The sequence below is a fragment of the Culex pipiens genome, chromosome 2 (genome assembly GCF_016801865.2).
Source record: "Culex pipiens pallens isolate TS chromosome 2, TS_CPP_V2, whole genome shotgun sequence".
NCBI lineage: Eukaryota > Metazoa > Arthropoda > Insecta > Diptera > Culicidae > Culex > Culex pipiens.
Genome location: NC_068938.1, coordinates 51,488,498 through 51,559,962, shown reverse-complemented (window position 1 = coordinate 51,559,962; position 71,465 = coordinate 51,488,498). Strand labels below are relative to the sequence as shown.

At 37.7% G+C, this 71,465-nt stretch overlaps 5 protein-coding genes and 1 pseudogene across 6 annotated transcripts; 2 read left to right on the top strand and 4 right to left on the bottom strand.

Annotated features, from left to right (window-relative positions):
- Positions 1 to 18,343: 18,343 nt before the first annotated feature.
- Positions 18,344 to 24,588, bottom strand: LOC120423138 (glia maturation factor gamma). Its single transcript, XM_039586817.2, has 3 exons — positions 24,351 to 24,588; positions 24,123 to 24,216; positions 18,344 to 19,455 (listed from the first exon to the last, which is right to left on the bottom strand). Exons 1-3 carry the CDS (start codon positions 24,351 to 24,353, stop codon positions 19,136 to 19,138), a joined length of 417 nt encoding a protein of 138 aa, XP_039442751.1. The 5' UTR covers positions 24,354 to 24,588; the 3' UTR covers positions 18,344 to 19,135.
- A 212-nt stretch (positions 24,589 to 24,800) lies between these two features.
- Positions 24,801 to 26,831, top strand: LOC120423142 (origin recognition complex subunit 5-like). Its single transcript, XM_052708888.1, has 2 exons — positions 24,801 to 25,999; positions 26,060 to 26,831. The coding sequence occupies exons 1-2, from the start codon at positions 25,719 to 25,721 to the stop codon at positions 26,829 to 26,831; spliced, it is 1,053 nt and encodes a 350-aa protein (XP_052564848.1). The 5' UTR covers positions 24,801 to 25,718.
- Positions 26,832 to 26,909: 78 nt separating this feature from the next.
- On the bottom strand, positions 26,910 to 28,015 carry LOC120423123 (DNA polymerase subunit gamma-2, mitochondrial-like; annotated as a pseudogene).
- Positions 28,014 to 29,348, bottom strand: LOC120423143 (glutamyl-tRNA(Gln) amidotransferase subunit C-3, mitochondrial-like). Its single transcript, XM_039586825.2, has one exon. It carries the CDS (start codon positions 28,536 to 28,538, stop codon positions 28,014 to 28,016), a length of 525 nt encoding a protein of 174 aa, XP_039442759.1. The 5' UTR covers positions 28,539 to 29,348.
- A 50-nt stretch (positions 29,349 to 29,398) lies between these two features.
- On the bottom strand, positions 29,399 to 31,989 carry LOC120423130 (exocyst complex component 3). The gene is made up of 2 exons (XM_039586810.2): positions 30,926 to 31,989; positions 29,399 to 30,719 (listed from the first exon to the last, which is right to left on the bottom strand). Exons 1-2 carry the CDS (start codon positions 31,895 to 31,897, stop codon positions 29,466 to 29,468), a joined length of 2,226 nt encoding a protein of 741 aa, XP_039442744.1. The 5' UTR covers positions 31,898 to 31,989; the 3' UTR covers positions 29,399 to 29,465.
- A 4,268-nt stretch (positions 31,990 to 36,257) lies between these two features.
- On the top strand, positions 36,258 to 64,930 carry LOC120423129 (CCR4-NOT transcription complex subunit 1). Of its 2 annotated transcripts, none has more exons than XM_039586809.2 (9): positions 36,258 to 36,493; positions 43,561 to 43,782; positions 50,287 to 50,467; positions 50,535 to 55,018; positions 55,086 to 56,627; positions 56,685 to 56,926; positions 56,986 to 57,196; positions 63,950 to 64,098; positions 64,158 to 64,930. In XM_039586809.2, exons 1-9 carry the CDS (start codon positions 36,392 to 36,394, stop codon positions 64,288 to 64,290), a joined length of 7,266 nt encoding a protein of 2,421 aa, XP_039442743.1. In that variant the 5' UTR covers positions 36,258 to 36,391; the 3' UTR covers positions 64,291 to 64,930. The 2 variants fall into 2 exon arrangements, with proteins under 2 accessions (XP_039442743.1, XP_039442742.1); XM_039586808.2 differs by having other exon boundaries at positions 50,535 to 55,024.
- Positions 64,931 to 71,465: the final 6,535 nt, after the last annotated feature.

Genomic DNA, 71,465 nt, shown 5'->3' with positions numbered 1-71,465 from the left:
TCAGCTGTGGGGTTTAGCTTATAGGACCTAAGAAAAAAGTTGGACAAAAAGTCCTTGACCTGGGTACAGTTTACTAAGAGGGCAAACATTTTTTTTCGAAATACTTTAAAATTTAAATGAAAGTTTAAGTGCAATCAGCTGACATAAATTTAAAATGCATTCTCCTAAGTTTAGAATAATTTTTTCATGTTTGGGTTAACTAAAAAATCATTTGAACTTTTGAAAATTTTCGATGTTTATTATCGCAAAAAGCTATTTTTCACTAATTTTTTTTATTTTGGTCAAATCGTACGTTTTTTAAACTTGTGATTGCCAAACAATTGAACTAGTGAGCAATTCGCTAAGAAATCGGTCTTTTTTTGAATTTTAATTTTAATTCACCGGCTGAAACTTTTTGGTGCTTTCGGTATGCCCAAAGATGCCATTTTGCATCATTAGTTTGTCCATATAATTTTCCATACAAATTTGGCAGCTGTCCATACAAAAATGATATATGAAAATTCAAAAATCTGTATCTTTTGAAGGATTTTTTTTGATCGATTTGATGTTTCGGCAAAGTTGTAGGTATGGATAAGGACTACACTGGAAAAAAAATATACACGGTAAAAAATTATGATTTTTAATTTAACTTTTTGTCACTAAAACTTGATTTGCAAAAAAACACTATTTTTATTTATTTTTTGCTTTTTTGATAACCTCATGATTCGAAATCCGGACACTTAGTAGCATATTATTTTTGTTATAGCTGGCAAAAAATCATGTAATAAGTTGGAAATGTAGAAATATCATCAGGATGTACTATAAACAGTCAGTTTCAAGAAAATGCATGCAAAATATGCCTTTTCTAACAATTTTTCATCAGAATTTCAAAATTAAAATGACTTGTTGTGCTTAGAATCCCGGACACTGATAAAAGCTGATTCGAAATCCGGACACTTTTGCTTTGAATTCCGGACGCTCGATTTTACTTATGAATCGCACAAATTTGGACTGAAATGTTAGTGAATGGCATTCTTTTGGTCTCAAATAAGCTGTTTACATCAAAACAATCGACAATTTATATAAAAATTTGCTGGTATTTGAGGAAATCGATACCATAAATTTCTGCTTTGCCTTCCCGGTGCTTCGAACGCCTATGAAATATTTCAAGTGAAATGTTTCGCATTTTTGGTAAACTTATAATTTTATTGTATTTAATTGTTTTGGCATTAACTACAGCGTTCAAACAAACTTTAAATGAAAGTGTTGGAATTCATCAAATAACACAGTTTTGACATTCATAATGCGAACTCATATCCATATAATTGATGACAAGATGAAGTGTCCGGGTTTCGAAGCGTCCGGGAATTCGAATCATGACGTTATGTCTAACATCGATATCTTAGCAACTAATGGTCCGATTTACAATATTGAAATATGAATCATTCGGAAAATTTTTCGATTTTTTCGAAAACAACATTTTCAAAATTTTACATTAGGAATAACTTTTCAGAAGGGCGTAATATTGAATGTTTGGCCCTTTTGAAATGTTAGTCTTGAAAAATGTTTTCGAATGTTTCATATTTTAATATTGTATATTGGACCATTAGTTGCTGAGATATCGACGTTAGAAAATAGTGGGTTGTTCGGATGAGACTTAGAAAACATCAATTTTCCTATTTTTAAACCCTTGCATGGCAATATCTCAGCAACTAAGGGTCGTATCAACAAAGTTCAAAAAAGCAAAATATAGAGAATTTTCTCAGCTTTTCAAAATTTTGTTTTCAAAAGTGTACAAACATGAAAAAACTGCAGCTATTTTTTTAAAGTTACCTAGAAATGGCTATAACTTGAAAACGGTGCACTTTACCAAAATCACACTATACTATAGTAGTTTACGATTGCAAATTTGATTCAACGAAAAATTAAGTTGAAAATTTTGTCGACCAATATTTCGATTTTTTGAAAAAAAATATATTCATAACTCGGTCAAAGATTTTTTGCACAACCTGGAAATTTCTGAAAAATTGGCATTCGATGTCCCCTAAAACATATAAAAAAAGCGTTTTTCTGCAAATCAAGATAAATTAAATTAAAATCACCAATTTTTTTAACCGTGTATATTTTTTTTTCAGTGTAGTCCTTATCCATACCTACAACTTTGTTGAAGACACCAAATCCAAATTTGTATGGAAAATTATATGGACAAACTAATGATGCTAAATGGCAAACCGAAGGCACCAAAAAAGTTTCAGCCGGATTAAAAAATAAAATAAAAAATCGAATGACCGAAATCTGAGAGAATTGCTCTAGTGTAAAATGCATTTTAATATACTTTGTTCGTTCAAATTCTGAGGCTATGGCTTATTATTTCAATCTTTATAGATATTTTTTGCCACCACCCCCGGGACCCGGGTCAAAGCCGAGGTAAAAAACTTTGAAAATTATTTGCATCGGTCTTACGAACATTTGAAAAAACAGTGATTTTTGGAAAGTATCGAAAATATTCTCGAATTTTTTATTCGACAATTATTTCTGGATATGAAATTGAAATTGGAATCAAACCATTTTTTTGTGAATTTCAGATAAAATGCACCGTTTCCGAGTTAAAGCCATTTCTACTATAAAATTTCAAGAGAAAATTTGTTTTTTTTTTTTCAAAAGGTATTTATCTCTAGCTTAATTAGACATCAAAAATAGACAAAGAACAAAGGTGCATTTTGTTTCTGAAAACCAATCCTTAAATAACTCTAGAACCTTTCCAAACCAAGCACCTGAAACGACCCTTCGTACATGAGCTTCGTCAATTACGTGGCTCAGCTGTTAAAGCCCCATTTCCTATACAAAGTATCGTCATATCAGGAAAAAAAACCCTAAACCGCTCCAAACCAGCTCACATTCGAGACAACGCACAACAAATTGCATCGCGATGACTTCGTTTCGTTGAAAAATGTACAAATAAGACTTTTCCTTATAGAGGAAGCCGTGCGCGGGAATTAATTTATACAATCTTTCGGAACGCCACCGCGCGGACGGGCCCAAATATGGCCTCGCGGGACTCTCGTCGACGGTGGCGACATCCGCATGTGCGATTTTCTAAGATGTGTGTTGCTGTTTGGTCCAGAAGGGGGGATCCGACCCGCTGCTGGAGCGTTGCGCATACCCGCAAACCCCGCCAACGTGACTTCTGCGCGCGCGGTGACCAGTTCGGGTTCAAGTGGAAAAACAACAAAACAAGCCCCTTCTTCCTACACGATAATTAAATAAGAGAGAATATCTCTTTGTGAGCGCGCGCCTTAAGTCTCGGGCCCAAAAGTGGCAAACGATCCATTTGGCCATCGGATCTCCGGCGTGGCGTGGCACCGGATTGGTCAATGACGGCCAGAGGAGGCCACGGTACCAATTACAGCAGCGTTGGCGTTGGACCCAGCACCAGCGGAGGCAGCGGCTATAAACTTGAACGAATTTTGGCCAAATTATATCACTTCTGAGCTGGCGGAGGTTCCTTTTGGAGGCGCCGCCCGCCGCCACTGTCGACGATGACGACAACGCGTGGTCACTTTTAATGCGCGGTGCGTGAGCGGGGACATATTTGTTTGCATATACCTACAACGCCGCTTAGTTTGTTGTTTAAACAGGCCCTGGCTTGGGGTGCAGAATGTTGTGGGTGACGGTAATGGGGCAATCTGGCCATAGTTTGGAGCGGAAGCTATCAAAATAAAGGGATTTTTTTTAATTAGGAAGCCCATGAAAAATGGGTCTTTTTCACTGTTTAATTTTCAACAATTTCAAATTGAGAGGAAGCATTCCTTCTGGGAAATTCTGGGAATTTTAAATTGATTGAAAATTGTTCTGTTTTGACGTATATTTTGCTACAAAGTTGTATAGGTGAGCAACGTTTATGGTCGAAATAAGTGTAAAAATATAAATAAATATTTTTCTCAAATTTTTATGGCTTTTTTTTTAATTGTACAATCAATTTAAAAATAATCTCAGGTATTTTTGATGACAATTATTATTTTTTCATCAAAGTGTTTGAACATTTGAACACTTCATAATCAAAATATTGCTGAGCAGTTCTCTACGAAATCGGTTCTTTTTTTTATTTTTCTATTTTTTAATCCGGCTGAAACTTTTTTTGTGCCTTCGGAATGCCCAAAGAAGCCTTTTGCATCATTATTTTGTCCATATAATTTTCCATACAAATTTGGCAGCTGTCCATACAAAAATGATATATGCAAATTAAAAAATCTGTATCTTTTAAAGGAATTTTTGATCGGTTTGGAGTCTTCGGCAAAGTTGTAGGTATGAATAAGGACTACACTGAAAAAAATTATACACGGTAAAAAAATTTGGTGATTTTTAATTTCACTTTTTGTCAATAAAACTTGACAAACTATTTTTTTTCTGATATGTTTTAGGAGACATCGAATGTCAACTTTTCAGAAATTTCCAGAATAGGCAATAAATATTTGACCGAGTTATAAATTTTTAAGTCAATACAGATTTTCCCAAAAAAATCGAAATGTTGGTCGCAAAAAAAAGTCAACTTAATTTTTCGATGTAAAATCGAATGCAATTAAAAAGTACTTTAGTGAAATTGCACCGTTTTCAAGTTATAGTCATTTTTCGGTATCTTTTTGAAAATAGTCGCAGTTATTTTTATTTTTTTAAATAAGTGCCCATGTTTGTCCAGGGCCAAACATTCAATATTACGCCCCTTTGAAATGTTAGTCTTGATTTAAAAAAAAATGTTTTCGGAAAGATCGAAAAATTTCACGAATGTTCCATATTTTAACATTAGAAAATGGTGGGTTTTTTGGGTAAGACTTAGAAAACTTCAATTTACCTGTTTTTATTTCTGGGAGAGTTGTTCACTTAGAAAAACCTAATTTTATCATGTTGTATTATTTTGAAGTCTTTATCTCTGCAATTAATTGTTCGGTATGAAAAGTCCAAAAACTTTAATTAATTTCTATTCGGAAATAATATTCCTGGTTTCACAATAAAAATAGACTTAAAATGGCTAAGACTTCGAAATTATGATAAATGTTGCCAATAATGTTTATTGGTAAGTTTTATATTTTTTCCAAAAAAAAATTCAAATGATCATAAAAAAAAATACCGAATTTGATACATTGATTTTGTGAAAAAAATAGTTCATCAAAAAATCAACAAAAAATCCGTGAACCATTTTTTAACAGTCTACAACAACTTTGTCGAAGACAACAAATCGATCAGAATATTCTATCGAAAGAAACCGATTTATGAATATATGCGTACCATACTTGTATGGGTGAACAAATGACGAAAAATGGCTCTTTTGGCCATAAGAGCCCTCACAAAGCTTGTAAAAAAATCAAAAAATAAAATAAATTATAATTCACGGTATAAGATAGAAATTTGGAGTATTGATAAAATAAATTATTCTAAAAGGTTTTATCAACTTTTCATAGAATTTGATTCAATATCCTTCATAAAAACTAAGAAGTGATGATCGCATTTCAAAAATGATCATCTTAAAAATCACATCGCACAAATTAAAAACGACGAACCAGGACTTGCATTTCATTGGGCACAAGCAAGCGAAGCGTCGTTATGATGATATTGCTATTGTTGATGTGAAATGTAAAATTAAGAAAATTAGGTACAATTATAAAAAATGTTTGTTCTTTTTTGTTTCATTTTATTGAAAAAAAAATCGTCAATCGTTCACAGATTATACATTCATTCAGAACTAGAAAAATCTTGCCACACGCCTCGCGGCATGTGTAAGTACGGATCAGAATGAAACACGTCAGAGGGAAAATTCCCCCACCCGGATTGAGAAGCGCGGAAGAGGCGGATGAAGCGGAAAGTCTTCCACCACCGTCGGAACTCTCAATTGCTATAAATATTTCATTTTTAGTACATCACCAGCAGTGACTTAATATTTCCCTTCGCGCGCGCGCGCTCACACACGTCTGCGATGTTTATAAACGCGCACGATATGCTGTAATGTGTATAATTTTGAAAATTTATTTAAAGTCGTGCCTATAACCTAAATTTAGCGCGCACCAAAATGTGTGACTATTCGCCTTCTGTTGGTTTTGTTTATGCTTTTTATTCTTTGATTTTTTTTGCCTGTGCACGCAATAATGCTTTTCCACCCACCGCGCTTCTGAGCAATTCTCTACCAAAACCGGAAATGGATTTTATTTGTATTTTTTGATTTGGCTCAAACTTTGTGGGGGCCTTCCCTATGACCAAAGAAGCCATTTTGCATCATTAGTTTGTCCATATAAATTTCCATACAAATTTGGCAGCTGTTCATACAAAAATGGTACGTAAATATTCGAAAATCTGTATTTTTTGAAGGAATTTTTTGATCAATTTGGTGTCTTCGGCAAAGTTGTAGGTATTGTTAAGGACTATTTAGAAAAAAATAGGTACACGGAAAAAAAAAATTTCCCGATTTTTTTATTAACTTTTTTTTCACAAAAACTCAAATTCCCAAAATACGTATTTTTTGATTTTCGTGATTTTTTTATATGTTTTAGGGGACAAAAATCCGCAACTTTTGAGCTATAGAGAAACATGGTCAAAAAATCTGCCGCCGAGTTATGATTTTTTGAAAAACTGGTGATTTTTGTAAAAAATCGAAATTTCATACATAAAATTTTTTTGACCTCATTTTTTTATGCAAAATTGAATTTGCAATCGAAAAGTACTTTACAGATTTTTTGATAAAGGGCCCCGTTTTCAAGATATAGCCACCGAAAGTTTGATTTCAGCGAAATATTTGCAGTTTTTCGATTTTTAAAAATAGTGACCATGAGTGACCATCTCTAAAAATATTTTTTTTGAAAAGTTCAGAAAATTTGCTATAAAATTGTCTAAGAGACATCGAAGATTGGACCTCTGGTTGTTGAGATACAGCGGCTTAAAGAAAAAGAAACACGAAAATTGAAGTTTTCCAAGTCTCACCCAAACAGCCCACGATTTTCTAATGACGATATCTCAGCAACTAATGGTTCAATTTTCAATGTTAATACATGAAACATTCGTGAAATTTTCCGATCTTTTCGAAAAAAATATTTTGAAAAAAATTAAATCAAGACTAACATTTTAAAAGGGCCAAACATTGAATATTATGCCCATTTGAAATGTTAGTATTGATTTAAAAATTTTCAAAATATTTTTTTCGAAAAGATCGGAAAATTTCACGAATGTTTCATGTATTAACATTGAAAATTGAACCATTAGTTGCTGAGATATCGTCATTAGAAAATCGTGGGCTGTTTGGGTGAGACTTGGAAAACTTCAATTTTCGTGTTTCTTTTTCTTTAAGCCGCTGTATCTCAACAACCAGAGGTCCAATCTTCGATGTCTCTTAGACAATTTTATAGCAAATTTTCTGAACTTTTCAAAAAAAATATTTTTAGAGATGGTCACTCATGGTCACTATTTTTAAAAATCGAAAAACTGCAAATATTTCGCTGAAATCAAACTTTCGGTGGCTATATCTTGAAAACGGGGCCCTTTATCAAAAAATCTGTAAAGTACTTTTCGATTGCAAATTCAATTTTGCATAAAAAATGAGGTCAAAAAAATTTTTTGAATGAAATTTCGATTTTTTCCAAAAATCACCAGTTTTTCAAAAAATCATAACTCGGCGGCAGATTTTTTGACCATGTTTCTCTATAGCTCAAAAGTTGCGGATTTTTGTCCCCTAAAACATATCAAAAAATCTCGAAAATAAAAAAATACGTATTTTGGGAATTTGAGTTTTTGTGAAAAAAAAGTTAATAAAAAAATCGGGTAATTTTTTTTTCCGTGTATCTATTTTTTTCTAAATAGTCCTTAACAATACCTACAACTTTGCCGAAGACACCAAATTGATCAAAAAATTCCTTCAAAAGTTACAGATTTTCGAATATTTACGTACCATTTTTGTATGAACAGCTGCCAAATTTGTATGGAAATTTATATGGACAAACTAATGATGCAAAATGGCTTCTTTGGTCATAGGGAAGGCCCCCACAAAGTTTGAGCCAAATAAAAAAATACAAAAAATAAAAATGGTCGAAATCGGCCGGTTTTGTAGAGAATTGCTCTTCTGCCGGTTTCGAGATGGTCTTCCTTTTAATTATACATAAAATTTTTGACGATTTGTTTTTCGGCTCGCGTTTTTGCGCTTCTGTTTTTAATCCGTTTGTTGACGCAGAGAGGAAATAGTGTGAAATTGAGTAGCGCAGCATCTTTTTGAAATGATCGTTATTTTTTATTCACGTTTAGGCACAAGGGTTTCATGTCTGCTTGTCAATAGTCTGAATGAAACATTTTTTCGTATACAATATTGTTTTTGTATGATTTTTATCTAAATAATATCTAATTTAACTAGACTCGGTTTAGGGAATATTGTGCAATTCCTTAAATCCGTTATATTACTCAATAATTAAAACCATATGGTCACCTCCAATTCAAGCACACCTCAGGTGAGAAACTATCCCAATCGTAACCACAGTCGAAACTGTTTCGAGATTTCATCCGCGGGGGCGTCCATGGGGCCATCGCACTAATGCCAAGCTACTTTTTATCCGTCCGAGAAATTGAGATTTCCCAACCCCAATTCCGGCGTCCCCGCGGGACTGTCGACTGTCGGGGAACGTGGGATGTGTCTCGCGTTGGCTTAGATTTGGGAAATCATTCCTCATCTCTCGCGACATAACCTATCCCTAAGTAGAGCCAAAGGTGTGACCACAGAGAAGGTGTACCCCGGCACAGTCGGACCAGGAAGATGCTGGCTCGGTCTGGCCACATGCACAGCACACGGTGTAAATGGTGTGTCACAAATCACACCGTAATGAATGTGTTTGAAAGCGAACCAAATTACGGAATATAAAATAAATTATTCAAAATAAACATTGCGACGTGGCTCTAGGACGTGTGTGTGCCAGGTATGATGATGTCCACATGGTGGCGATGTCATGCTTTGTTGTCTTATGAGTCATTAGGGGAAATATGGATAATCTGGAGTTGTCCTTGAAATTCACTAAAACCAAGTACACCAACGAGTAGAGCAACTTTTTGTGAACATTTCTGTTGATTTTCACTTTTATTAAAAGTTATGCTATTCCTTTTACAAGCATTAAAAAAAATATTTCAAAAATGCATTCTAATCAGTCGAGTGCATTGGGCCACGCCCATTTTCTATTTTCAGCTTAGTTCTTTTTTTCTTCCAGCGCTCTTTTGGGTCTGCTTAGTGCTGCAAAATTGATGAAATTTTAAGCGAACACTCACGAAAAGTAGCATTTATAGCGAAAGTTTCCTGGCAGCACTTGCTCACTCCAACAGGCGCTGCACCAGCATGTTGGTGGTGTTGGTGGCCACCCTTTGTTCTTTATTTGCCTTCGCTCCTCGCTCGGTTTTCTTCAGCCTTCGATTGGAATGGGTATTCAAAATTCAAACGTCAGAAGACTTAGCGCGTTTGTTTTTTTGGTGCTTGCTAATTATTTACATTTTTCGGGATTATTTTTCAAGTGAGTGACTAACTAATGTGCAAAAGAACATGTTGCCGGTAGTTGGAAGCAATTTTATATCTCTGATCTTGCGTGTGGATGTGTGTGCCTCCAAAATGATGAAGATGGTATCGCAAAATAGAAATTATGATCAAAAGTGCATTAAATTTGATCTTTTTGGCCAGTAAATGGCATAAATTTGCGTGCTTACTCGAGGCGGTGCTGTTGCTGGTAAGTTTATAGCCTAAATAGTATTTTTGGAGCTTTAATCGAGCATCAAACTCTCCATATGACGAAGATAGGTGTTTGATTATTCAATTCAATTGGGTTTTTATTAGAATTTAACAGTTCTGCTCCAGGATGTTACATTTGCAATTCAGAGATTTAGAGAACCTTTCAGCTGAGATCAATTCATAAGCCTTTGCAGGGAGGATACATATTTCTACGTTTAGATTTTGCTAACTGGGTGTTCTTTTAGGGAAAATAAATTTTGAGAAAAAACCCTAGATCTATGTTTGGCTTAAAAACTAATATCACAGTTGTTGACGGAGGAGTGCTTCGATGAGCGGATTCGTTGACATCCCACACGAAGTCCTGAAGGTTCTCGTTGCCCTTTCGATGCTTGCGTCGATGGTGTCGACGCCGGCCAGCTCGTGTAGATCGTCGGTCGGGTACCACGGGTCCAGGTTGTGCACCATCTTGAGCAGCTTGTTCTGCTTCACCTGGAGTCGCTTACGGTGCGATTTGGCGCAGTTGCCCCAGACCGCAGCAGCGTAGGTCAGCATTGGACGGATGATGCACTTGACCACGAGCGACTTTAGGTGTTTGATTAGAAAGGGTATATTTCCCCTATTTTGTCATAGAAAAGCATTTGGTTTTTTTTTATCATTTGTAAAAAAAAATCATTTTATGAATTGCAACTATAACTTGACACCGAGATTTTAAAGTTTGAGTTTTGTTTATCTAACATCCAATCTATCTAAACTCTATAAATCTACACAATTTCTCACTCCAGTGTTGCTAAATCATAAAATTCTAGGCTCAATGCAATGTTCTAAATGTGGAAATGGATTTGATTTGTATTTTTTGGTTTGGCTCAAACTCTGTGACTCAAACCCTATGACAAAAGAAGCTATTTTGTGTCATTGGTTCACCCATAGAAGTCTCCATACAATTTTGGCAGCTGTCCATACAAAAATTGTACGTAAATATTCGAAAATCTGTAATTTTTGAAGGAATTTTTTTTGATCGATTTGGTGTCTTCGGCAAAATTGATTTGCAAAAAAAAACTATTTTTATTTTTTTTCTGATATATTTGAGGGGACATCGAATGCTTGATCGAATTCCAACTTTTCAGAAATTTCCAGAACGGGTAAAAAATCTTTGATCGAGTTATGAGTTTTTGAATCAATAGGGTAGGGTAGTCATCAATGAGACACTTTTGGTTTTCAACTTTCAATGATTTTTCTAATTTTTTCATCAGCATGTTTTAATGAGCTTTTTGTTGCATTTTCTTTCTTTTAATGTGTTTTAACATTGACCAAAATATGAGATCGATCCGACATCTACAGCCAGAGTTATTCAACTGTCTCATTGTAGACGCACTTGGCAGGAACAATGAGACAGCTGGGGAACAATGAGACACACTACAAAAATCAAGATTTTTCTAGTAAAACATCATGTTTTTGTATTGTTCCATTGCAGGTGACTTGCCTTGAACATTTTAGAGCAATTTTGTCAACATGAAACTTTAATAAACAAAAGTTATACTAAAAAGTATTTAAATTTTGTAAAATCCATATATTTATACCAAATAACTTTGTATTTTTGGTTAAATGAAGTTAAAACTCTATAAATATGCCAAAAATCACTTCTAGTTCATGATTTGAAAGATTTCCATAGATTTTGAAAAGTTTAATGAAAAAAAATCAAAGTGTCTCATTGTTACCCATGGGCTGAAATGAGTGGGGAACAATGAGACAGCCCTGGATTCTGGGTATATTCTAAATTTTGGCCAAACCTAATGAAAGGACATTGTAGGCCAACTCAGGCCCCTTTGGAACATCGAAAATTTTTTGAAGAAATATTAGTTTTGGTGTAAATGGCAGCCTACGAGCGAAAAAGTATTTTTTGTCCATAATTTACTTTTACACCCCAGAATCAAACATTTATGAATAACTTTTCAAGGGAGCGTCCATAACCAAAGCCACTATTATGGCAGACGTGTATCCAGTAGACACACCATTCCCCCAAATATGAGCCTGATTGGTTGAAACTACGACTTGTGAGAGCCATTTTATCATTGTTCCCCGTGTCTCATTGATGACTATTCTACCCTACTGATTTTTCAAATAATCGAAATATGGGTCGCAAAAAATTTTCAACTTCATTATTCGATGTAAAATTGAATTTGCAATCAAAAAGTACTGTAGTGAAATTTTGATAGAGTGCACCGTTTTCAAGTTGTAGCCATTTGTTGGTAACTTTTTTGAAAATAGTCGCAGTTATTCATTTTTTGAAATTAGTGCCCATGTTTGCCCACTATTGAAAAAAACTTTTTTTGAAAAGCTGAGTAAATTTTCTATATTTTGCATTTTTGAACTTTGTTGATAAGACCCTTAGTCGCTGAGATATTGCCATGCAAAGATTTAAAAACAGAAAAATTGATGTTTTCTAAGTCTCACCCAAACAACCCACCATTTTCTAATGTCGATATCTCAGGAACTAATGGTCCGATTCACAATGTTAAAATATGAAACATTCGTGAAATTTTTCGATCTTTTCGAAAACAATTTTTTCAAAAAAATTAAATCAAGACTAACATTTCATAAGGGCGTAATATTGAATGTTTGGCCAGATCATGTGTTACTTGGCAAAGTGGTTGACAGTTGTCTATTGTGACTTGATTTTGCTATGGATTTTTTTTACAGAATTCTGGGTTTTTCTGTTATGATTTCAATAAACATTTAATCCCCCAAAATATCCAAAAATTTCCCTGAGATAAAACAGCACGATGACGACGCATAAGGGTGGACGGAGACACGCTCCCATTTGGCGGATGCGTAAGCCGTTTTCGCCCACGAGCTCGCGTGACACGTGGCGTCCGAAGATTTGAGTCTTAAGATGTGCGTTGGCCGAACTTTCACTGTCGTCTAGACAAAAGCGATACATTGTACTGTCAAAATATCAATTAACAACTTTAACTTGTTGTTTTTTTTTATTCAATTAGTTTTTTTTAGGGTTCAGAAACATGTTTTAACATGTTTTGTTTTTCGCTCTATACAACTTAAAGAATGCAATGCAAATGTTGGAAATTCTAAATATATTCAAATATATACCAAGTGAACCGAATTTTAAACAATACATTGTCTTGGACAATATTACAGTGTCCAAAAGTAACGATCAAATGTGAATGTCGCTTTTGGTTAACTCAATAAGTGATTTAAATATGAATGAAAATATCACCAGCTTTGACAAAAGTGTCCAAGAGACTTTCGCAAATATTGTTGAAATTGCCTTTTTCAGCAATTCGACTGACCGGCCGACTAGAGTTCTGCTAAGCCAAGCCCACCGTATAGCACGCACATAAGCATCCTCTCTGAATAGAGCCTGAAATGTTTGCTCGAAAGCTGACCGAACTTGGGCAAACATTAGTGCGGCTGATGTTGATATAATAAACCGGTGTGGCAGATTCGGAGGCTGATGTCACCGCGTTGTGCACACACTAAACTAAACTTATAGGTACGGTGAGTTTGTGTGAAGTGATTTCTCAGTCATCATTCATTAATCTAGCCTCGCCGCCCAGTGGCGACTATATGTCGACCGACGGCGGCGGCGACGACAATGACGACTCCTGCTCCTCCTTCTTCTCGCGACTTATCAATCACCGTCCGGAAGGATTCACTTCTATGGAGAGGATTACGATTAATGCTGTTTAGTGTGATTGGAAGACATGGTTTCTATTATTTTTTCTAGTATTACCTCGAGTCTTAATTTAAGTCATTAAATTTTTGATGATTTCTCTTTCCAAACAAATCTATAAATTCTTATTTTTAAATTTTATCTTGAGTTTTGAAGAAACTTAAAAAATCAATTTGTTGAACAAATTAAAAATCTGGTATCCTCTTTTTATAAAAGTTGATACAATTTAGGACCACACTATTCTAAAACACAACCGATCGCGTTCCTTGATCTCTGTTCTTGCACTTGTTTGCCGCACGAGCCTTCGCTGATGTGAATAATATGGTTTACGTTACGCGACGGTGTGTGTTGAAGAAGTGATGCCAGGTCCCTAAATGCTGTTTAGTTTTCTGTCCACTCTCAACCATCCAACTCTTCAACGAAACATCAGTCGTCATCTATCCGCATTTTCAAGCTAAAAAGCTGTGTCAAAAGTCTTCATCTTCTACCTATATTCGCTGGCTAATAGTATGGGGTTTGAGATAAGACCGGGTGACGATTTCAGAATAATTTATTCAAAAAATATAAATATGAAGCCCGCGAGAGACGTAAGAATATGGCTAATTTGACTTTAAAAGCACGCACCTTCAAGGTGGACCCATAGGGGAGGGCCAAAAGAATTCGCTGAATGAGTGATGTTCAAAAATTCTCGGGCGTGGATTATTGTCTCACTTGTGAGGTCATTAATCTGATTAAGAATTGAGATAGTGTGGTGTCCACCTTTTGACCCCATCGTCGAGAGGTGCGCCACGCTCGGGACCACACACGGCGATGGCTTTCGACGACTGTCGATTTGCATAATTTGTCCATTTCTCAAAAGTCAGGTGCATTTTTAACGACAGTGTTCTATTCATCTTCCTGTTCACCGATTAACGGCTTATTGCGGCGGAATTTTGTCACGACTCGTCTTGTCTCATTTGAATGCACCGTGCAGCGGCTCCGCATTTGCAAACAGGTGGTTTAGTCTTAAATCAAAAACGCATTAGCCTAGTTGTAGGACTCTTTACGTACTGTCTCAGAACAACGAGTCGTCATCGCCTAGTTCACGTACAACGAATTAAACGTAGATCTACGGTCGGGTCGTGAACAATGCACTCGGTATTGTGCCATTTGAGGTAATTGTACATATCTCAGCGTAGTCACAGAGCTGCTATTTTTTCAACATCAAGTTTGAAAAAAATGTTGAACTTATTTATTATTTGTACAAACATAATAACAGTTTTTACAACTTCATATTGGACTCACTTTCTTTTCTTGTCCTTCTGAAGTGGTGAGATGGTCTTATTTTCACCGTCCAAAATAATAGTTCGGAAAAGATCATTTTGTAACTCATTTGAGTACCGTAATTTATAGGATTTCAATTTGTTTGCTCAAAATTATTAACATGTTCTGGGGTAGGCCACACAAAGTCCATGCACTATCTAAGAAAAAAAATTGATAGTGTTTAAAAAAGGTGTTTAAAAGATGTATTTAAAAAAGCAAGAATTTTGCCTAAAATTCGGCAAAACTAGTTTTATTTATAAAATGTTCGATTCATATTGCATTTTAAACTGAATTGAAAGCAATAATCAAAAGTTTTCACCAGGGATGGAATAATCGCGAAAAAATCAATTACGCTTGCGAGCTTACTTCACCCGCGAAAGAGATGGGAGGCAAATCATGCAAAAGAAATTTTTTTGTTTTTTGTTAATTTCCTTGTCAGCACTACTTAAACAAATTTATTTCACTTTGTTTACACACATTGCCCTTCTACAAAATGTGAGTGGTCATTTTTCGACGTGTGACGTTACACTTGCAAGTGTAATAGTGAAAAAGATGTTCCGCCGAATAATCAAGATGATGATTTTTTTAGATTCCTTTTGCCGATCTTTCGTGCGCGAGAGAGGAGAGCCAAGCTCCCTTCGGATTTTTTCTCTTGATGAACATCCAAAGATTTTCTTTTGATGATGATTATTCCATCGCTGGTTTTCACAATTTATTGTATTTTTTAATCCGGCTGAAACTTTTTGATTCCTTTGGTAAGCCAAAAGAAGCCATTTTGCATCATTAGTTTGTCCATATAATTTTCCATAAAAAAAATTGGCTGCTGTCCATACAAAAATGTACCCACCATTTTCTAATGTTGATATCTCAGCTACTAATGGTCTTATTTTCAATGTTAAAAAATTAAACATTTGTGATATTTTCCGATCTTGACGAAAACAATATCGAGCTGAGATATCGACATTAGAAAATGCTGGGTTGTTTGGGTGAGTCTTAGAAAACATAAATTTTCCTGTTTTTAAATCTTTGCATGGAAATATCTCAGCAACTATGGGTCGTATCAACAAAGATCAAAAAAGCAAAATACAGAGAATTTTCTCAGCCCATCAAAAAAAAATATTAAAAATTGGGCAAGTGAATTTAAGTGAGTAACTGCGATTTAAGTGAATAACTGCGACTATTTTCAAAAAAAGTTACTTAAAATAGCTATAACTTGAAAACGGTGCACTTTATCAAATTTTCACTAAAGTACATTTTTATTGCAAATTTGATATTACATCGAAAAATGAAGTTAAAATAATTTGCGTGTAATATTTAGAATTAAAAAAAACAGTACTGATTAACAAATGCATAACTCGGGCAAAGATTTTTTGCACGACCTGGAAATTTCTGAAAAGTTGGCATTTGATGTCCCCTAAAACATATCAAAAAAAATAATTAAAAGAGTGTTTTTTTGCAAATCAAGATTTAGTGACAAACAATGAAATGAAAAATCACCAAACAAATTTTTTCCGTGTATCATTTTTTTCAGCGTAGTCCTTACAACTTTGCCGAAGATACCAAACCGATCAAAAAATTCCTTCAAAAGATACAGATTTATGAATTTTTATATATAATTTTCGTTGGGACAGTTGCCAAATTTGTAAGGAAAATTATATGGACAAACTAATGATGCAAAATGGCTTCATTAGGCATACCGCAGGCACCAAAAAAGTGTCAGCCGGATTAAAAAATACAAAGATCGATTTGTAGAGAATTGCTCTGCTGTCAAAAAATTTACAAAAAAAATCAAAGAATTTATTTTAAAAAATAACTTAAACAAAAGTACGGTTCAAAAAATCTGATAATGAATCCAAGTTATACATACCATTTTATTTAAAAAATATGTTTTTGGATGCTTTTTCCTTTAGCACACTATTTGATCATTATTTTTCGAAAATTTAAGTGTAATTGAAACTTTTTTCACAAAGCAATTTTGAACGAGCCCAACATGATTGAAATATTATCAACGCATGATAATGTAATTTTAGCTGTTTGATCTGTTAATTTGTTAAACATTTTTTTATGTTTTGAAAAAACTTTTTTCATGCCAATTTGACCTTTTTGACTGCAAAGTTAAACTTATTAAGACAATTCAATTTATCTTTAAAAATCATGTTTTCAAAAAATATAACTTGGCCACATTTTCATCTACTTGTGCAATACCTCAAAAGATGGCACATTTGGTCTTATATAATAAATATATTTAAAAAAATCGTTTTTTCTGTAATTTGAGAATTTAGTGTGTGAATGTAAAATGGTAAATTAGAAACTAAGTGTTACGGTAGCATTTTTTCTGAATGTGCCGACCAGTGTTGTAAATGAGTGATAGAAGAAAACTATCATTTGATAATTCCTCCACCAAAATATTAGGAAGCGGGTTTTCTTCTTTTATCTCGTGCTTGCCCGCGAGAGAATTCTCCTTCTCAGTTCTCGTTTAAGGACACTCGCCGAAGATTCTTTTATTTTCTTAGAAAACCGCAATGAAAGATCGCGAGAGGGGGATTGGGAACCGATCACTTATTACGTCCCGCTAAACTGCGTTGACAAATTTTATTTTGTGGCGGCTTTGGCTACGCTCTGTTGAATGGGGATGATTGTGAATGTGAGAATGAGAGTGAAAAGGAGAATGTCACAAGGGATTGTGTAAACACGCGACAGATACCGGCAACTCCTGGTGCTTATAGAAAAAATACAGTGAAAGTGAAGAGATATTTTTTTATTCATAAAAAGTTAAGAGATAATATTTCGGGCATGACAAATATGTTTCAAGCTAGACCATTTCCCACAAATTTACTTTAAAAAAACTCATGAAAAAATCAAAGTGTTATACAATTGTTTGAAAGAATTTTTTGATAAGAGGGTTGTGTGATAGAACTTATTTTTCTAAGTACAATTACACTTTGTACGACCACAAAAGGTTGAAAAATAGATTTTTAAGTTGCAATATCCAAACATTCTTTTTCCTAGCAAACGGTCGGAAATTTAGAAAAAATTGTTAGAATGGAAATTTTTGGATTATCTGATTTAAAAAAAATATTCAAATTTCTAAATCATTCACGATTCTCTCAAATTTTCAAGCTTAACTGCAACCCTGTTTTTTTTTTCTGCGGACAACGGTGAATGGAACAGGTAAATCGGTCGACAGGTCGTAGGTTCAAATCTAGGTTGCAACTGACGCCAGCTTAATCGTTTCAGGTTCACAGTCATTGAGAAGTAAACTTGACGTCTCAATCTGCCGTAGTAATCCAAGTTAATCCTGGCACCTTAAGGTGATTTGTGAACGTCTTTTGGCCATCTTTACTGCCTTTGTTTCTTTTATTGCGTTAAAGGTCGCCATTCTTTTTAAAAGGAAGAGTCAGTGCAACAATAAAACACGTTTACTTTGTATCAGTGTGGAATACTCCAACCGTTTTTTTATTGCGCTGTATATGATTGCTATTCTGGTTATCATTTTTTCTCTCAAGTAGAAAACAAAATCACTCAATTATAAATGTATTATATCTTGTACTCTCTCTTGTATAAGCAATCCTCGAATCGTCGCTTCGCGTTTCCTTTTTCGTGTTTCGGAATCGGATTAATATTTAATGGTACGATACCTCTCCAGCTTATGGCTCATGATCCTGCAAATTCCTTGACTGCCAGTCGAATGTCTCAACTCGTCGTTGGCGTCGTGGTGGTCATCACCACTCACCCACAACTTGCTCTCTTGGCCGCGGGGACAAATAAATGAGTGTAGTTTAGCTTCTTTTATGGACCTGTTGCTCTGAAACAGCAAAATTGACGCAAGAATCGAGGGGCGGACTCGATTTATGCTCTCGTAACGCGAATCGCAAGGTAAAACAATTACTTTAGGAAAGCAAAACAGTTTCTTTGGAATTTTACAGTTATTGTGTGTATGCGTGGGAACGTGCGCGCCTTTGGACCAATTGTAGGCTCTCCAAACTCGTCGAGGTGTGTTTATTGCTTACTTTAGTATTTAGGTAGTAATGGTACTTTAGATATCGTTCGACTCTTACAATTCTAGTTTCGATTTCATCTTAAGCTCTAGTGTCTTTAAAAGGGATAATGCTGACAGTTTTTTTTCGAATAAAAGAATCTTAAAATAGGAAATGCACACATCACATTTTAGTTGGTCATGATGTGATCTTTCTACGTTTATATTTTTCAGCAAAATAAAATCAAATATAGTTCAATCTTAATTCCAGCTTGTTGTAAATTCCCGAAAATAGGCTGCACTTTGTACAGCATAGTGACAAAGTTCTCTATCTCGTCCAACATAAAAGCCTTTCTAAACTTCCGGAAGCGAAAACGGGCAAAGCGCTAAAATTCTACAGTCTCTCTACTTGGCGAAACGTTTGGCTCTCTGAATATATGAAACGGTTATCAAACGCTTATCTCAACTTTTCCTTCAGCCAGTCCTCGGTCATTTCGTCCAGCTCGCGAATCTCGTAGTAGCGCGTGAGGTCGGCCTCGCGTTGCAGCGCCATCCGCGTTTTGGCGTACAGCATGCACAGCTCCATCTGGGAGTCCCGTGGGGTGTAGAAGATGAAACACATTGGATAGGAGACGCGCGCGTCGTCGTGCAGCATCTTGTAGCTGTAGATGATGTACCGCGGCTGGTGGCTCGGCAGCTGCTCCTGCAGATCCTCCAGCGGGGTGTCCTCGAGCAGTTCGTCCACCGTAACCAGCTGCTTTTCGCGGTCAATTTTCACTGAAAAAGATTTTTAATATCAAATCGATTACATATCTTGGGCTAGGTTTCATATGATGTGTACAAGGGAGGTATATATCTGGGTATCCCTCGGTGCAACCCATTGATAAAAAAGATAACAAATAATTTGAAGTGTGTATGGATGGAAAAAACATCACAATGTATGAAAAAAGCAACAGTACCAACCTGTGCAGGGCATAAAATTTACAAAATGCTTACATTTTTTGATGGAGAAGCTAAGTTAAATTTGGAACAACTTTCCCGAAGTCACCATATTTTTTAGGATTTAATCCCATAAAGCATGGCTTTTAAAAATGACCATCGTTGGACGGTTCCCATGGCTCCCCTATATCAGTATCTTATTCGTAACGATCATAAAATGTTCAATGATATCTAAATATAAACAATGGTCCTCTCGCTTCTAAAATACTTAGTGGCTGTTAGTAGGGGAAAGTGGGGCAAGACGACCATATGGGGCAAGAGGAACAATCGCTCGTACGGCCTTAATTTTTACAATTTTGATTATTTCCAGTATGAGGAATTGTTACTAGCAATGCAATTAGCTGATTCTACTATCACATAACCGCCAAAACGACGTAAACGCCACGGGGTATAAGATTTTATAAAGTTTTTTTTCCAAAACCTTTATTTTCTTATAATATTTGGAAAATACAAAATAAGGCTTAGGGTTCGTTTTAAGGCTCGTTTTATCAAAGAGCAATTCCAGCTCAAATCAGGAATATTTCTGGTACTTTTGTACCCGACCCTCTCCGATTTCAATGAAACTTTTTAGACATGTTATCCTAGGCCTATATAAGCCATTTTTGTGTATATGGAGCCAGTTGCACTCGAAAATGACATTTGAGAAGGGCGTAAGGGTTTTAAATATTTTTGTATTTTGTAAATTAAATATTGCTGTATCTCTAAGCCGTTACATCGTATCAAAAAGTGGTCAAAGACAAACTTGTAGGAAATTAGACGGGCTTTTTGAAAAAAATACACTGAAAGAAAAATACACTTTAATTCTATGAGATTTTTCAATTTTTAAGTTTAAAAGTTAAATTTTAAGGTGATGTTATGATTTTTTAGCGTTCAAAATTTGTGTTGTAATAGCCTAAAATGTGACAAGAAGACTCATGAAAAATGCAGAATGGTATGTCTCTCCTAAAAAAAATACAAAAATCATTTACTAAAACTGTTTTTTTGAAAAGTGGTCTAAACGTCAAAATTTTCAAAAACCGATAGTAGGAATCGATTTCCCAGACAATTTTACATAAATGTCTCCAAACTTATGGGAAATTGGACGAGCTTTCCGATAAAAATATTCACGAGACTGAAAAATCAAGTCTGTCATATAGAAATTGCCAAAAACCACTAAAAAACCTATTTTTTCAACATTTTTATTTTTAAAACCGCTGTATCTTCACAAGGATTGGACATAGGAATACGGAGACATTTATGTAAAATTGTCTGGGAAATCGATTCCCACTATCGGTTTTTGAAAATTTTGACGTTTAGACCACTTTTCAAAAAAAAAAACAGTTTTAGTAAATGATTTTTGTATTTTTTAGGAGAGACATACCATCCTGCATTTTTCGTGAGTCTTTTTGTCACATTTTAGGCTATTATCACAAAAATTTTGAACGAAAAAAAATCGTGACATCACCTTAAAATTTAACTTTTAAACTTAAAAATTGAAAAATCTCATAGAATTGGCGTGTATTTTTTTTCAGTGTATTTTTTTTTTCAAAAAGCCCGTCTAATTTCCTACAAGTTTGTCTTTGACCACTTTTTGATACGATGTAACGGCTAAGAGATACAGCAAATTTTATTTTACAAAATACAAAAATATTTAAAACCTTTACGTCCTTCTCAAATGTCATTTTCGAGTGCAACTGGCTCCATATACACAAAAATGGCTTATATAGACCTAGGATAACATGTCTAAAAAGTTTCATTGCAATCGGAGAGGGTCGGGTACAAAAGTACCAGAAAAATTCCTGATTTGAGCTGGAATTGCTCCAAAATGCTATTTTTCCTAGATCAGTAGTGTATGATTTAAATTTTGGTTATTTTTGTTGAGAGCTTATCAAAAATCTTGTTCAGGTGGGGTAAGTGCACCATATGGATATTTAGTATGGAAAAAAATACGAATTGCTGCAACAACATATTTTATTGAGAAATAAATACATAAAAGTACTTAAAAACTGATAAATAATTGTTAAAATAAATTGTCCATACTAAATATAGTGATATTATGAAAATTTAGTATTTATCATCTAATTAATTTTTTTTTTCGTGAAAGAGGTCAAATTTTTAGTAAAATATTATTATTTAATCTAAAAATGAATGAAACGTTTCAAATACATTCTAATCTGATGTGTCTAAGTGATAACAGTTCAATTGTTAGCAAATTAACATGTTGTTTCATGCATTGTTCTTCTTGCCCCAACGGGTTGTTCGTCTTGCCCAATAGTTAAGTAGAACGTACAGAAAATCAAAAAAATTAAAATCATTTTTTTTACATTTAAAAACTGGATTCTTTTAAAACTTGTTCTATCAAAGTCTTAGTCAAGACCTGGAATAAGATGATTATAAAAAATCCGACAGATTTTTTGACGTTTTTAATGGGTTATAACGAGCATTTCCTTAGCTTGTTACACTTGCCCCACTTTCTCCTACATTAGCGTGGTTCACAAATGTATCAATTTATAAAATCACACGCTACGGTATTTTGCAGCTGCATCAGTAATTCTGCAAATTCGGCGAGGACGGGAATAGACCTACGGATTAAATGAATACATTGATTTCGATATATGATCTCTTTTTTTAGGTTGAGTTGAGACGTTCTGAAAGCTAGTAGACCAGTTTTCGATCCGAACAACAAAACGAAATTTATAAACATTCATTCTGTTTTATTGAGAAACAAATTTGAATAATAAGTAGAAGCCAAAATGGATTCATACTTTTCAAAATGTAAAAAAAAATAGAGAAGATTTAGAAAATACATATTTTACGCACATTAAGTGTTTATATCCGCAACATAAAAAAATATAAAAAAGGATCGAAAAGCCCAATTTTAGGGTGACCACTCAAATCCCATTTTTAAATTCCCGACTTTTCCAGAATGCTTTAAAAATAGGCATTTCTCATCTAAAGAATTATTTCAAACATCAACAAAACAAAACTAAAATTAAAAACAAAACAAGCTATTGGTAATTTTTGTAAACACAGAAACTTAACAACAAATACCAAAAAAATACTTTAAAAAAATGGAAGCTCATTTTTTTATTCAGACTAGAAACATAAACAATTATCTTTAAAAATTGTGAAAATATCAACAATACTTACAGTTTCAATGTTTATTTTTCAAATTGGCAAACTATAGTTTTTGATATTGAAACAGTTTTCATCACCTTTACCTCTTGTTTGATAAACAAAAATTAAAAAAGATTATTTGATTCATATGAAAATCAGTTTTTAAAGGTATCCAATATTTATTTTAAAAGATTAAAAAAAGAGTTTTTGGCCTTTTCATTCTCAAATTTATTGAAATAGTGAAAAGAACCTTAAATTTAAAGTAAGTTACTAAAGCAGAATTAAATGAATTTAATTTGAAAATTGTACAAAATATTACGAAATTATTCAAGAGTTGAAAAATAATTGTCAAACATGTATGCTTGGAAATCCTGACTAAAAAAAAAATTCCCGACTTTTCCCCGATTTTTGCGGATTTTGGCGAATTCCCGACTTTCCCGATTTCCCGACTTGAGTGGCCACCCTGAAATTTATTTTTAATTTAATGTGGATTATTATTCCTTCTCCACCATTTTGACCACCTTATTGGACTTAAACATTCTAAATCATTTAAGAGTAGTTATTATTTTGGGTCATAATTAAGCTCGATAATCAAAAATAACACAACGTTTTTTTTTTCTTTCGTGATATTTTAAAATTTCATTATGCTAAGGCCAAATTTTATGTCGCCCCCTTCAATATTGGTCCGAAAATGAGAAGGCAAAAAAATATTTTTTTCAATAAACTTGTAAATTTCAATGGAAATAGACTAATCAACTGAAAACAATCTAAAATGCCTAATTCTGCATATTTAGCATGTTTGGGCTCGTTTAAAATATTTTGAACTTTTATGGAATTCCAATGTAGGTACATCAACGCAAAAAGAATCTCGCGAAAATAAAATATTCGTCAATATGTACTTAACAATTTTGGAAACCGATTCTTGTTCAATTTAAGAAATAAGAAGCATCAAAAATGCTTATTCAGCACGTTCTTTAAATGTTTTTTTTTTCTGAAAGGCAATGAAAATTCATTTTATTTATTTATTTTATTATTTTATATTAGATGTTGAACCGAATATGAATGATAAAAAAACCAGCGTTTTATTTTAAAATTTTGAACCGTACACTGTATTTCTGTACATATTAGTTCAGAGACGTGAAGAGAAACGATCATGCCCATAAGTTAGCTAATCAACTCGAGAAACCCGATTATTCAAGTGTACAAAATTTAATTACACGCCTAGATACGAACTGATACAGCTTGCAGGCAAATGACTCATTGCAAATCAATCCCAAAGGATTGTGACTCATCTCGATAATCGCCTGATCCACTCGACCTCCAGCAAAAAAAAAAGGTTTTGTACTCACAAATTAGGGCCGTGTTGGTGGCATTCCGCCGGAACCGAAACTTGCTTATCTCCTCCTTGGCCTCCGGGCTGATGTCACAGATCTGGGCCTCCGACTAAAACATGACAAAACGAAATTTGCTTAGGATTTAAAGGGACACTTTCTTTGTGTTCTTTTTCGTTGCACGGAAATGACCGTTTAGCGTTAATTATGGCCATCGATTCGGGGCGTCGAGGGGATCTCTCTTACCATTGTTCCGGATGGATGGCAAAACACTGAAAATCGAAACGAAATGCAACCGGCTGATAAGAATTGCGTGCGGAGAGCCTTCGTCTGTCTGCTGGCTGTGGCGTGATAAAATCGGAATGCCTCTGGAGGAATAAAACAAAAAAAAAAACAATTCAAGAGCGAAAAAATGCCTCTTCTTTATGTTGACGACGGGCTGCTGCGGCTGGCAAACTGAAGATGACGACGTTGCTGGGTGGGGTGTGGTGTGTGTGGGGGTGGCTGTGTTATGTTGGCTGGAACTGTCAAAACAGAAGGGGAGGAACGAAAGCATAAAAGAAGGAAAACAAAAACTCTGTGAACGTGTTCCGGAGGGTGGCGTGCACGGTTAAGAGAGTTTAGTCGTTTTGAAAAAAAAAAAACGATTTAAAAGTTGCAAACACCAAATTATTAAATTCTAGAGTAAATTTTCAAAAGGTCCTATGCGACAAAAGTAAACAAACTGAGTTATTTATTGCATGAAATTCTGCAAGCCGAAAACTACACCTTCCGCTGATCCAATTTATTAAAAGCCTTTTATTTTTTCAGTTATTGATTAAATACAAAACAACCTAAAACGATTCTCAATAAATTCTACACCAAATAATTATAGGTCGTTTTACCACGTGGGAGTCCTATATGCATTAGGGTCAAGCGTGCACATAGAACCTTAGCAATTCAACTTATGATTCATTTATATCATTTTTCAATTATGATGCATATACGCCCATATCAAAATGACCAAGGTGCATGATTTTTAGTTATTTTGTTAAGTCGTTTTTTATGAAACTCTGAAACAAAAATATTTTGCAATCTTCATGTTTGTCCAGTCCTTGCGCAACGTGTAGTCATCAGCTGATCGAGAATATGAAATGTTTCAATGCTTGCAGTGCGAGAGAGAGAAACCGTTAGGAGAGAAAATCGACCAATCAGCGCTCTCGTCGTCAGCTGTCAGATAGGTGCTGGCAAAACATCCTATGCGACAATGTAAACAATATTTGGCAGAGTCGCATAGGACTTTTCAAGTTTTGCAAATTTGCAGTTGTTTCTATTTGCTTTTTTGTTTTAAAAGTGCTTTAATCTTATTATAAGCCGAATACTTGTGTCCAGGTAAGTTTTTCCTAGAAAATAATGCGGTGACTGCGTTTTGGCAGCTGATAATTAAATTTAAAAAAAGTGTTTCTTGCGTTTAATTTCATATTTCATTCCAGATGTGTGGCGCCCGAGATTGGAAGGCAACGTGCGAAAGGACGCCGTCGGGACGAGGATTCGCCGAAGGCCATCCTGAACCGGCTGACCGGTCACGTTCCGTGCGCGGCCAACGGGTACGCCTCGCTGGCCAGCGTCGACTCCATGAAGGACTTTGTGGCCCAGTCGCCCTCGCGAAGCTACATCGTCGTGCTGGACAACGCCGACCGGGTGCGCGACATGGACCACAACATGCTGCCAATGTTGCTGCGACTGAACGTGTGCGTGCTGCTCGTGTCGGATTTGCCGTTTGAAAAGTACTTTGTCAGGACGGGGCTCGCGCCGGTAGTGAAGCTGTTTGTGGCCGAGTACAGCAAGAAGGACATTTTGGTGATTATGATGAACGATTTCGAGGCGGTGCGGGAGCAATTAAGGATTGAGTTGGAGTAAGGGTTATTTTGGATGTTTTAGGGCGATTTGTGATACTGATTGGTTGTACTTTTTAGGTCTTACAAGCATGCCAACTTGTCGGAGGAGGAAATTGATAAGCATCTGAAGATTGTGGAGATGCTGACGCCCGATTTCTACGAAAACTACCTCAACATCTTCTTGAACGTGTTTTTCAAGGTGTGTCGCGACTTGAAGGAGCTGCAGCTGGTTGCGCTCGAGTGCTTCCACAAGTACTGCGAATGGGTGCTGGACGGGACGACTGCCGCGGACGACGTGACCCGGCTTTGGCGGAATATTTCTAAAACCATGAAACTTGCCCTCGGGACAATCTTCATGCGCATGGAGAACGTCAACCAGGAGTTGCTACGTCCCATCACCGTCGACGGCCAGACTTCTTCGGAATCCGTCGAGAAGATGCAAACGATGAAGCGGCTGGCGCAAACCCTGGAACTGCCCTTCTACACCAAGTTCCTGCTGATTGCGGCGTACCTCGCGAGTCACAACGCCGCCAAGGAGGACAAACGACTGTTTATGAAATATCACGACAAGCAAAAGAAGCGCCTCCAGTCGGTCAACGCAAAGGCCGAGGTGTCGAAGAAGATGGCCACCCAGCTGGGACCGAAGGCGTTCACCATCGACCGGCTGTTGGTAATTTTTTACGCCATTCTGGACGAGAAGGTCGGCCTGACGTGCAACTTGTTGGCGCAAATCTTAACGCTAATTCATCTCAAGTTCCTGAACTTTGCCTCCAGCGAGGGAACCATCATGGACGGCAGCACGCGACTTCAGTGCACCGTAGGAATGGACTTTATCGTGCACATCGGCTAGATGGTCGGCTTCAACGTGAGACAATACCTGTGCGATTTCTTCTAAGCTTGCGCTTGCGTGTGTTTGTATTTATTAAACTCAACTTGTTACTATTTTCAATAAATATTCTGGTAAATCCGAGATGTGAATCGTTTCGCTGAGGGTGGTGACGCGGTACCGCACCTGAAAGAGGCCATTCTGGAGACACTGGTCGCGCAGCAGCAGGCAGTACGGGACGGCAATCGAGTCGAGGTGGTGCAGCTGTTTGGCCAGGGAACGACCGCCGTTACGCTCGGAGCAGTCGAGCACGGTAAGGTTCGCTTTGCGCAGCACGTTGCACAGGTGTTTGGCCAGGTCGCGCAACTCCGGCATCAGGGCGGGGTCTGGAAAGCGAGAAAGACAGTTACAACTCAAATCAGAAACAAGAACGCAGTACTTACCGTCGGAAAGACACACGATGCCACACTTGAACGGCGCCAGCTTGCGGTGAATCCTCACGCTTGCATCGCCGCCACTTTCAAACGCATCCAGCACGATCTGCAGCGTGGCCACTTCGACGCACTGACGCAGCCGCAGCATACTGGGTCGAATCCTTTTACTGCTGGTTCGGCCCACCTTGATTCGAGGGCGGAGGCGTCCGCCGGAAAGAGTTCCAGCGTGAGTTCCTCTCCGCCAAGGCGACTCTTGATGGCCACGGATTGAACGCGCGTGTCCGCGTCCTGGTGGGGGTCCGAAATGAAGAACCGGCCCGGAACGCACGCGTATCGCATCCACCAAATCTTGCGCTGACGTTGGACCTTGTACATGAAGGTACATGGAGGTCGTCGGGTTGATCAGGTATCGGCAGGAGAGCGTGTGACCTTGGTCCAGATTAAGGGTCAAGGAATCATTCAAGGGTACCTTCCCGTTCGCAAATCGCTCCTCTATTGTAACTCCAAACGGTACATTCGGATCAAAGGTTTCCTTTACAAAGCTCAGGTTCTCCCGCATCGGAATCCCAGAACTTCTTTCGTACACCGCTGTTCCAGCTTCCCCTCGTCTAAACTCATCTCTCAGATTATTGCGCAACATTCGTCCAATCGTGCTCAGCTTAAAACCGTCCACAACATTACCCCCAAACCTAACGCTACAAATTTATTATCCCTACAAGCTTCCAGCAGCTGCCGGAAGCCCACAATCCCCTTCCCACCAACCATACCCCGCTCACTTCCTTGGTTCCTGCTCGAGCGGAATATTTCCCGGTGGCGCCACAAAGTTCTCCTCCTCGGTAACGCATGCATTCCTCATCACATCCTGCTGGATTTTCCCGTCGGACACGCGGTCCTCGCGCAGCGTCAACCGCTCGCGCTCCAGTACCGTGTTCAGCGGTTCTACGCCGTCGGTGTCCACGGACAGAATCTGCGACACAAACTCGAACGCGTCCTCGAGCGTCCGGTGGGCCTCGGCGCTGTCCAGATCCACCAGGCTTAACCGCTCCAGCAGCTGCACCGTTTGGGCGTCCACCGGGATGCGGGTTGGTGTCGACTGGCCGTCAATCGTAGATTTGTTTGGACGCTGGGGAACCTTGCTCGGATGTTTAAGCTCGTGGAAATTGATCTTTTGCCGGGTGCTCTTGTCCTGCGTCCCGGATAAATCGGCCGGCTTCGTTGAGGCGAGGACCTTTGCGAGGACCAGCGAGTGGAGGGTGCGTCCCGGGGGTGGTCGTAGATGGAACGGAATTCCAATCATGTCACACGAGGGGCCGAACTACGAAGGAACACGGGATTGATAAGCTGAATGTGCGTTTGTTTGCGAGAGGAGATTCAGCAGTCGTCATCGTCTGTAATAAAAATTAAACGCGAAGAAACGAACAAATTACGAGCTGTCACCGTACTGTAAACTCGAAAAAAAACTTACCTGACAAGAATAAAAACACTAAAAAACGCGAAAAAAGCAAAAAACCAACCGAAAATTGTCAAAACATCACAAGTTCTATGCGTACTCTGCAAAATATTATTTACATTGTCGGATAGGTCGATTTTCCAGCACCTATCTGACAGATGCCGACGGAAGCGCTGATTGGTCAACATATTCTCATAACGGTTTCTCTCTCCCGCTCTGGAAGCATTGAAACATTTCATACTCTCGATCAGCTGATGACAACACGTTGCGCGAGGGTGGGGTAAACATAATTATAATAAAAAAGTTGTTTTATTTTAATCAGGATTTGAATTTAATTTGGAAAAGTCTTATGTGCAATGTTACACGAATTAGGTCCAATGTGCTAAGTCCTATGTGTAAAATTTGTCCTATGAATCGTGTCCTATGTGCACTCACAGGTCGTATGAAACAAATTGCTTTAGAAATCAGTTTAAACTAGACTTTTGATAATTCCCGTTAAGTGCACATAAAAAGCATCGATCTAGGTCCACTTTGACGTTTTTAGAATTCAAAAATACTCAAACGTGTTTAAATAGGATTTAAAAATCTCACACAAAACTTCAACATGAAATTTCTCAGAATGAGGATTTTGCACATAGGACCTTTTGAAAATTTACTCTAGAAATTCAATTTTCTCTCACAATAAAAAAAAAAACGATTTAAGTTAAATAACTAAATAAGCTTTATTTTAAATACTTTCCAATAGATATTATAATAATAATACATAATCAACGTTTACTTGCTAGACCATATAATTTTATCCGAAAACACAATCTCCTTGAAGATACTGTCCTGCTTGTCGTGGCTCACCGTCGTCTTCTTGGAAACGATCGCGTCGTGCACCTTTTCCTTAACCTCGGTGGCCTTAAAATCGCTCCTCAGGTAGAACAACCGCACCACGTGATCCTCCGTCAGCGACGGATAGCTCGACAGCAGCGTGTGCAGATCCAGCACCAACATTTCGGCGTCACACGAAAGCAACGAGGCCAGGTTGGAAATGACATCGATCGGAGAATCACTCGAGGAGACATTCGGCGCCACCTTCTCGAAGAAAACCTTAATCTGCTTGGTTTCTTTGACGATCTTTTTCGCTAGGATTTCACACTCCTGCCGAGGTTTGCTGAGACGCTTCGACAGCATTGCCCGGATGTAACGCTTGGCGACCATGCGCTGGGCCTCGCCGATCACGTACTCAAAGTTTGTCGAGCGCAGGTGGTTGTAGTCCTGGAAGTAATCCTCGAGCGTGACGCAAATCGTATCGACCGAAACCGACGTGCCAACCCACTTGACCGTAAACAGGTCGTTGAAGTGAACCTCCAGATCCAGAAACGCCTCCTCCAACAGAAACAAACCAGCTTCATCCCGCAACTTCTGGTAAGTATCCAACAGTCGGCTAAACTCCTCGTAGTGCTGAGGCTTCGACTTGGGCCAGTAAAGCTGCTTCATCTGCTGCGCCAGCTCGATCATCTGGGCACAATTATTGACGATCGTAATAATGTGCTGCGTAAAGAACGGCGCCTGGCTACGATCCCGGAAGTGCCTCTCCTTGTACTCGATGATCGCGCCACGATAGTTGTGACCGTACTTGATCACCTGCTGAATGCTCAAGATCAGCGCGTTGAATGTCAAATCCGAGTGAATCGTGTTCGTAACTTGCAGATTCTGATCAATCATCTGGAAAATGATAACCGGTGCCGAAGTGTGGTAATACTGGTCCGCCGAATCCGCCGGAACGCCATTGATCCAGTCCGCCTTTTCCGTTTCCAGCGTTTTCGTCATCCAGTCCTGGTAGTTTCTTTCCATCGTGCGCAGATAGGCCGTCTCCATCTCTTTGAGCACCTGCACGCTAACAAGCGGACCAACGTCGGCCAGATCGATCAGCAGATCCGGGTGCTGCATGAGCTCCCGCCCCGGATAAGTGTTCATAATCCAGGACAGAATGGTGACAAACTCGTTGCCCTCGAGACCCATCTGGATGAGCTCTTCCAGCTGAAAAGAAGCGATAATCTCAAATACATTTCTTGACTTTTTTTTGATTAGGTCCTATAAACAAATGTAAACATTGAGTGTATCCCGCTTACTCCGATGGACTTTGACATAAGGTGTGAAAGGGATACACTCAATGTTTACATTTGTTTATAGGACCTTATCAAAAAAAAGTCAAGATTTCATCTAAAACAACCTCAACCACTCACATATTTCGACAGCGCATTGTGGTACATGCTGACGTACTCCTTCAAGATGTTAAAATGCGGCGGAAAGCACGGCACGCACAACGACTTGACCACGCGCAAATCCTCCAGCACAAACTGCCTCGTCAGCTCCAAGTCGCGCACCAGCCACAACTTATTATCCGCCCGCTCCTCCAGCTTCGATCCCTCGATCCGCTGCACCACGCTTTCATTCAGCACCTCCAGCGCCTTCTTGCGCCACTCCTTCGGCCTCCCCGGCGGAATAAAACCACTTTGCTTCTGCTGTTGCAGCGCAAACGCGTCCGCCTTCTCCTCGCGCTCAATAATCCGCAACGCCGTCACAATCACCGTCGGTTCCTTCCGCACCGTATTCAGCGTGCGCTGCAGTATCAACCGAATCTTCTTCTCCAACGTCGCCGAAACCGTCTCGACCTTCTCAAAGTATCGCTTCAGCGTTATCTTGTCGTGCGCATTTTGCTTCGGTAATTTGTGCAGCTCAAACAGCAAATCATCCCGTGAATTTTCCAAATCCGACAGACACTGGTGCGCGTGCAGCAGCTTGTCCTCCTCGATCCACTGCATCGTCTTGGCCACACTGGACTGCACCGTAAAGATGTGCTTCAAATTTTCCATCGCCGTCATGTACTGCGAGTGTTTCGCATTCTCATCCCGGACCGCCTCGAGCGCATCGTAAATGGCCGGAACGTTCGTTAGCTGGGCGATGGCCGCCTTGCTTTGCTCGTCCACCTCCTTGATGTCCTCGGTGGCCGCCAGCAGCTTCGTTACGCCCACCTTTACGTCGTCGGTTTGGTTCTGCATGCAAGTCTTCAGCATCGCTTCGATCGAAACTTTCTTCCGGTAGACACGGTGCCGATACTGTTCCACCTTTTCCAGCTGTCCCGGCCGCTGGAACATGTTTTTTATTTCCTTGATGGCCGCTTGGCGAGCCTCTTCGTCGATTTGTTTCAGGTCCATGGTTTAAATGCAGAATTTTTTACTGAAATAATGAAAAACACGAAAAATCGGGAGGATTTGTTAAACTTTTTCACTGATTCAACATAACTGTCAACTATAGTTCTGGAGCAACATTTGAAAAGGGCGCATAAGCATTTTGACAGCTAGAACTATTTTGCAAATTCCGAAACAACAGGTAACTATTTAACAAAACTCGCTACGTTAGATGGTAGCTGAGAAGGCCAGCTATTGTTTTTCACATCGAGTTTTGTGAAAAAGTTACCTGTTGGCTCGGAATTTGCAAAATAGTTCTAGCTGTCAAAATGCTTATCCGCCCTTTTCTCGTGTTGCTCCAGAGTTATATGTGACGTAAACAAAATGGAACACGTTCACAAAACATTTTATACACGAAAATTGAGAATGCTTAAATATGTTTTCACGTTATTTATTCTTAAATTCTTAAATTCTTAAAGTCTTAAATTCTTAAATTCTTAAATTCTTAAATTATTAAATTCTTAAATTCTTAAATTCTTAAATTCTTAAATTCTTAAATTCTTAAATTCTTAAATTCTTAAATTCTTAAATTCTTAAATTCTTAAATTCTTAAATTCTTAAATTCTTAAATTCTTAAATTCTTAAATTCTTAAATTCTTAAATTCTTAAATTCTTAAATTCTTAAATTCTTAAATTCTTAAATTCTTAAATTCTTAAATTCTTAAATTCTTAAATTCTTAAATTCTTAAATTCTTAAATTCTTAAATTCTTAAATTCTTAAATTCTTAAATTCTTAAATTCTTAAATTCTTAAATTCTTAAATTCTTAAATTCTTAAATTCTTAAATTCTTAAATTCTTAAATTCTTAAATTCTTAAATTCTTAAATTCTTAAATTCTTAAATTCTTAAATTCTTAAATTCTTAAATTCTTAAATTCTTAAATTCTTAAATTCTTAAATTCTTAAATTCTTAAATTCTTAAATTCTTAAATTCTTAAATTCTTAAATTCTTAAATTCTTAAATTCTTAAATTCTTAAATTCTTAAATTCTTAAATTCTTAAATTCTTAAATTCTTAAATTCTTAAATTCTTAAATTCTTAAATTCTTAAATTCTTAAATTCTTAAATTCTTAAATTCTTAAATTCTTAAATTCTTAAATTCTTAAATTCTTAAATTCTTAAATTCTTAAATTCTTAAATTCTTAAATTCTTAAATTCTTAAATTCTTAAATTCTTAAATTCTTAAATTCTTAAATTCTTAAATTCTTAAATTCTTAAATTCTTAAATTCTTAAATTCTTAAATTCTTAAATTCTTAAATTCTTAAATTCTTAAATTCTTAAATTCTTAAATTCTTAAATTCTTAAATTCTTAAATTCTTAAATTCTTAAATTCTTAAATTCTTAAATTCTTAAATTCTTAAATTCTTAAATTCTTAAATTCTTAAATTCTTAAATTCTTAAATTCTTAAATTCTTAAATTCTTAAATTCTTAAATTCTTAAATTCTTAAATTCTTAAATTCTTAAATTCTTAAATTCTTAAATTCTTAAATTCTTAAATTCTTAAATTCTTAAATTCTTAAATTCTTAAATTCTTAAATTCTTAAATTCTTAAATTCTTAAATTCTTAAATTCTTAAATTCTTAAATTCTTAAATTCTTAAATTCTTAAATTCTTAAATTCTTAAATTCTTAAATTCTTAAATTCTTAAATTCTTAAATTCTTAAATTCTTAAATTCTTAAATTCTTAAATTCTTAAATTCTTAAATTCTTAAATTCTTAAATTCTTAAATTCTTAAATTCTTAAATTCTTAAATTCTTAAATTCTTAAATTCTTAAATTCTTAAATTCTTAAATTCTTAAATTCTTAAATTCTTAAATTCTTAAATTCTTAAATTCTTAAATTCTTAAATTCTTAAATTCTTAAATTCTTAAATTCTTAAATTCTTAAATTCTTAAATTCTTAAATTCTTAAATTCTTAAATTCTTAAATTCTTAAATTCTTAAATTCTTAAATTCTTAAATTCTTAAATTCTTAAATTCTTAAATTCTTAAATTCTTAAATTCTTAAATTCTTAAATTCTTAAATTCTTAAATTCTTAAATTCTTAAATTCTTAAATTCTTAAATTCTTAAATTCTTAAATTCTTAAATTCTTAAATTCTTAAATTCTTAAATTCTTAAATTCTTAAATTCTTAAATTCTTAAATTCTTAAATTCTTAAATTCTTAAATTCTTAAATTCTTAAATTCTTAAATTCTTAAATTCTTAAATTCTTAAATTCTTAAATTCTTAAATTCTTAAATTCTTAAATTCTTAAATTCTTAAATTCTTAAATTCTTAAATTCTTAAATTCTTAAAGTCTTAAATTCTTAAATTCTTAAATTCTTAAATTTCTTGTTAACGGTGCACATCAACCAGAGCTTATGCACCAAGATTTTTGTTACAGATATTTTAGTATTTTCGAAACTACGGGAACTGTCGATAATTTTTTTTTCATTCATCCCCTAAAGTACTGTGTGCAACTGTGTACTAAGCGATTTACAACAAAATTTGCCATTTTTTACAATCAGATTGTTGCAGGATTTAGTCCGTAAGTTTGTCAATTTTTGAATTAAAAGACAACAACTTACTTGGTTGCTGTACACCCTTAAGAAGAATTCTTAAGAGCATTTTTGGAGCCATATTTTAATTTAGGGTTTGAAATACACTCAACCCCCGGTGGTTGGTCACTTTTTCGTTTGAAACTTTTTAGTTTGTACCCCGTTGGTTGATCAAAGTCAAAGTAAAAAGTGACGAACTGTCACTTTTTACAAGGCGCTTACGCACACTATCAAAACAAACGTTTGGTAGTGCGTGTGAGCTCCGTGTAAAAGGGGTGTCAAACTAAAAAGCTCGCTTGACAACAGTTGGTGTTAAACCATCGGGGTTTGAGTGTAAAATAAAATTTTGGGATTGGAGTATCCGATGAGCGAGGATTTCGGATTCTGGAGTATGAACTGACAAATAAAAAATATCCCTGAAATTTTGTATTTTAATCGAGATTTTAATTTGATTTTTTTAAATTAAATTTATGAATTAAATTTATTTTAATTTTAGTTTAGAAATTCACAAAATCAGTATACATTTTGTGAATTTCTGTATTGAAAATTTTTAATTTTAAATTTATTGAAATTTTTATATTGGTGTTATTTTTTATTTTGGTTAATTTTTAATTGTTCTATTTTTAACGTTTGATAATTTTAAGTCACGCTGAAATAAGCAAATCTATTTTTATTTATTTTTTCATTAAAACCAGGGATGGAATCATCGCAAAAAAGTGACAGGTTATTTTTCGGCGTGTGACGATACATCTGCAAGTGTAGTATCCACCGACTAATCAAGATGATGATTTTTTTTAGATAGCTTTTACCGATCTTTCGTGCGCGAGAGAGGAGAACCAAAATCCCTTCCGATTTTTTCCTCTTGATGAGCGTCAAACGAGGCGTCAAATGATTTTCTTTTGACGATGATTCTTCCATCGCTGATCAAAACATATTACAAACAAGTATCACTCGAAGAAACGTCAAACGATTCGTGCTTTAGACAGCCGTTAGTCGATCCAATTGGGTCCGAGAATTAAACTTAAACTGCTTATATTATTGTTCACAACGATTTGGCTTATTATTTTGAGGATTTAAAATAGATTCCGATTCGCTAATTCGAAGGCAGTTCCATTCGAATTTACGAAACCGCTCTGTACTCAGTTTTGGGTACAAATCTGCCCTATTCCATTGCAGCATATACACACCTCCTCGCGATCACTCCACGAACGCACTCCACCCAACTGATCGCTCATCTGTCAAAATAGACGAAGAAAAAAACTTACCATCATGTGTCATCGCCACCATCATCGCGCACTGTCATAACTCCATCCATCCATCGAGGAAGTGGTCGTGTCGTGAATCGGTCGTGAAACTGTGCGCGCTTTCGGAATTGCAAAATCCGCTACTTTGTCACGCCTGTCCGTCGTCGGAAGCGGGTGCAAACGGTGCGCTAGGTGCGCGGGTGTCCGGTACGCGCGGCGAATCGTGCCCCAATGTGGGCCAAGTGTGCGAAAATTGCGATCGAAAAAAGTCAAAATCGTCCCGCGAGCGAAATTTTCTTCCCCCGCCGACCTCGTCGTCACGAGCAGCAGCAGCAGCCCCTGGAGCAGAAGAAGGAGGAGAGGGAAGAAGGCGACGTCGTGTTTGTGTTGGTGGCGGTGGTCAGCGGAAAAAGAAGAAGACGACGACGACTGTGTGGTGGAGAAACGTCACCCCAGCTGGCCGTCAAAACAACAGCGAGTGAAGTAGCAGCTGGTGCTGACGGGCAGCATCGTTTGGGAGCAAAACAAAAGAAGATTCGGAGCTGTAGAATCGGACGTCGGTGGTCCATCGAGATTGCTGTTGCTTCTTCCCACATCCACCGCAAGTGCCAACAAACTCAGAGGGCTTCAACCGCGGAAGCGTTGAACGCGCTCGTTGGCCCCCGTTTGATGGAAGTATGAACCAAGAGCCCTGCTCATACGCCCTCACGCAGATCACTGGCCTGGTAGCGAACTTGAACAAGAAGAACTTTGCCGCGAGCAGTCGCCAAATAGCTCAGGTGAGATTGAAAAATAAAAGCATTCGGAAGTGTCCGCCGTGTTTGTGTGATTTAACCCCCCCTCATCGATCATTTACTACTCCTGCAAATTTTATTCAAGTGTTTGGTCGTAATTGTGTGCCTTAAATCATCCAACTGTGATTAACTACCGTCTGAAAAACATCATCCACGCGTCATTATTTGTTACGGTGGTGCGATTAACACACGAAAGCGTTACGTGTTTGGAGGAATTTCCAGTTGTGGTGCCGTGGCGGATGGCGACGAAAGAAGATGGACGACGGAAATCGATTTCGGAACGTTGTCGTGGGTTGGTGCGGCAAAGGAGGGTGATTGTGAAGAGTGGGGAAAAAGTGTTGCACTGAAGGAAATCGTAGATTAATGCGTTTTAAAATAAATAACAGGTAAAATGTTATAATAATAACAAAAATACCCCTGCAAAGCGGTAAGTAACACTGAAACAAGCAATATTGTTTAGTTTTGTTAAAAAATAACGATTCGGGCAAAATTTAATTATTTTTTTCACGATGAATTTTTCATTCATTCAGTGCCGTGTAATAAAAAAAAAAGTTCTGAATGCTCTTAATGGAATTTGCCATTTTATTGCTCTTTTTTTGATTCCCTTGCTTGACAATATTTTAAAAGAAATGTCTTTTGTTTTTTAATTTAATTTCGATTGCCTTTTTTTCCAAAAAAAAAAGTAATAAAATAAATGATTTCCTTTGCCTGAAAAAAAAAATGAGCATGAGCATGAGCATGGTTGACTGCCAATGAGCTGCTACTCCGTTATTGACGGATCAGCTGAAGTTACACAATGAACCAACAGATGAATAGTGGGAGCTAATCATCCTCACTGTATAACCCCTGAAGATCTCTGCTTTAAGTCAATACCGGCGCCCCCCCAAGGAGATGCAGTTCAACAAAGGTAGGAATGTTAGTCCGATAGTTGAAGTTGCAGACTCATCAGACACAGAGTTTGCCGCTCTATACCTGTTGACACCGCATGAGACCGTTGAATCCACAGCATCTCCTTCAAGCATCACGGGAAGTGGGGGAATTGTGTTAGTAGGGGAAGGAAAGGGAAGGTCAGGATTCATCTTGGTAGATGATATGACCAGAAAGTGAAACAATCGTTGCCTTCCGAGCTACGACGCTATGAGAAGGACTTATCAATCGCGTATTTTTACTTCTTACCGCCGGCGTGCCATCCGAGCAACGATGCTTTGGGAAGGGCTTTCAAACCGAATTGAAATTTGAATTGACGTATTATTCGGTGACGTACAATTTAAAAACCGAAATGAAATTTGAATTGCCGTATTATTCGATGACGTACAATTTAAAATAGATCAGGATTCATGATTGGAAGATGATATGACCAGAAAGTGAAACATTATAGTTGCATTCCGAGCTGCGACACGATGAGAAAGACTTATCAATTCCTCAATCGCGTATTTCTTTAACTTCTTACCGCCGGCGTGCCATCCGAGCAACGATGCTATGGGAAGGGCTTTCAGAACGAAATGTAATTATAATTAACGTTTTGTTCGGCGACGTGCAGTTCATACTATAATATCACGAAAATTTCAAATAGTGCTGCTCAATAAAAAAAAACTTCACGATTTTTTCCCGACAAGAGCGCAAACAACCGGCTCGTAAGCAGAAATTAATCTCACAAACAACGACGCGAATCTCTATTTCAATGAATTCACGAAACTTCCACTACGTCTCGCGGGTTCTTACGCGTCGATCCACACTCCGTCCAACGTCTCTGACCACACCGCGACCCCTTTTTTCAATGATTTCTAGACCTGTCTACCACTTTCTCGCGGGTTCTCGCGCGCCGATTCACACTCCGAACGATCAAACGAACACCACGCGACTGATGGCCCAACTTCTCTGGCCACACCGCGACCCCTTTTTTCAATGATTTCGAGAACTTTCTATCACTTTCTCGCGGGTTCTCGCGCGCCGATTCACACCTCCGAACGATCAAACGAACACCACGCGACTCTCCTTTGCCTGAAAAAAATAATAATGGAAAAACAGGTAATAAAATGGCCAATTTTCATAGAGAGCATTTAGAGCTTAAACATTTCACTGATTTCCTTGCTTTAAAAAATAAAAAATATTCAGAATACAGGTAATAAAATGGCAATATTCCATAGAGAGCATTTAGAGCTTAAACCTGGGGTGCCCAACCTTTTGGCCCTGCGGGCCATATCTGATTTTTCTGAAGCAGTGGCGGGCCGAAACTAATATTTGATAAAAGTTGAAAAAAGTAAAAAGTATATCTTGATCTTAAGAATAAAACACAAAGATAACATTCAAAAATGTGTTTATCTGTCATATTTTAATTTTTGTTTGTTTAAAATTGTATGGTTATTGTGTTTGACGATTGTAATCAAATACCTCGATATAATTTAAAAAGAAAATAATTAAAATTTCAATGATCGTTGCATTTTTTTAAGTTTAATTTCCTCAACAATACAATATAAAAAAAAAATCAATGAGACTAGATCCTTCCCACGCCTTGTCTTTAACATCAATCCCTTCCCTACTAGCCCCGAGTAGGCCGCGGGTAATCGGCTCCCCTCCCACTAACATTTACACACAAGATCCTCTGTACTTATTAAGTCAAATGTAATTACAAAAGCCGACTCGGTCCTAACCAGGTCCCAGCACCGAAAAGGACCTAATAAAAATAATTTTATGAAAAAAAAAAAAAAAATGAGACTAGATAAAATGTATTCAAACGAAATTTGGATTTGAATATCTTTTTCAAGAAAAAACTTGTTGTACACCTTTATTTAAATTTTTTGAAAACATTTTTTAAACTGATTTTAAACACAGAAAAAGTAAAAGTGTAAAAAATATATATTAAATCATTTTCAATTCGTTATTCTTCGAAATTCAAATTTTATGTAAAATTATATTTTTGCTCCTTAATTTCATGACTGATTTTGAGGCATTTTTTAATATTTTTAAAATATTTGTAGCGATCAGTACGAATGATTTGATTTTTGAAGCTTTTTTTTAAAAAAAAAACTTTATCACAGAAAATTTGTTCTGGAAAAATACATTAGTTTTTGCTTGGTTATTCATTTAAAATAAATGAAAATAGAAAAAAAAAATTCAATGTGAAGTAAACACAGTTAAAACTGAAAGAAATTTAAATGTAGAGTCATTTTGTACATTTTTAGAAAACAATCCAAGTAATATACGAAATGGATAATTTTGTTTTCCTGCACCATTTTTCCGTTTAAAAAGAATGTTGTAAAACATTTGCTATGCAATACAGGGCTTTTCTACTTAAAAATGTGATATCTCAAGAAATATTCAATTTACCCTGAGGTTTTTTTTGAATTTAATGTAAAAAACTCTCAGCAATCGATTGCAATTGTCAGTTTTCCCGTATGTGCTCGTCCAAAGGGTTAAAAATGCATTTTAAAACTTAAATCGCAAAATTTTCATATCTGGCAACACTGTACGTAAATTTTGAGTACGCCATTTGATTCTCCGTCGGAAAATCTTCAAATTTGCATACCCAAAAGTTGACTTTATGTTAACTTTTCTCTTAGCAAAATGCATTTTAAAAATGAGGTTTTTCAAAAATCAAGAAAAAAGAGGGGGGTGCCAAGGGCGCGGGGATGGACCAAATATCACCAAACTTGAGATTCTTTGTTATTGGGGCAAAAACAACCCCCATGCCAAATATGAGCAGATTTGGTGAAGGTCGATGTTGGACGCGTGGTCACTTGGGAAAGAATGACCCATATGTTAAAATTTGATCTCAAGCTTACTTTTTTTTAATTCAGACAATCAATTTATTTATTTAATATTTCATGAACCTAAAAGACCGGTAATAGAACTATTTTGAAAAGCGATCGCGGGCCGGACGTTGGGCAGGCCTGGCTTAAACTCTTCACTGATTTTTTTGCTTAAAAAAAAAATTAGAATACAGGTAATAAAATGGCAATACACTCAACCCCCGGTGGTTGGTCTCTTTTTCGTTTGACACTTTTTTAGTTTGTACCCCGTTGGTTGGTCAAAGTCAAACTAAAAAGTGACGAACTGTCACTTTTTACACGGCGCTCACGCACACTATCAAAACAAGCGTTTGGTAGTTTGTGTGAACTCCGTGTAAAAGGGGTGTCAAACTATAAAGTGACCCCGTTCGTTTGACAACTGTTGGTGACAAACCATCGGGGTTTGAGTGTATTCCATAGAGAGCATTTAGAGCTTAAACTCTTCACTGATTTTCTTGCTTAAACAAATATTTAGAATACAGGTAATAAAATGGCAAATTTCCAAAGAGAGCATTTAGAGCTAAATACTCTTCACTGATTTCCTTGCTTGAGAAATTGAGAAAAATGGTTCTCGCTATTTAATTTCAATTTCTTAATTTGTTCAAAAAAGGTAACAAAATGTTAAAAAAATAATATAGAGCATTTAGAGCTTGAAACTTTCCAATGGTTCTCTTGCTTGTAAAATAAGGAAAAATAGAGTTTTTTCTGTTGAATTGAATAAAATGCCAAAGTTTCTTGAAAAAAATCTTTATAACGTTAAAAAGCTGTTAACTGATTTTCTTTGTATAAAATCAAAATAATTAATAGAAGCTTTAGTTTATATTTTTAAACTTGCATATTTGAAATTGTTATTATCTTAATTTGTTGCACGAAACTTGGAATTTTGTTGAACATTTGTTTTGTCAAAACAAACATAAAAATAGCTGTAAAATAATTATATTGTTTCTTATATTAACTACTTACCAGTACAATAAAAAGAATGTATGATTTTATAAATATGTATAATTTTATCCGAAATTTCTTTCAACCATCCAGACGAGAGCATTTAACATAAAAACTCTCTATGAACACTCTGCTATACTTGTTTTCACTTCAGACGATCTCTACCAAACATGCTTAATATTACGAATATTACCTGTGCCTACGACGCGGTCGCTTTGTGTTTGTCGCAAGCAGTATTTATTATAAAAATAGTTTTTATTTTTTATTTCGGTATCTATTGAAGATAGAGCTTTAATTTCTTCGAGAGAGTTGTTTATTTTTGGTAGTTGAGCAACTTTGTCGAAAACAAAAATATTCTATACCTTGTATCTTAGAAAATAAATAGTTTTTTCTTGTTTATCACATTTAAACTCAAACAAATTGTAATGACGTCTGAGAGAATAATATAGAACCTTTTGGTACCAGCAACTTTTTAGAACATGTCAACTTTCTAAAACTTATCGTTTTTGAGATATATGCAATTTAATATTATTTTTCCCCATACATAGCTGGCTCTGTTCGCTGCATACCGAGCTCTGCTCTGTTCTACCATATAGAGCAGGTAAAGAGTTTTTATTGAGCCTGTAGACTTCGATGCGTCTCTGCTTACTAGAGATATAAGCTTTAAACCAACGCAGGTAATCAGTATTTTGCTATGAAAAAAAAGTTAAATCCTTATATTTTTGAGAAAGTGGTTTATTCATGTATTGATAATATGTGTCGATTATGGGCGAAAAAACCATTGCGTAAGTGAGAAGTGCGATTAAGTAATAAGTAGGGGAACAGCATCTAATTCCAGCGTGCCTCTAATGTCGGCAGGTCAGAACTTTGACAGTCAATTAACGCTAATTAAAAGCGTTTTAAACTAAAAACGAGTGAAAAATAGCTCAATAAGAAGCGAGCAAGCAAGTTTCTATCAAAAGTTTTGCAAAATTAGTTGTTTAAATAGTGAAAACCAGCAAATTGGACGGAATTAGGAGCGAGTGCTTAACCTGCCAAACATACGAGAATTTCCCCTAGTTTTCGGTCATAATATGCTGTAAGTTAGCATTGTTTATTGGTCAGATTTATATTATATTTATATATATTTTTATTACGATACTACTTTTTTTAAAGAATATTTTATAATATCATTTAAAAAAAGTTGTGCTTGACCTTCTTACGAAATATTTCGCTTGACTCCGCAAAATGTCAGGAAAGAGCGTTTACGTTTTGATTTTTGCCATTTTTGAGTTTCTTATTGATTTTGGATTTTCAAAAAAACTCACGAGCAAGACGGTTAAAGAAGGTTAATGCTTAACAACAACAACAACAAAACGATCTCTTATAGTTCATATTCAAGAAAAAAAAACTTTTGCTGAAAATTGCAAAGGGCATATAAAATTATATAAAGTCATATAAAAGAACGGGTACTTCTGGAGCAACATTTTCGGAAGTTAATAACTTTATGGGAAAAAAATCCTGAAAGATTTAGTGAAAAGGCTACACAAGACAAAATAGTTCAAACACTAAAATTATTATTCTACACTGATTATTCCACATATTTTAAAGTTCCACAAAAGTGTAAATATTCATAAAACTTTTTTTCGTAATTTAAGTTGTATTCATTTTTTACTGTTTTCAGGATTTCGGTTAGAAACAATGACATCGACTTAAAAAAAAACACGGGAAAACATTTCCTTCAGTGCAACACGTTGTTTTTCTTTTTTTCTCCGTCCCGCAACATAAATAAACAAATACAAACAAAGCTGGTGCTCACCGTCACCCCCCCTCTTCGCAACATAAATTCTGGAGCACGTTCACGCCTCGTTATCGTTTTGCTGGAGATGCTGAAGCTGGTGCTGCCTGCTGCTGCTGGCTGTCAAACAACGACGCGCCGCGCGCGTTCATCCGAAGTTTGGCAGAAGCAGCAGTGCAGCAGCAGCAGCAGCAAACACGAAGTTCATTCGGCCATGTTTGATCGGAAGTGAAAGACAGCAAAGTCGAGGCCAAAACGATCGGGGCTGGAAAAAACCGTAAAAATCCGTTCCGTCGCGACCCGCCGCCCACCATGGAAGCTTCCCCGACGCGTACCGCGTGTGGCCACTTGTGACGGAGTGTTTGGGAGCCGTCCTGCGCCGTCACCGTTCGGGCTTTTTGCTGAAGAATTTCGCTGAAGAAAAATTTTCTCTTTCGTTCTTTTTCTTTTTCTCTGCGACGACTGCTGCCGCTGCTGGAAATCCGGGTTTTACCGTTTTGATTCGGGGTCACCTGCCGCCGGTTCGGTTCGGTTCCCGCACACAGTTTGTGAAGGACTTTGGTGTGGAAGCGGACCGTCATCTGCTGCGTGCCCTGTTTTCGGCGATTGACTTTAGCTCGGACTCCCCGCCGAACCCGGCCCAGGCCCAAACGCAGAACGGCCTGCTGATCCGGCTGCTGTCGGAGGAACTGACCGGTCTGCTCACCAAGCCCCAGCTGGTCGGGAACGTCTGCTACGCGGTGGACAATCTGCTGCCGCAGCAAAAGGTAAGCGGAAAAACCTGCCGAAAGTTTTCTTTTTCCTCTTTTTTTGTATGTGCGTGTGTGTGTCTGTGTTCATCTTTTTGTTCTTGTTTGTTGCTGCTGCGACTGCGACGGCTGGGAGTTTTCAACTTCTCTCCGGTCGGAGTTTTGCACATAACCTCAATTTTTGCGCAAATTAGTGGAAGGGCTGCCAAATTCCAAATTGACATTAACATATTTTTGCAGATCAGATGAATTAAAATGTTTTAAACTGAATTAGGTAATCTAAAACTCTTCGATATCTAAGGCTACCAACTCTTGCTTAGCAAAAATCCGTACATTTTGCCGATATGACAGCATAATATAACAAAAACTGTCAAGGAATTATTTATATAAATGAAATTAAATAAATTTGCGAGTTGAAAATATAAAACTATGTCGTTTTTACAGCTAACAAATTTCACAAAATGCTATCAGAGTGCTTATGACTTGCACGTTTAAAAGTATTCATAAAATAAACCGTGATTTGAATCAAAACATTATGTTCTTTTTTTTTTGTTAAAAGTTTACGAAATGACATTGTCAAGTTTGCTTTAACGAATAATATCGTTCTCAGTGTTTTCACGAACACATTTCCAAAAAAAAATTATTGAAAAGGTCCTATAACATGTGAAACACAACAGTTTATAGGACCTTTAAAAAACTCTAGATTTCTTAATTCAAATGTTAAAAGGTTTTCACAAGTTTTAGATGGCCTTTGGATCTTTTAATGGATAAATATATTTAGTAAGAAATTTCTAAAACAATCAACATGTAAAAGACAATAGTTTATAGGACCTTTAAAAACTCTAGACTTATTGATAATCAAGTTTGAATTGAGGAAATCCCGGAAAACTCTCCCTTTTTAAATCAAACTCACAGTTAAAAAAAAATAAAAATTTCTAGCTAACAAAAGCTTTGACCAAATAAAAAAAAAATGCAATTTAATGTTTAAAAAGTTGTTAAAATTCCGTACAAATCCGTATTATGCGAAAAATTCCGGCCTGTTAAAAATCCGCGAAGAGGTTCGAAAATCCGTATGGTAAGGAAAAAATCCGTACAGTTGGTAGCCTTATCGATATCCCTAATAAATCAGTGTGCCTAACAACTAATTCCCCATATAGTGACAAATTATTTGTGGTGTTATACTATAATAGTGAACTATACCACAAATAGTTTTCACTATATAGGAAATTAGTTGTTAAGCACACCGATTTTATTAGGGATCTCACTGGCTTTTATAGACCTTTGTTAAATATTCTTGCAATCCTTAAGTTTTATGAGCGATATCAACAAATTCAATGCTTTTTTCTGAATCATCTGAGAATGAAAAAGCTATTTCCGTAATTAAAAATCCTAATTTATATTATATTTAGCATTTATGAATTTCTTTACTTTTTACTTTTTTTTTTAATAAAATAAGGCTGGTATAAATTTAATTTTTGCAATTCCGTCTTGAAACTACTTACTTTTCCTGTCATTCTTGAACGACGAAATAGCCTACTTTTCTGTACCTGTTTTTTTTCGGAATTGCAAAAAATGTTGTATGGAACTCGTTGCAAAACTTGATCAGCACTCTTCGTTTTTATCCAACTTGGTAAACCTCGTTGGATAAATGTGACTCGTGCTGAAAAAAATCCTCTTTTTGCAATTTGTTGCATAAACTAGGGGAATTATACCCATTTTAATCACTTTAAGCCGTTCGACCAATTCTAATCACTTTTGCCGTTTCAGCTATTAAATCAACATTTTCAGATGTATCAACAATCGAGAGTTGCTTGCTCACTTTTATTTGAGCTATTTTTTACTTTTGAACAGTCAAAAACACTTTATGAAAGCTGTAATTCATTATCAAAGGCACATGGCTGGAACTCCATACATCCTGTTAGCCCAAAAAGTGTGACGATTGTTGAGTTCTGTCGCTGGTATAGTGTAAATTTGTCCAAGCTGGTCACAGCCTACTCAGCATAAACAACTCTCAAATTTGAATCTCTTATACCACTCGCAGATTGACAGACAGACCTTGTTTTCGTTTTTTTACCAATTCTGCGTAATTCAAGAAATGTTTTCAAACATGATCGATTTGTGGAGATTATGTAGCTTTAGTGGCGCTTGGGTGGGGGTGGGTTGATAAAATCGTGGTTTTAAACATGAAATGAGCAGATTTTGCAGTTGCGAATGGGGGATGGGAGGAAGACGACCTCCCATATTTTTGTTCGATGTCACAGAATTCAAGCATTTTTACCAGCACTAGCTGAATACCTGTTCCCAAACGAATAGAATGATGAGCCATGATTATTGAACATGCAATTTTTAACTGCACTGATTTTTCCGGCATTTCGGAGCATGAAAAGTAAATAAATTGCAAAACAAACGGCTGACACGCGAGGCGCGCGAGAAGAAAAATGAAAATTCAAATCATGGCATGCTGCGATTTTGTTTACTTGAGGCATCTTCTCAGTATACCAGTTTTGATCGGATGAGGGGTCAATGCATATTTCATGTAGCCGGTATCTGTTTACGATTACCAAAATTTTGTAAAAAAATAATAATTAAAAAATTGAACGAAAAATGGGATGTTGTCGTTTGAGTAACTTTTAAAAATGTTGAATATAAGGAAACTTACTAGAAAATTAAAATTTGGTTTTAAGTAAGTAGGAAAAGAAAAACAAATAGCCAACTTGACAAAGTGTGACATAGGAGAGAGGGGGTAATTTTTGGACGATTTTAGCGTGACATACTTTATGGATGACGCCCAAGGCGGTCACTTTGGCCCTATAAAAGTTTCCGAGTTTTATTACAAGAGTTCAGTCAAAAATGATGAAGTTAAATTGCACGCCGAAGTGCCGTTGAGTCAACATTATGTGCTGGATGGAAATACATGCTGTTATCCAAAACTAAAAATACATAAGTTGCTACTTTTAGTAATGTTATAAAATTCAAAATATTTTACTACACGCACTATCGACGACCCATCGGTGTGCAAAACTGCCATAAAAACTGGTAGAAAACTTGCAGCTCTCCACCGCGAGAGGCAGCACCTGTCCTGTCCTCGTTTTTGAACCTAAAGTTCCACATATGGGTCAAAGGTCTGATAGGCCGATAATAGAAATAGGCTGAAAAAGGGTATGGTTCCCCTACTATTAAAGTTGGCCAGAAAAATCAGGAGGCAAAAAAAAAAATTCAAAAAACTTCAAAATTTCAATGGAAATTGAATTGCAATCAGCTGAAATTAATTTAAAATGAATAATTTTTAGCATGTTTGGGTTGATTTAAAAATCTCTTGATTTTTTGAAAATTGTTGATGTTTATTATCGCAAAATGATTTTTTTTTTCGCTAAAATTTGTGTTCTTGTCATATCTTACATTTTTTTAAAACTACTGATAGCAAAACAACTGAACTAGTGTAAAATGTATTTTCAAACACCTTTTCCATGCAAATGTTGAAAGTATGGCTTGTTATTTTAATATTTATATTTTTTTTATTTTTGAATTTTCTGATCAAAGACATTAAAAGTTGTAGGTATTGTTAAAGACTATTGAGAAAAAAAAGTATACGAAAGAAACAAAAAAACCAACAAAATTTTTTTTTGGTTTTTGAATTTTTTAAAAGTTTTAGGGGACAAAAACCCGCAACTTTTGAGCCATAGAGAAGTATGGTCAAAAAAACTGCCGCTGAGTAAATTTTTGAAAAAATAGTGAGTTTTGGGAATAAACGATATATTATGCAAAATTTTGTTTGACTTAATATTTTCATGTAAAATTGAATTTGCAATCGAAAAGTACTCTACAGATTTTTTGATATAGAGCCCCGTTTTCAAGTCACCGAAGCTTTAATTTCAGTGAAATATTTGCAGTTTTTCGATTTTTATAAATAGTGACCATGAGTGACCATTTCTAGAAGATTTTTTTTTAAGTTCAGATTTTTTTTTTTTAATAAAATTGTCTATGAGACATTGACAATTGGACCTCTGGTCGATACAGCGGCTTAAAGAAAAAAAAATTTTTTTTTTCAAATTTGGTCTCATTTGGCACGCAAGCTCATGTGAGCTTCAAATTTGGCCCGCCATTCAAAAACTTTGAGCACCCCCGATCTAAAAAAAAAAAAAAATTAAACCAAAATAAAAAAGGAAACCTGAGAAAACATATTTTTAAGCAACTTTGAAGATATTCTGATTTTTCTAAACATATTTATAATTTTAATCATGATTTAAGATTTTTCTTAAGTACTGAATTAAAAAGAGAGGTATAACTATTGAAATTTTCTTTTTTTCTTTTTGTCAATTATTTTTCATTAAAATTTTGTGAAGAATGAGTTTTTCTCAGTGTCATCTCGGTCGTTTTATATCTCAAAAAGTGATAATTTTTTAAAGTTTCTGTTCCGAATATACATACAGTACAGACTCAATTTTCCGAAGGCCTCGGAAAAAAATCACGGATAATCGAATCACTAAAAAAAATCTTTTGTTGTTGTCTTGTTTTTAATTGTTATGCTTGAATATGACCTCAAACATGCTCTAAAGTGATTTAGAATTTTTAAATCCAAGATTGGGGTCAAAATGGCGGGGTTAAAAATTGAAAAAAATATTTGGTATGCAAAATGGGGTTAACGAACTCGAATTTGATGTTTAAAACCAGAAAATTAAAAAAAAGATTTTTTTTTGTTCGTGATTCGATTATCCGATAATCGAGTCTGGACTGTATTTCGAAATTTAGCAATCTAGCCCAACATTTGAAAATGTTCAATTATTAATTATTTTCATTGAAAGAGCAGAAAATTTCTCAAAAGCTTCAATTTTTAACATTGAAAATAGTTACCGAGACATCGCGAGTTGAAAAAGAGGTTGACAATAAGAAAAAATATTTTTTTCACAAAATTTAAACCGTATTTTCAACTGCTGAACAGTTCGGTAAACTGAAAATTACCGAATTCGGTAAAAACTGACCGAATTTCGATACTGAAGTGTTTGAACAACCGAAATTCGGTAAATGTTTTTTTTAATATGACAGATGATTTACCGATCTAAACTTTACCGATTTTTCAACTACCGAATTCGGTAAAAAAAATCTAAGCGTGTAAAGTAATTTTCAATTGCAAATTTGATTTTGTATCTAAATCTGATGTTTTGTATATGATTTTTACCACATTTTACTGATTTTTTTTACCACATCGGTACCACATTTTACAGCATCTTACCTTCTTATATCTCTTAAAACACATACTTAGATTTTTTTTTACCGAATTCTGAGGTCTCTCCTCGCGGCAAGGTTTTCCGTAGGTCTACACTCGAACATGCAACATGGGACAGCATGAATCTTCAGCTGAAGCCGGACGAATGTATTCCGAAATTACAGAATTACAGAAAATCGGTAATGTTTAGATCGGTAAACCATTTGTCAGAATGAAAAAAAAAAAGAATGCCGAAAATCGGTTGTACGATGAACAATAATGAACCTTATTACCGAATTTTGGTAAGGTTTTACCGTTCTCAGTAATTTTCAGTTTACCGAACTGTTCAGCAGTTGAAAAATCGGTAAATTAAAATTAAATCCAAAATTAAAGTAATACGTATTTTGGGATTTCAACTTTTAGTGATAAAAACTCTAATAAAAAAAAAACTACAAACTGGAGCGTTTGGTACGGTATGTCCACGCATCCTTCCTCCCCTGTAGATTCTGTGAAATGTGATCCGTTCACAAAATCCTCTCCGCGGTAAACATAACGCAGTTGGGCTGGCCGCTTTACATTTTTGTAATGCATTTTCGAATGTGACCTTCCAGCGTGCTTTCATCGGACTCGCAGCGTCTATGTTAAATTTAATTTGAAAATTCAGATAAAAAACATTTTTTTCACCTGTTAGCCTTTGTTTTTTGGGTAGTTTCAATTTATAACTTACTACAACTTTTTCGAAGGCACCAAATCGATCAGAAAATCCCTTCTCATGATACAGATTTTTGAATATTAAAATGCCTATTGTTTATGGCCAGCTCGCGAAATTGTATGGAAAAACTAATGATGCTTCTTTTGACATAGAAAATGCCTGGACAATGTAAAATTCTAAAGAGTTGTTGGTCAGTACTTATGTTGAAATTTAACCGAAAAAAATCAAGATCTGACAACACTGCAGAAAGTAATGAACACTTTAGAACTTAAACTGGCATCCATGTCTTGTGGTATATTCCGATAAAATAGATCGAATATTTGTAAGGAGCGGTACGACATTACTCTTAGGGCTTGTTCAAATATTACATCCTGTGTTTTTCGGGAACGTTGGGACGTCGTAAATTTTGAAGAAAGAGTCTACCGAAATTGTTTCTGTACGTCAGAAGATCGAGTTTTCCGAAAGACCATATTCAACCAATCAAATCAACTACGATCAAATCAGTTTCTGATACAAATTTTGTGTGAGAGTAAGCGAAAGAATGAAAGCGCTGAATTCTGCTCGGAAAAATACGAAAACTCTAATAAATTCTCCACTCTTCTTTTAGACCCTAAAGTCGTCGCCGCATCTGGTCGCCCAGGTATCGACCGCTCTCGGCTGCTCGCCCATCCAGGAGGGTGCCCTCGCGCTCGCGCTCCTCAACTCGGCACACTCGGATACGGTGCTGAGTGCGGAGAACCACGGCCGAATCTGCCTCGCCGGGCTCATTGAATCGTACATAAATTTAGGTTTGTTTTGAAAGTTTGAAGTTACTTTCGAGTGAAGGAATATTGATGTTTGCTTTCCCTTTTGCAGAACCAAGCCAATCCAGCCAGGAGGGAAGTCTCAACGACGTCACCCCGGAGCTACTGCAGCACATTCTGTCGGTGCTGTCGCACGGCAAGCATCGCGAATTCGGACTCGCCGACTCGACGTACGCCCGCTTCGTGCAGCAGCTGTGTCGGGACTTTCCGCGGGAGCGCGTTCCGGTGGTGCTAGCGCCGCTGCTCTACCCGGAGGACTCGGAAGTTTCGGCCGAAGCGGTCAAAGCCAACTCCCAGTCGCTGCTGCGGTCGTCCGTAATGGACACTGCCTGGGGCAGTCTGGTGATGGAAATCGGCTACACGTTTACGGCCTCGCTGGAGGACTGCAAAAACCACCTGCTGAAGGTTGGCGGCAGGAAAAACACGGCGCAGGATGTGGCCAAGATTATTTCGTCGATGTGCTTGACGCACGCGTCGCTGTCGGAGAGTAGCATCAATCTACCGACGCCGAGCAGCTTCTGGCCGCAGGGAGCGGATCCCGGGGGGAAGGGAAAGGATGGTCAGAATGGTGGGTCCGGGTCGGAGAACAGCACCTGGAAGCCGGAGATCTTCGTGCAGGCACTGAAGGAGGTGGTTCCGAGCTTGAACTGGAAGGATGTGTGTTTGGCGTTGGACCATCAGGAGTTCCTGATCAAGGACCGTCCCGGCCTGTCGCTGCTGTTGTCCATCGTGAAGATGGGCGTGCAGTCGAGTGGGCTGGGACAGCACTTCCCGGTGGAATGCGTCTACCAGCGGTGGACGAATGTCGAAGGGCAGCTGTCGTTGATTACGATGATCCTGAAGAACCCGGATCTGTACTCGTTTGCCGATCACATCTACACGAGCGTCTCCGTTGACCTGCTCAAGACTCCACCCGAGACGGATAACAAGGAGGTGGCCTCGTGGATGTCCCTGCACCTGGTGGACGTTCTGCTGTACATCGCCGACAACGGCTTCTACCAGCAAGTGATGGAGATCTTCAAGATTCCGATCCAGCTCTGCCCGGACATTCTGTTCATGGCACTGTTGCAAATCAACCCACCCGTAACGATGTCCCGCCAGGAGCTGTTCACCACGTTGATTCCGATCTTCCTGGGAAATCACCCCAACTCCGGAACGATCCTGCACCACGCCTGGAATAACACCAGCTTCAACCCGTCGCTGCGGCACATCATTCTACACTCGATGAGCGAATGGTATCTGCGCGGCGAGAACGACCAATCGCGGCTGTCGCGAATTCTGGACGTGGCGCAAGATTTGAAGGCGCTTTCGAACCTGTTGAACGTGCGTTCGTTCATCTTCATCATCGACTTGGCATGCTTGGCCTCGCGCCGTGAATATCTCAAGCTGGAAAAGTGGCTCGCCGACAAGATCCGTGAGCACGGAGAACCGTTCGTGAAGACGATCATCAAGTTTCTGCAGCGTCGCTGCCCGCAGATCATGGTTGGGAAGTTTGCCGACGAGCAGATCCCAAAGTCGGCGCAACTTCCGCCGGAGACGCTGAGCACCATCCTGACGTGTCTGCAGGCTTGTGTGGGAAATGTTAGCCCCGACGTGGCCGAAGTTATCATGGGAATGTCGCAGTACAATCTGCTGTTGACCAGCAAGACTCGTGCCCAGCAGGCGCCCCAACAGCAGCAACAGCCGCCTCCGGGAGTGCTGCGTCAGCATCGTGGTCTGGAAGCACCCTTCACGGCATCCGCTCTGGGAGGCCAGATCTTCCCGGGACCTTCGGTTGAATCGCTGTCCGGGTTGGCCTCGAACATGGCCGGGTTGAATTTGGGAGCTCCTGGAAACAGTGCGTTCAGCTTTGGAAGCGCCCTCGGCAATCTGGTATCGACTCCGGCTTCACCATCGCGACTACTGGCCGGCGGTCCCTCGAACAGTCCGTTCCCGTTGATGTCGATGCCGCCGACTGGAACCGTTGGAAATATCGGACGTCTGCCGCAAACTCCAACAGGAGACAAGCTGAACATGGCTGGTGCGGGACAAGCGAGCTTTCCAGAGATTGGAGGTCAAGCTGTGTCGAAGGAGGTTGAAGACGAAGCCAACAGCTACTTCCAGCGAATCTACAACCATCCGCCTCACAACAACCTGTCGATCGACGAGGTGCTGGATATGTTGCAGCGTTTCAAGGATTCGCCGATTCGACGCGAGTGCGACGTCTATCAGTGCATGCTGCGAAACCTGTTTGAGGAGTACAAGTTCTTCCCGCAGTACCCGGACAAAGAGCTGCAGATTACGGCGCAGCTGTTTGGTGGAATGGTCGAGCGCAATCTGGTGACGACGTACGTTGCGTTGGGGTTGGCTCTGCGTTGCGTGCTGGACGCGCTCAAGAAGCCGGAAGGTTCCAAGATGTACTACTTTGGAATTACGGCGCTGGATCGGTTCAAGAACAAGCTGCATCTCTACCCAAAGTACTGCGAGTACGTCCATTCGATCCCGCACTTTGACCAGTTCCCGCCGCACCTGATCGAGTACATCGAGTACGGAGCTCAAGCGCAGGAACCACCGAACAAGACGCTCGGACCGGGACCACTGCCCGCATCCATCACCCAACTAATCCCCGGCCCCGCAGTCGTCCCAGGTGGCAATCCGCTCTACCGAAGCAGCTCGGTGGCGAACGCTAGCAACCTGACCGCCACGGCACCACCTCCAGTTGCCGCAAAGGTCAGCGGAGTTGGCGCCCAGCTCGGCAACACGTCCGGGCAACCCCCGCGCGTCAAGTCCATTGCGAACGCGACCAACATCGACACGCTGCTGGTGGCCACGCAGGACCGGGAGGAGAAGCTGATTACGCCGCCGGACACGATGCAGGACAAGACGGCGTTCATCTTCAACAATCTGAGTCAGCTGAATCTGCAGCAAAAGTGCGAGGAGATCAAGGAGATCATCCAGAAGGACTACCACGCATGGTTGGCGCAGTATCTGGTGCTGAAGCGTGCCTCGATCGAGGTCAACTTCCACGTGCTGTATTCGAACTTTTTGGACGCGCTCAAGATTCCGGAGATTAACCGGCTGGTCACGAAGGAGACTTTTAGGAATATCAAGGTGCTGCTGCGTTCGGATAAGGGTATTGCGAACTTTTCGGACCGGAGTTTGTTGAAGAACTTGGGTCACTGGCTGGGCATGATGACGCTCGGAAGGAACAGGCCAATTTTGCACCTGGACATTGACGTGAAATCGCTGCTGGTGGAGGCGTACAACAAGGGCCAGCAGGAGCTGCTGTACGTGGTTCCGTTTGTGGCGAAGGTGCTGGAGTCGTGCGCGAAGAGCAAGGTGTTCAAACCTCCGAACCCGTGGACGATGGCGATTATGAACATTTTGGCCGAGTTGCACCAGGAGCCGGACCTGAAGCTGAACTTGAAGTTTGAGATCGAGGTGCTGTGCAAGAATTTGAACATTGACGTGGCGGACCTGAAGCCGGCGATCTATCTGAAGGATCCGGAGCGGGCCCAGAACATCGAGTATCAATTGTCGCAGCCGAAACCGGTGAAGGAGCTTCAGCCGATGCCGCCGATGCAGGTTCCAGAGGAGATTGTGTCCGCTGGGCCTTCGGGATCACCAGCGATCCCCGCGATGGACCCATCGCTGGCCGTCACGGGTCCGCCGGAGCCACGCTTCCACTACTCGGACATTAACATCTCGAACTTTGCCTGCATCAACCAGCACGTGACTTACTCGCCCAACATTGCCCTGCTGCACACGCATCCCCACCTCAAGCAGATCATCAAGACCGCACTGGAGCGAACCATCACGGATTGGATCACGCCGGTTGTGGAGCGCAGCGTCAAGATTGCGTCCAAGACGTGCGAGCAGATCATTCGCAAGGACTTTGCGCTCGATTCGGACGAGCAGCGAATGCGTACGGCGGCGCACAATCTGGGCCGCAACCTGGCCGCCGGAATGGCCATGATCACGTGCCGCGATCAGCTGATGCAAAACATCCAGAACAGCATCAAGAGCGCGTTCATGACCACGCTGAGCCCGGCCCAGAAGGAGGTGGCCGATGCTGCGGCAAACCAGCTGGCGGCGGACAACATGGAGCTGGTGTCGGCGTTCATCCAGAAGACGGCGATCGAGAAGGTCGTGCCCGAGATGGACAAACTGCTGGCGTCGGACTTTGAACACCGCAAGATCGCACGCCAGGAGGGTCGTCGCTACTGCGAAGCTAGCGTGTTGACCTACCAAGCGGAGCGAATGCCCGAGCGGATTCGACTGAGCGTGGGAGGCGTTTCGCCGAGTCAGCTAGCGGTGTACGAGGAGTTTGCCCGGAACATACCCGGCTTCAAGCCGATCACCGACATGGACAACGTGATTTTCGCGCCCAAGATGGACACGATTCCGCAGGTAGCGCAGCAGTTCTCGGCGGCGGCCGCAGCAGCTGCAGCGGCAGCCGTTCAGGTCACCCCGGACGAGATCGGTGTGCTGTACGACGAGCTGGCCAGCAAGATGGAGGCGTTCCTGAACGCCGCGGTCAACGTGCCGCAGCTGCAGGTTAGTGTACGTGTTGTACGAAGGTGTTGTTGAATGAATATTAATCAGTTTGTTTTGTTTCTTGCAGGTTCACGTGACAAACATGCACAACCTGTTGGAGTGTTTGATCTTGGCGCGTCGTTCGCGGGACAACCTGACGGCGTGCAATTTGCTGAACAAAGCCGTTGAGGGCATCATGGAGGGACTGATGAACATCCCGGAGCACATCGACCAGATCAAGCTGTACCGAGATATTCACCTGCGGGTGATGCGTCTGCTGCAGGATCCGCGCGCTTTCGGCCCGGTTTGGACCAACAAGGCCATCACGCGGTACATGCTCGAGTGCCGCGAAGAGATCCGCTACAACGTGGAGGCGGTTGACCTGCTGATTTCGTCCAACTTTGTCAACATGCCGCAGTACGACATGATGCTGATGCAGTTGATGGATAACGGGAACAACTACGTCGCGGTGGTGTTCGCCATGCAGCTCGTCCAGACGTACTTTATCGACGAGCGTCCTAACTCGGTCATCACCGAGAACGACCTGTTGAACACGATCGATCTGCTGGCGAGACTGGCCGTGCATCCGCGTGCCCCCGAGGGATTGGCCCACTTGATTGAGATGCTCCGCTCGAACCATGACCCCAACACCTTCCTGGTGGACCGTGCGCTCGCTGGACCGACGTCGTACATCCACTCCGGAATCATCCAGGCGCGGGCCACCGACATTGAGGATCCGCCGGGCTTTGCCGAGCGTACGGAGTTCCTGCTGAAGGACTGGATCACGATCTACCACACGCAAGCGGCCGGTCGTGACCCGATCAAAGCGTTCAGCATCTTCGTCAACAAGATGAACGCGTACGGCATCCTGAAGGGCGACGAACCGCTGACCCGGTTCTTCCGGCATGCCACGCAGTGCTGCATCGATCTGACGTACCGCAACATGACCGACCCGGGACTGAAAACGAAGATCTTCCAGTGGATCGACGCGTACGTGCGGTTGATCGCGCTGCTCGTGAAGCACTCGGGAGAGAGTGGCAACTCTAGCACCAAGTTGAACCTGCTGAACAAGGTTCTCGGAATTGTCGTTGGCATCTTGCTGCAAGATCAGGAAGTTCACGGAACTGCCTTCCAGCAGCTCGGATACAATCGTATCTTTATCATGCTGTTCCTGGAACTGAGCGCCCACGACCCTGTCCTGGAGAACATCAGCCTCTCGGTCATCACCGCGTTCTGCCACACGTTCCACATCCTGCGACCATCGCTTGCTCCCGGCTTCTGCTACTCCTGGCTGGAGCTCATCTCGCACCGTGTCTTCATCGGACGCATCCTGGCGTCGATCCCCCAACAGAAGGGCTGGTCCATGTACTCGCAGCTGCTAATTGACCTGTTCAAGTATCTGGCTCCGTTCCTGCGCAACGCTGAACTTGCCAAACCCGTCCAGCACCTGTACAAGGGAACGCTGCGAGTGCTGCTCGTCCTGCTGCATGACTTCCCCGAGTTCCTGTGCGATTACCACTTTGGCTTCTGCGACGTAATCCCACCGAACTGCATCCAGATGCGCAACCTGATCCTGTCGGCGTACCCGCGTAACATGCGCCTGCCCGATCCGTTCACACCGAACTTGAAGGTAGGCCACACTCACCTTCTAATCTAAAACACCACCCCCTAAACCCTCTTATTACAGGTTGACATGCTCACCGACATCGGCGGCGCGCCGCGCATCTTCACCAACTACGCGGCCGCCATCACGCCGCAAAGCTTCAAGAAGGACCTGGACTCGTATCTGAAGGCGCGCTCGCCCGTCACCTTCCTGTCGGAGCTGCGCAGCAACCTGCAGATCTCGAACGAGCCCGGCTCGCGGTACAACATCCCGCTGATGAACGCGCTCGTGCTGTACGTCGGCACGCAGGCCATCGCGCACATTCGGTAGGCTTTCATTCATGCCTGTAGGTTTAACCAAATTCTGACAGATTTAATTCTTAAAGTTCGAAGAACCTGGGACCCACGATGGCGACGATCGTGCACAGTGCCCACATGGACATCTTCCAGAACCTGGCGGTCGATTTGGACAACGAGGGGCGTTACCTGTTCCTGAACGCGATCGCGAACCAGCTGCGGTACCCGAACAGCCACACGCACTACTTCAGCTGTGCCATTCTGTACCTGTTCGTGGAGGCCAACTCGGAGGCGATTCAGGTGAGAGTTTGCTTTAGTTTTGATGAAGAACTTCGTTTTGGGGCTCTATACAGGGTAGCAATCCAAAATTTAGATTAAACCTATTGCTATTTTCAAAGATTTTTTTTTCAAGAATGTCGAAAGTTCAACAAGTTGCTACCCGATATGGTACCAAATTCGATCTCAAGTGCATCTGCAGAAGAAAAATTTTAAAATTTAGAAATTTTATAATCAGTAGTATGTGTTTTATTTTGTCTAGTTTTTGACATTTTTTGCTGGAAAATGTTCGCGTTTCGATCAGTTAGAAGAGATTTTGTTAGGGGGAGGGGGGCAGAATGGCCCGCCTAAGTAAAATGCGCCAAAAACCATAGAAAAACATGAAAACTTATGAATTCAGTGTAGTAGGCTTATGCTTTGGGATGTTCCCTTCAATGTTATATACTTGGTTGATGAAATTTTTTAGCTTAAAACTGTTTTTGAGCCACTTTAAAAAAAAGAATGGCAGAATGGGCCACCCTGTGGGGCAGAATGGGCCACCTTAGAAAACAAGCCATTTTGTCTAATACAACGTTGAAGGGAGATAAGAAATGACTTAAGGTACCTTTCTAACATAGTTTCCATGAAGTTAGACCACTTTTATGAAAATAGTCACTTACCAAAACAAACATTTTTGAAAATAGTGTTAATATGTTGAAAAATGACACTATTTTTACAAATAACCATCAAAACAACTAAAAAATCAACTAATTTTGCATAAACGTGATTTGTGAAGCTACCTGGAGTGAAATAATCCATTTAATCCAAATTTCATAACTTTTGATTGTTTTTATAAGGCAGGATAAGGGTGGTCCATTCTGCCCCCAAGTGGATTTTTATTTAACACTTCCACCACCAAGTCTCTAAATAATTTTAAGGTTCCGTTGTTGCTTGTATACCTTGGTAGTAACATCTAGTAACGTTATAAGCATTGAGCAAACTTTTTCAAACAATCCAACTTTTCAGAAAGCTTATTTAAAAACCTCGAAATAAACAACATTTGCGTAGATTTGTCAATAAATTTACATTTTTGCTCATAATTCGAAAAATACAATGAATTCAAACGTCGTTTTCAGTATGGTGAAGTTATTTGACGTCCTTTATAAGACCCTTGCCTTACAATTGGTCTAAATCCATTCTAAAGCCCAAAACCAAGGGTGGCCCATTCTGCCCCCCTGGTCCATTCTGCCCCCCCTGCCCCTATTTACGGGTGACCAAGAACTGCGGCGAGAGTGTCATTCTGCGATGTCGCAGATAAATTCCCTGACTGATTTTGGAATCCTGCAACTCTTCCTGGTCCAGCGAAAAAACATCGCTAATTCTAGCGAAGGTGATCCAACAAACAGAGAAGATTTTTACTAAACCAGGTTTTCAAACGGAATCAAACAATAAAGACAGCTTCTAGATGGATACAGCCGCACCGACTCCATAAACAACTTCCATTCATAATTATAAAAAAAAAACGATCTCGCCTTCATCTTTCTTAAGATTGCTTGACTTACAGGTCCTCAAAAGCCACACATTTTTCATTCTTGAAAAAAAATAACAATTTTTAATGATCTATAACAATTCTCTCTACTTTTGGCGAACAGTAAATTGGTTCCACTTTGACAGTTCAAAATTTAAGCCGTTTTGCGAACCACTATTCAGCACCCAGATTTCGGCCATTTTTATTTTTTGATTTGGCTCAAATTTTGGGGGTCCTTCCCTATGACCAAAGAAGCCATTTTGTGTCATTGGTTCACCCATTCAAGTCTCCATTACTGCCCATAATTGAAAATTCGGCTATTATACCAAATCAAGTATTCCGAGAAAAACGCGTTTTTGTGTTATCACCAAATCTTCGCCAAAGCAATTTCAAAGGGGAATGGGATATTAGCCGTTTGGTTTTTCGCATCGGCAGCCAAATCTAAACACTATTTTAGTGAAATTCAAGTTTTAGAAGATGCGTTGGAACATCCTCTACCACCTGGTGCTAATAACTCGTTTTTGCCAAAAGTGGATATTAGCCGTTTTTTCAATGGTGGGCAGATTAGGGTGGCAAGGGCCTGGCTCGGTTCTTTAGGTAAAAATAAGTACCCGTGCCAATTTTGAGCCAAATCGGTTACGGGTTAAGTGTCGTTTTTATCGTTGAAGTTTGTATGGGAAAATTTGAAAAAATGTATGGGGAAAAGCAAAAAATTTAAAAATTCCGCCAAAGGTGTCGTTAAATGTGCCGGATCATTGTCAAGTGTGAGATTGTTATTTAAAATTTTATGAAAAACAACTTTGTCGAAGATCGCAAAACAATCCGAGTTAACCCTGACGAGTTACATATTAACGATTTAAAGAAGATGTAAGGAAAGATTTTTTTTCACCGACTTCAACGATAAAAAGCGACTCTTAACCGATTTCGCTCAAAACTTTCACAGTTACTTATTTTTGCCTAAGGAATCGAATCAGGGGGAAACCCTGATGTCGATTATTTATTGTTTTTTTTCTTTTTTTTATTGTGGTACGTAAATATTCGAAAATCTGTAACTTTTGAGGGAATTTTCTGACCTACTGTTCATAAAAAATAGGTACACAAAAAAAAACTAGCCGATTTCTTAATTAACATTTTTTTTTACAATAACTCAATTTCCCAAAATCCGTTTTTTCGAGATTTTTTGATATGTTTTATGAGACTAAAATCCGCAACTCTGAAGTCTAGAGAAGAAAAAAAATTGTTGCCACCGAGGTATGATTTTTTGAAAAATTAGTGATTTTTGGAAAACAATCGAAATTTTATACATAAAAATTTTTGACCTCATTTTTTATGTAAATTTGAATTTGCAATCGAAAAGTACTTAACAGATTTTTTGATAAAGTGCCTCGTTTTCAAAATTTGTCCACCTGAGCAATTCTCTACCAAAACCGGAAATGGATTTTATTTGTATTTTTTGATTTGGCTCAAATTTTGTGAGGGCCTTCCCTGTGACCAAATAAGCTATTTTTTGTAATTGGTTAACCCATACAAGTCTCCATACAATTTTGGCTGCTGTCCATACAAAAATGGTATGTAAATATTCAAACAGCTGTAACTTTTGAGTGAATTTTCTGATCAATTTGGTGTCTTCGGCAAAGTTGTAGGTATTGTTGAGGACAATTGAGAAAAAAATATGTACACGGAAAAAAAAATTGCAGATTTTTTTATCAACTTTTTTTTCACTAAAACTCAATTTCCCAAAATACGTATTTTTTGATTTTCGAGATTTTTTGATATGTTTTAGGGGACTAAAATCCGCAACTTTTGAGCCATAGAGAAACATGGTCAAAAAATCTGCCGCCAAGTTATGAATTTTTGAAAAAATAGTGATTTTTGGAAAAAATCCAAATTTCATGCAAAAACAAATTTGAAATCAATTTTTAATGCAAAATAAAGAGCTTCGTTTTCAAGATATAGGCACCGAAAGTTTGATTTTAGCAAAATATTTGCAGTTTTTCGATTTTTAAAAATAGTGACCATGAGCGACCATTTCTAAAAATATTTTTTTTGAAAAGTTCAGAAAATTTGCTAAAAAATTGTCTAAGAGACATTGAAGATTGGACCTCGGGTATCTGAGATACAGCCGCTTTAGGAAAAAGAAACACGAAAATTGAAGTTGTCTAAGTCTCACCAAAACAACCCACCATTTTCTAATGTCGATATCTCAGCAACTAATGGTCCGATTTTCAATGTTAATACATGAAACATTCGTGAAATTTTCCGATATTTTCGAAAAAAATATTTTGAAATAATAAATAAATCAAGACTAACATTTTAAAAGGGCCAAACATTGAATATTACGCCCATTTAAAATGTTAGTCTTGATTTAATTTTTTTCAAGATATTTTTTTCGAAAAGATCGGAAAATTTCACGAATGTTTCATGTATTAACATGGGTTAGAAAATGGTGGGTTGTTTTGGTGAGACTTAGAAAACTTCAATTTTCGTGTTTCTTTTTCTAAAAGCGGACGTATCTCAGCAACCCGAGGTCCAATCTTCAATGTCTCTTAGACAATTTTATAGCAAATTTTCTGAACTTTTCAAAAAAAATATTTTTAGAAATGGTCGCTCATGGTCACTATTTTTAAAAATGGGAGGGGGAGGAAATGAGGATAGGAGAAAGGGAAGGTGGGAAAGGGATAATATGGATATATCATTTCTTGACTTTTTTTTGATAAGGTCCTATAAACAAATGTAAACATTGAGTGTATCCCTTTCACACCTTATGTCAAAGTCCATCGGAGTAAGCGGGATACACTCAATGTTTACATTTGTTTATAGGACCTTATCAAAAAAAAGTCAAGATTTGATCAATAGAATATTATATAAAATAAGGGAAAAAAAACTTCTATCAAATAATGATAGATAAAATGGATAGATCTCACAAACTCCTGGGTCCAACTCGATATAACCGGAAAGTGTTGTTCCACAACGCCTTGATTGTTGCTCTTGGAAAACAGGCTGTTATCTCCACAATCCTCCTCATCAGCTGGAAAAAGACTTCTAATCCACCGGAACCGAAAAACCGCCAGAAAAGTTTCACTGCAGCAGAAGTCCATCGTAAAAGCAACTGCACCGGAACAGCAGGAACCAGGAACCAATCCACATTGAAAGCGATCCACCAGAACTGAACTCCACTCGTAAATGAACTACACCGGAACTTTACTCCAACGGAAAACTTAAAAATAAAAAATCTTGAGGAAAATCCACTTCTTTGAAAAGAGAAAAAAAAACGCCAGCGAAAAAAAACTTTCCGTCCGAACACGCGCGTAGGTTGTAAAGTAGTTTTCGATTGCAAATTCAATTTTGCATTAAAAAATAACTTCAAATTTGTTTTTGCATGAAATTTGGATTTTTTTCCAAAAATCACTATTTTTCAAAAATTCATAACTTGGCGGCAGATTTTTTGACCATGTTTCTCTATAGCTCAAAAGTTGCGGATTTTAGTCCCCTAAAACATATCAAAAAATCTCGAAAATCAAAAAATACGTATTTTGGGAAATTGAGTTTTAGTGAAAAAAAAGTTGATAAAAAATTTTTTTTTTCCGTGTACCTATTTTTTTCTCAATTGTCCTCAACAATACCTACAACTTTGCCGAAGACACCAAATTGATCAGAAAATTCACTCAAAAGTTACAGCTGTTTGAATATTTACATACCATTTTTGTATGGACAGCTGCCAAAATTGTATGGAGACTTGTATGGGTGAACCAATGACACAAAATAGCTTATTTGGTCATAGGGAAGGCCCCCACAAAGTTTGAGTCAAATAAAAAAATACAAAAAATAAAAATGGTCGAAATCGGCCGATTTCGTAGAGAGTTGCTCACCTAAAGTTTGATTTCAGTGAAGTATTTGCAGTTTTTCGATTTAAAAAATAGTGACCATGATGGACCGATCTTTGATATTTTTTAAAGTTCAGAAAATTTGCTATAAAATTGTCTAATAGACATTGAACATTGGACCTCTGATTGCTGAGAAACAGCAGCGGCTTAAAGAAAAAGAAATATGAAAATTTAAGTTTCTTAGTCTAACCCAAACATTCGTGAAATTTTCCGATCTTTTCTAAAACAATATTTTTGAAGCAAGTAGTCTAAAAACATTGAAACATTTAAAATTTTATGTACAAAATTTCTATTTTTTCCAACAATCACTGTTTTTTTTTATCATCTATGGCTTAAAAGTTGCAGATTTGGGTCCCATAAAACATATTTCAAAAATCTCCAAAATAAAAATACGGGTTTTGGGAAATTTAGTTTTTGTGAAAAAAAGTTAATAAAAAAAATCGGCAAGATTTTTTTGTGTACCTTGTTCTGAACAGTAGGTATTGATGAGGACCTACAACTTTGCCGAAGGCACACAATGGATCAGAAAATTCTTTTAAAAGCTACAGATTTTCTAAAATTTGCGTACCATTTTTGTATGAAATGGAGACTTGTGTGGATGAACCAATGACACGAAATGGCTTCTTTGGTCATCAGGGAGAGCCCCCAAAGTTTCAGAAAAATAAAAAAATACAAATAAAAACCCATTTCTGGTTTTGGTAGAGAATTGCTCAAATGAAAATTTTCAATAATTTATCTCCACCATTTTGGGCGCCATCTTGGATTTAAAAATTTCTGAATCACTTTACTGCCCACCATTGAAAAAACGGCTAATATCCACTTTTGGCAAAAACGAGATATTAGCACCAGGTGGTAGAGGATGTTCCAACGCATCTCCTGGAACTTGAATTTCACTGAAATAGTGTTTAGACTTGTCTGCCGATGCGAAAAACCAAACGGCTAATATGCCACTCTTATGGGAAATTGCCTTGACGGAGATTTTGTGACAAACACTAAAACGCGTTTTTCTCGGAATACTTGATTTGGCATAATAGCCGAATTTTCAATTATGGGCAGTTTAGTAGAGAAAACATATTTTTTTGTGATTTGATTATCCGAAGTGGAATTTTGCTAAGGCGTTCGTATAATCGAGTCTGGACTGTGCAAAATTAAAACAATATTATGCAGAACACTAGCGAGTTTAAATGCTTTCAAAGTGTCTTCCAATTTAGATGGAAAAAAAATTGATCAAAGTGAATCAACACTGAAAAAAAGTCACCAGTCAAGCATATTTAACGAAACATCCCTCCTTGCCTTTCTTACTAAAGAAAGATAAAGGATTTGCTTTTGTCTCCCGCTCAAAATCAAGCTTCGTAATCCAATATTTTCTCCTTCATCTTCTTACAGGAGCAAATCACGCGCGTTCTGCTCGAACGGCTGATCGTGAACCGTCCGCACCCGTGGGGCCTGCTCATCACGTTCATCGAGCTGATCAAGAACCCGCAGTACAAGTTCTGGGACCACGACTTTGTGCACTGCGCGCCGGAAATCGAAAAGTGAGTGTGCTGATTTATTTTGCAATTGTTCAAAATTAACGATTGATTTTTCTTTTCAGACTCTTCGAGTCGGTGGCCAACTCGTGCATGGTGGTCAAGTCCAAGAGTCAGCAGCAGCAACAGCAACAACAGCAGCAGCAGCAGCAGCAGATGTCGAACGTCGGCGAGTCGGAGATTGCCGAGTGCAACTAGGTGTTAAGCGGTAAAGAGTCGGAGCGTGGTTCAGGAGGTTTCGTTTAGGATTTGTTTGATTGTTAGTTTTGCTTTTAATGCGCGTTTTTTTTTTCTCTGGCCAGAACAGAACTGATGATTTAGAAGAAGTTTATTTTTTAAATGGTTTCATCAATTGTTCCTGTAAATATGATACATCTTTACAGATTTGTAATTAGAGTGTGCAAGTGTTTTTTTAGTAGAAAAATTATGTAAACAGAAAACACTCAAATAATTAGGTCTTGAACGAATGGTCCAAACACACTCACGCACACTCTCTCTCTATCGATAATAAGTGAATGTAGTCCTTGGCGTGTCGGTGTATTGACTATAAACATTTGTCTAGCAAACAGGGTTTTAAACTCTTCCAAACGCGCGTAGCTTCAACAATGCAAACAAAACAAAAAAAAATTGCGTGCTGTATTCAAACAAATGAATATGCTCGCAGACGAGTTAAAAACAAGAAAACACACAAAAACTCAGCAAAAATCGAGACGAAAAAGGCAGACGAAACTGTGTTTTATTAGAGTTAAGGTTGCGTTGCGTAAATGTGCGTATAATATTAATCCCCCCCCCCTCCCGCATACTTGTAATTATACTAAACCGATTAATCATTCATGAATACATTGCAGAAAAATGAAAAAAATAAGCTCTTTTTCTTGGGTTCCGTTAAGAAAGCTTCCGAATGATAAAGATTTCTTGCTTCCTCACTCCTCCCCTCTCTTTCAAGCTTTCCAAGAAAATAACGTAAAAGTGCGTTGCTGCTGCTTCTTGGTGCGTTTGCGCTCGATTCCCCTCCCTCCTCCCACCAAGAAAGAAAATCATTTCCAAGACTTTCGCTGTCATGAAAAATTCAACTCCGAAAAAGGTTCGCCCTCTCTTGTCAGAACTGGACGCAAAACGCAAACATCGGTCGGTTTCTTTGTTCCGGTGCTGGTTTGTTGGTTCGTTACTGCCAGGTTGGCTGGCCAGGCGCTAGGCCGGATCGTTAGTTCCCATGGCGATGTGTGGGGCCACAACTCAAGGAATTCAGTCGGCCTATTTTTAGGAGCGCGGATATCGATTTTTACTGTGGCGTGGAGGTGAGGTGAATTAGGGGGACGACTTGGCTTTTGGGGGGTTGGAGTTTGGGTTGGGAGGACTTTGCGCTGAAAAGAAGGAGCTTTTTTTTTCGATAGGGGTGTGTTCGATTTTGGGGTAAACTTTAGCGAGGAAGGGGATAAATGTGATTGGATATGTTGGGGTTGTGAAAGCTTATGTTTATTGATGAAAAAATGAAAGTTTTGAATAGTTTATGGAAGAGGCGTTATTAAAAAGACAAAAAGGAGTTTCACAAAAGAGTATTTATTACTGCGGGCGTTAATAATTAGAGTTCACGCGCGGTGATACGACCGCAAGATAATGTTCGCATGACAGCCGCATGACAACCGCAGAACAAATTTTTGGCTGTTGTCAATGGTTGCCTTGAGTTTTCAGCTGACTTTTTGGAAAATATTCAAAACAAACCAAGTTGACAGCCAAATCAACGCAGAATTTCAGTTCAACTTGCTGATTTTTACACTGCGGCAGTTAGGCGGCAATTATCTCCTGTCACTCACAGCGATGGACAAACGTGATTTTATCTCGAAATAAGCAATATATTTTCAGAGCTTTTAATTGAGCCCTCAAGTCGGGAAATCAAAGCAGTCGGGAATTCGTAAATTCCTCAAAAACTGGGAAAATCCAAAATTTGTGATTTTTTGACAACAAGTCGGGAATTCTAAGCATAGTCGTTTGAAAAATATGTCCTAACTCTTGAATAATTGTATTGTTTTTTGTATAAGTATTAAGCCAATTGCACCCAATTCGTTTGGAGTGCTTTACTGCCGTTCTACGCATAATTGTCCCATGTCATTTTTGGACGATTCTAACTTTTTATCATTTTTAGGTTTAGTTTGACTTAAACATTCAGAAAAACATATAAAATCTTGTACTTTGTTCGGAAAATCATTGAAAACAACATCAAGTCTGTTTGTCCCATCGTTGAACTTCTACGCATAATTGTCCCACCTAGTATTTTGTATCACAAAATCATTAGTTTTACGAAGCATCTGTTATCTGTTGTAAAGCAAGAGAATCACAAATAAGGGTGATAAAATGATAACCAGGGTGATTAGGGACATATAGAGCGAATAGGGAGCCACGGGACAATTATGCGTAGAAACACAAAAATCGATCAAAAAATTTCAATCGCGTTTTTCTCAGTTGCACTTTTTCGAACATTAGACAATTATGCGTAGAACGGCAGTTTACTACCAATAATAATTTTAATAAATCAATTTGATTTAATTTTAACTATGTTTTTCTGGTTAAAATAAAAATGAAAACTGTAAATTTTAAACATGAAAATAGCTCTTGAAAACTCAATTTGAATAAAATTATTATTCTGTTTAATTTTGACACGTTAGGACAGGACGGCCACCCTAGTCGGGGAATCGGAAAAATCTAGAATTCGCCAAAATCCACAAAAAAATCGGGAATTTCAAGCATATTTATTGAAAAATATTTCACAGCTCTCTAAAAATTGCACCTAATTCATCTTGATCTTAACTTAATATTCAAAGGTTCCATTCACTATTTTCATATACTTGACTATTTCAAACATTTTTTTTTAACTTTTCAAAATATGATAAAAATATTTGAATAGTAAACTGACAAAATAAAATCAAGGAGTTTCTATTTGGCTATTTTAAAAATGTTTGAAGCATATAACAAACAAAAAAATATAGAAAGAGAGGTAAAGCACAAATTCTTTGAATTTTACATAGAATAAAAATACGAAATTAAACAACTGGATAAACCAACATTAAATCTAAAAACAAAATATCAAAATCTACAAAGTTTTAAGGAAACTTCATAAAAAAACATTTTTTATCTTAGATTTTTTTTTAAAGAGTAATAACTGTGATCATGTTTAAGCGTTGTAAAGTCAAGGGGCATGATTTGATCCTAGTGCATTAGTTAAAATTTGGGTATATTATTTTTATAAGCACTATGGACACCACTTCATGCTACGAGAACTCGCTTTGCCGCAGCCCCAGGGCTTAAGCGTTGACCGATAGTGAAAATATCACAATTGCACAAGACACCGCTGCTTCTGTGACTTTTTCACTATCACAATGTGGGATTTAGGTTGGGACTTTAGGATAGTACAATCGATTTGTTGCTTGGCATTAGCATTTAAAATAAATCTGTATGCTTTCCAAACCTTTTTGATGATAAATTTAGTTGCAATTGTTAAGTTAGAGTAATGCTGTCACTAAACTTTGATTGATGTAGAATACTACACATTCTTTTATATCAAATTGTCCATAGAGTCTCGATCAATCAATAATGTAATGATATCGGACAAAATTCGTTGATCTGTTGAACTAACGGTTTTCGGATTATGGTTGTATTGATCATTGTTGCGAATCGAGGAACTACGGATCTTTTGACGTAAATGGTCATTTCTTTTTGAAATCGCGATTTCTATCCTATTTGTAAATCAGTTCACAAATTTTTATTGTTTTTTGGTAGAAGTAGTACTGCAACAGTTAAAGGAACGTTTAGCTTTGAACATTAAGTTTAGAGGATTTTAGATTAAAATATAGATTTTCAATCCAAAGTAGTTAGCAAATGAATATTTGGACTTAAATGAATAATTGAATAAGTTGGACTTATGAATAACACACAACTGTGCATTTATTCTAGAGTCAGATCCATACAGCGTCAGTGTTTATTTGGTCGAAGTGTACTAATTCATTGGCAGATCTGATTCTAGTTGTAATGTACGACAAGACTACTGACTGACGTGACAGGACGAGGGCCCAGTTTAGAGGTTTCAACATCAACGATGTGCGGCTGGACCACCCTCCCAAAAAAAAAAAAAAGAGTAATAACTGTGATCATGTTTAAGCGTTTCAGTTAAAAAAGAAAACAAGTTATACAAAGCTTAATTTTTATATGTAATTTTTTGCACTCTTTTTTATTTTCCAGTTCAAATTGAGGATAGGAAAATTTATGTTTGTCAATATTTTAAATGAGCTTTGAAACTTAATGTAATTGTTGTTTTGAGGCTGATTTGTCAAGTTTTCTCTTTGAATCAAAATTATCTGATTTTTTTTAAAGTGATTTTTCACAAATTTTCTGTTAAGTTTTCTTTTTGCCTATAAGGCCGTTGCATATATTTTTCAAAAAAATCAAGGGGCAAAAAAATGTTTTCAAAAAACTTCGAAATTTTAATGAAATTGGAAGTGTTATCTACTGAAGACAATCTAAATTGCATTTCTCTGCATTTATAATCATATTTAGCATATTTGGGCTTTGTTTAAAATATTTTGATTTTTTATGAAATATTTTTTTTGTCAATACTTAGATATTTTGGTAACTTATGATTGCAAAACAACTGCATTTTAAAACACTTTTTTCATTTAAGTGTTAAAACCACGACTCATAATTTCAATTTTTAAACTAAGTCACAGCTTACATTTTCTCAAAATTTAAAATTCCTCTATTTTTTATCCACATTGAAAACTAAATTTATAAAATCAACAATAAATTCAAAATTTGTTTATTTTTAACTTTATGAATTACCCTTTTATTGCCAATTTCAAACAGAGCAATAAAATGTAAATCTTTGGCATTTTTTTTTACTTATACTGTGAACTGCTTGATTTTTTTTTATTTTGAAATTATGTTTGATGGTTAATATTGACTTTTTTGTAAACATTTTTTAATTTTCAGTCATTCTTTGAAAAATGAATGCCTATTATTTGAGGCAAGGAATCAATAATGTTATAGTTAGTCACACAATGTCCATCTACGTTTACAAAAGGCTACAATTTAACCCTCTACTGCCCAAATTTTTTTTTCGAAAATTTTTATTTTTCCCGTGTTCAGGAGGTCATTTTGAGCAACTTTTGTTCTACGAAAAACTTTACTTCTCTTGTTTTATGTTTTTCTTGTTTCATTTTTAGTATTTAAATTTGCATTTATCTTGTTTAGTTTATGTTTGTTTTTGGTAGTATTTGGCCTACTCTACCACCTCCTATCATTACATTTTGCCTATCTAATTTTTTAATGTTTTTACAGTAACTTTTTCAATTTTTTGCATGTTTTTCACATTTTCTGCTATAAAATGGAACCATTATCATTTAAATTGTAAATAAATGCGTAGAGGCATAGTCTGGGGCACTAGAAAAATTACTGCATACTTCTTTTTACTTAAAATATAGGAAATGTTTTAAAAAAACACAGCCAAAGTTGACCCCTAAAAAAATTACATTTTTAAAAACATTGGCAAAGTCACATAAGACAAGTCAAACTTCCAACCCTAAAATTTTCCAAAATTTTAAAAGTTCTTCTTTCCAATGCTTTTTGAAGATCAAAAATTGGTTGAAAAATGGATTTTTGGCGATTTTTTAAATCGAAGCCCGTCTAGAGGCGGGGTTGGGTTGTAGAGGGTTAAAGATAACTTTGAATTCTGTTTTTAAAACACTTGAAACTTGATATTTAGAAATTAATTTTAACTGTTCTTAGTTTTTTCTGTTTGTAAAAAAAATCCGATAATGCAGTCAATTTTTCGAATCAAACTCTTCTTCATTAAGAAAATCGTGACAATCTCAATCACATTTAACAATCTTTTCATAATTAAAATTAACTAACTATTCAAACACATCAAACTCGGTTGAAAACTACTTCTTGTGATACATTGAACAATTACCTACCAAGCTGTAAGATTTAGTTGTAGTGCATGTTGTAAAACACAAACTTTAAATAAAATTTGTACCAGCCTCATTTATGTATAAAATAATGAAAAATTTACAAAAACTGGTGATAACGCTAATTTACAAAACATACAAATGTTGAACACTAAAGAGAAGGATGACTTAATAAGCGGAAAAGACGTTTCGTTTTTATTTATGGCACTAAACAATTGTTTGAAATGTAATTGCTGTTTGAACATTCATGCTCAAACACAATCCAATTCAACTAATCATCTTTGCGGTTAACTTTACGCAGTTGGCCTGGCCGCTTTAACGTTTGTGATGTTTCAATGCAATTTAATGCAATGGGACACTGCAATTGTTAATAATGACAAGAGGATGCTAGGCGTTAATCAACCTAAGGCATTTTCCAGGATGCCCTCGAAAGACTGGCTGCGCTAGGGTTAGATTAGACTAGATTAGATTAGACTAAACAATTGTTTGAGGTGATTGTTTCTGATTCGGTGCAGAAGTATTTAAACATAATACTTTTATAGGAAAAGGCTAAGAAAAAAAAATTCAGGACTGCAGTACTATTTTACTTTAAACAAAGTTTAATAACACAGCAAAAAATCATGGTAATATGACATCTGGAAAGGGGTACATCTTTTATAACAGAATAAAAATCTGTAAATGTACCTCTAAAAATGTGTAAATTTACAACTTTTCAGGTGTAATGTAACTTTTTCAGTCTGAATTGAGGTAAAATTACATCATAAAAGAGGTAATATTCAACCTTCCAAAATTACACCTTCCAAATTTACACAACTTTTAACTGTGAATATCTTGATATAAAATCATGAGGTATTCTCATACAAAATCTTTCACAGATTTAAAACGCTTTGCTGAAGCTTGATATGCGCCACCATAAATCACCTTAAAAAATTCAATCCTTCATAAATTGCGAATCTTATGCATTCATCTCCATAGTAAAATTTGCACTCCTAATCCATACTTCCCAACCATCAATGACGACGTATCTCGCGCAATGCGCAATTGACGGTGGCGCTAAAGACGATCTAAAACGCAGTATCCACACTCCGCACTCCGCGAGTTCTGCTAAGCTAAGACGCAATTAATAGACACTCTTGCTGGCTGGCCATTTGAGTTATATAGTTGAGTCGTCATAATGCAATGCATACAGAGTTAGTTTGCGCTAATGTTGAACAGACTATAACTAACAAAGAACAACGAAACGAAACGAAACTATTGGCACTACGCCCCCCGGGGCATGGCCTTCCTCTAACGTGGGATTTCTGCTCCAGCGCCTCTGACGAGACAGGAGAAACCGGGACCGACGTTTTACTTCACCATCCGATAGAAGCTCAGTGGATAAGGCGGGAATCGAAACCGCGTCTCATAGCATCATCG

Coding starts and splice junctions, on each gene's coding strand:
- LOC120423138 (XM_039586817.2), bottom strand. Junction 19,456..24,122: donor CACCAACACGGCCCTAATTT/GTGAGTACAAAA, acceptor AATCTTTTTCAG/TGAAAATTGACCGCGAAAAG.
- LOC120423142 (XM_052708888.1), top strand. CDS start 25,719: ATGAAGGACTTTGTGGCCCAGTCGCCCTCGCGAAGCTACATCGTCGTG. Junction 26,000..26,059: donor CAATTAAGGATTGAGTTGGA/GTAAGGGTTATT, acceptor TGTACTTTTTAG/GTCTTACAAGCATGCCAACT.
- LOC120423143 (XM_039586825.2), bottom strand. CDS start 28,538: ATGATTGGAATTCCGTTCCATCTACGACCACCCCCGGGACGCACCCTC.
- LOC120423130 (XM_039586810.2), bottom strand. CDS start 31,897: ATGGACCTGAAACAAATCGACGAAGAGGCTCGCCAAGCGGCCATCAAG. Junction 30,720..30,925: donor ACAATGCGCTGTCGAAATAT/GTGAGTGGTTGA, acceptor GCTTCTTTTCAG/CTGGAAGAGCTCATCCAGAT.
- LOC120423129 (XM_039586808.2), top strand. CDS start 36,392: ATGAACCAAGAGCCCTGCTCATACGCCCTCACGCAGATCACTGGCCTG. Junction 43,783..50,286: donor ATCTGCTGCCGCAGCAAAAG/GTAAGCGGAAAA, acceptor CTCTTCTTTTAG/ACCCTAAAGTCGTCGCCGCA. Junction 57,197..63,949: donor CCAACTCGGAGGCGATTCAG/GTGAGAGTTTGC, acceptor ATCTTCTTACAG/GAGCAAATCACGCGCGTTCT.